This window comes from Podarcis pityusensis (assembly GCF_964106645.2).
Source record: "Podarcis pityusensis genome assembly, chromosome: 9".
Classification (NCBI taxonomy): domain Eukaryota; kingdom Metazoa; phylum Chordata; class Lepidosauria; order Squamata; family Lacertidae; genus Podarcis; species Podarcis pityusensis.
In genome coordinates this window covers 52,768,510-52,840,042 of record NC_138034.1, presented here as the reverse complement: position 1 = coordinate 52,840,042, position 71,533 = coordinate 52,768,510, and the positions used below count along the sequence as shown (strand labels likewise).

Here is a 71,533-nt window from a genome sequence, read left to right as displayed (position 1 = left end):
CTCCAGAAACATGTATGCCACAATCTCTTACAGTGTGATGCTATGCCTGGCTACTCAGAAATAAGCCCTACTGAATCCAATGGGACCATATATGTGTGCATAGGATTGCAACCTTAGCTGTTAAGAGTTACACAAGACAATGTGTTGTGATCCTAACAAAATTTACCTCCCCACCCCTCAACACACGCCTGCCATTATTATTATTAAGCAAGAGATGTGGTTTATAATGACACTTTTAAGATCTACCACTCTAAAGGCATTAGGCTACACTCTGCACATAGCTACCACTCTAAAGACATTAGGTGGGTTTTTGTGAAGAAACAATAGGATAACTTCCTTGTATGCCTATCTTTACTCTTTGGGAAAGGGCTGGATGCAAATGGGAATAACAGCTGGAAATAAAATATTCCAGAAAGCAGAGCACTGATATTATTTATTGTTCCCTTTCCATGCACTGTTCCATGCAGCTTTAAAAATTAAAGCTGATATACTTTGTGCCAGAAATTCAAAACCTGTGGCCTTCCATATATTGTTGCATCCCAGCTCCCAACCAACAAGGACAATGATCAAGGAGGATAAGAGGTGTAAAGCAACAACATTCAGAGGGTCACCAGAACCTTGTGCCAGCTTTATCTAGATGCATCTATAACAGGCTTCTGTTATCTTTTCAGATACACTCTCAATGACAGAAACCTTGGTCGCCTAGTGTCAAGAATAACAGAAACCTTCAACACAGACCTTCAGCTTTGGCAGGTAAGGGAGCAGTCTGACCTTCCAGCTTTCCAGCTAAAATGAGGATAGTCATTGTGGAACCTTCCCAACGGTCAATGGATTACAATGTCCATCATCCCGGACCATTAGTTACACTGGATGGGGCTGTTGGGAGTCCAACAATATCTGGCAAGCATCACATTGGCTACCTCAGTGTTAAATCAGAATGCCATAATGTTTCAGGATGTCTGTGTATATTGTGATAGATCTATATTGCAATCATAAATCACTTAAAGGCTGCCTGGGCAAAACTAAAGTGCCTTTCACAGACATGAGGAACACAATAGCTAACCTCTGTTTAGTGAAACCAATTCATTTGAACATTTCTGACAAGTAATAAGACTTTGGAAAATCTTTAGACCATCCACATTAATGGGGTCATTCTTGAGCCACATATATACTAAATTGGTAGGATTACATCTGGAGCCTCACTGATTTGGTAGTTTCAAAAAGATCCGTCTGCCGTCTAGGCCAGAAAGATAAGAGCTGCTTCCAAAAAAAAAAACCCCAGCATTCACACAGAAAATCTCTGGTTGCAAGAACAACCAACATGGTAGCCTCTGGATGTTTTTGGGCCCCGTCAGCATCATTCGGCATAGCCAATAGTCTGAGATGATGAGAGCTGTAGTCCAATCTGGAGGGCATTACAGTGGCTGTCCTTGAATTAGGGCATAACTCTGCACTTTCTCTTTACTCTTGATTACATAGACCAGCAGAACAACAGTCTATACTAGCTCTCTTTTCACTGATACACTAAAGCATAGTTTAATGCCACATGCATTAACAGAAGTGACATGCATACACTCTCTGCCTGTGGCACAACCATGAGAGGGAAGCTGAAAGCATCTCCTTCTTGTTATAAACAAACTGGAGCCCATGGTTATGCTCGAGCAGCAGAAAACTCTGGTGAGTTTGAACTATGGTTTGCTAACAAGCCATGACCCATAAACCACAGCTTCACCCTGGCTTTCTAAAACAAAATCAGAGTTTAAACTAACCAGAGTTTCTACCAGTTCAGATTTAATTATGAACTTCGGCTAGTTTTAAACAGGAAGCAAATGTTTCTCCTCATGGACAAGCTGCAAGAAGAGAGGGAAGGAGAAGCACATCAGCCTGAGCAGGCTCATTCATGTAGTACCAAGCCATGGTTTAGCATGATGCCCCTGAACAGGTCAGCTCATTGAGGCCAGGAGTGCCATTCTTTAAAATCAGCTGGTTTGGATCAGGGCCAAGGCAGGAGTAGCAGATCTAATCCTTTGCCCTTGTGCCAATTCTTCCATTTATATTCCCTCCTGAAGCTGTTATTAGCATATTTGGGGAAGGAGCAATTTAGACTGTGGCTGTTGCATTGGAAGAAAAGGTTGTAACAGTCCCCTCCCCCACCCCTCTGCTTCATGCTGCAGCTCCTGTCTCAACTGGAGACTCCCATATCAGTGTGTGTTTGCTTGTTTGTTTCAAGAAAGAAAATACAGTCATACCTCGGGTTACAGATGCGTCAGGTTGCGCGTTTTTGGGTTACGGACGTGCCGAAACCCGGAAGTACCGGAACGGGTTACTTCCGGGTTTCACCGCTCACACATGCGCAGAAGCACTAAATCATGCTTTGCACATGTGCAGAAGCGCCGAATCGCAACCCATGCGTGTTCAGGTGCGGCGCTGTGGTTGCGAACGTGCCTCCCACACAGATCATGTTCGCAACCCAAGCGTCCACTGTAGTAGGAAGTTCCAAATCAGTCACTGAACACCTTGGAATGCGTCATTTGTCCCCAGATACAGCGGCAGGAAGAGGGTTACAACATGAGAAAATGAGATGAGATGATCCACAGCTCTGATCCACACTGCAGGTGTAGCCATGTCCTTCTGTCATTCATTCTGTGGCTCAGATGCATATCACCCAAGCCAATGGTTGCAAAGCCCAGTTTCAAATTGCACAGGGCAGCTGTATATTCACATGTATCCGATATGCAGACCCGAGATAAGTTAGACAATTATTCATCTTCTAGCAAACCAGTTTTATCATGCAAATGAATGCACATGGTTGTTGTTGTTTTTTTTTTCTTAAGATGGAAAACTTCTTTGAGAAATATCCTAATGCTGGAGCTGGAGCATCTTCCAGGACTCAGAGTATTGAAACGGTGAAGGGCAACATTGAATGGTTAAAGCGATACCGAGAAGAGATCGCAGCCTGGTTTCCGAATTAGACTTGATCATCCTTTGTACCCTAAGCTAATCTTTAGGACTTTCAAAGTACAGCAAAATGAGGATTTGTAGAAATCCTGCTTTCAGACCCTGATAAAGCTGCCAGTTCTGTCAGAAGGAAACAACACGGGGATAGAGTAATTTATTGAAATGTATGTTCAAATATGCCACACAGCAATGCTAGCTCCTCAAAACATCGAATGTCCATTAGTACATTTGTTCTCCTATTAGTGGGGCTACTTATAGAGTGAAAAATTATCATGCTCACATGGCTCATTAGATTACCCTAGCCTTCTTTGTGAGGATCACTGGTGTGTGTACTTACCACACATAGACGCACACTCCTTTGAAAACGAGTCCTTTGTTTATCCCAAACCCACATTATTCCATGTACTCAGGCCACCCTTCCAAACGTACCTTAACAGCGATCCATTCCAAATCTAGAATTTTTGCCTCTGGCTCTTCTGAGGAAAATTAGATGAGAAACTTTCTCTCCCTCAGAGGACGTTCATGCTTTGTAAAACCATCCTCAAACACATTATCCTCCACTGTATATACAGGTAGCCTATTATTTCCAATCATTTGCAGCATTTTGTAACGATAGCAGGGCAGTGAAATGACACTGCAAAGCAGACTGTGGTATCTGCGTGTTGCCCAAGTGACCCTGGCGAAGCCATAGCTCCCTGGGAGGGTATCTGATCTGCATACAGAAGGTCTCACATTCAAGGATTTCAGGCCCGAATGTAACATGTAGTCAAATTATGTAGCAGACAGCTATGTATCTTGTTTTTCCTTAACTAGTTACAGGTGTGGGAGAGCCCTCTAAAGGCAGTGTGTGGCAAGGGGTAGCTTCTCCCTTAATGCACAAACCTACTAAGATTAGAATGGAGATCGCCCCTCCCCACAAGACTTAGGTACCAAAAGCAATTTCACCCCAAGAGCAGCCTTCACTGACCTTGTGCCCTCCAGGTATTTTGAACCTCCACCAGCCCCAGCCAGCATGAGCGCTATGTTATGGTGGTTCCAATCCTACCCACACAGCCATGTCCAGAGAGCGCAAGTGTCGCATATTGTTCATTCTGCACCTGCAAGGAGTTGATCCTTCAGTGTGGTGGCTCCTATGCGTTAGAACTCCCTGCCTGTTGGTCTTAGGCAAACATTTTCACCACACTGCTTTCAGTGCCTGCTAAAAACTTTCTTTTGTTTGCTCAAGTGAGCCTATCCAGAACTGTAAATTTGGCATGTATTTTAACATGTAATTTTATTTTCTAATGTATATCTTTGAAAAACTGCTCATTTAATATTTTTTTTAAATGTTAGGCTGGTTGTTGTTTTTTCAATATCTGGTTGCATCAGTAATTTTAAGGGCATATTTTATAATTTACCTGTTAAACAAACAAACATCTGGAGGGCACCAGGAGAGTGAAAACATTTCTGAAATTTCCAGTCCAGCACAGGAACGGAAAACCTTCCTTTCCTGCATGCTGCCTTCACAGTGAAAATTAGGAATTATTCTATAGAATTATAGAGTTGGAAGGGACCATGAGGGCCATCTAGTCCAACCCCCTGCAATGCAGGAATCTTTTGCCCAACGTGGGGCTCGAACCCACAAACCTGAGGTTAAGAGTCCTGTGCTCTACCAACTGAGCTATCCCAGGCCCACAGGGAGGGGGAAGGCAGCAGGGGGCTCACTACAGCGTGGCTGCTGTGCACACACCAAGTTCCCAACTTGGGACGCTTAAACTAATTCATGCTTGATGGTACTGGCTCTTGTGTGTGCCTGCTTATTACCCATAAACTCCTTAGCATTCTGGGTCCTTAAGAAAGCAGAGAGAGAGAGAGAGAGAGAGAGAGAATCCGTTAACAAGGAAAATGTAACACTTTGGCTGCAAAACCTTATGCATTTTCTGGAGAACCCAATGCCGGTATCAAAAGCAGCTAGTTTGGAAGCACCTTAGGGGCATAGCTGTCAACCTTCCCTTTTTCTTGTGGGAAATTCCCTTATTCCAGCACCGTTTCCCACTGCTTCCCGCTGCTATCCCAGATTGTTCGATATCCTGTAGACTGTCCCCAGGACAGGTGAGGCTGCTGACCCCTTATTTTCAAATCTGAAAGTTGACAGCTATGCTTAGGGGTCACTCACAGCCGGACCACACAGTCCATCCACTGTATCGTGATGGTCCTTGAAAAAAGAATTTTTCTAATTCTTATAACCAACTCTCTCGTGGTTCTAAATGTCCAAAGCCAATGTTGTGTACACAAATTTGCTAGAAGGGGGGGGGGGACACCATAATGAGCAGTAGTACAAATCAAATTAGTAAACAAAGGCAGGAATTACGGTAACTAACATGGGTGAAGAATGCAAAATGTCTAGTCAGTTTTCATCATGATGTAGGAAGAGCAGCCCCTAGTGGCAAAGAGAAGTCATTACAGATAAATGTTCAATTATGCACTAGGAACTGTCGTGGCCATTTGTTGTCCGATTTTCTACAAGCCACTAATCAGAGTCATATAATGTGATACATAGCACTGCAGTGTTTTATCGTGGATCCGTTTTTTTCATCCTAGCCAGAATTCCAGAATGTCCCAATCAAACTAATCCATTTCGGGTCTCCATTTGGTTAAATATATGCCTGTATAGATATTGATGACAATAAAGAATCCTGTGTTTGTTCACTTGTTTTAAAGTTCTGACCTGGGTGTCTATTATTTCTGAGTGCACCAAAAATAGCACTGGCAAAGACAGACAAATAGACATAGCCCAATACTCCCTGCAATCCAGCAAATTCCCCGCAAATAGTCACACCTGCTAAATGAAGCAGGGTTCACCCACTCCCCGGGTCTCATCCAATCTATTTGGCATCAGCGATGCCACAAGAACTGAAAAAATAAAGGGGCTTTTGGCCTGGTGTCTCAACCCACAACAGAAACCCTTTGACACAGGGAAGTAAACAATTTCCTTACCAGTCATGGCTTGCTTTGATTATAGAAAGGAAGCTGAATTTTGGTAGATGAAATTCAGTGTTGATTTTCCTGTGGGCTTCCTAACAGAGGATCTCTGTCAGCTAGCACTGATGATTATTCTCACCAGCCAGTAGCAGAAAATGGACATAAGAGCCTGCTGGATCAGACCAAAAGACCTACCTAGTCCGTCACTCAGTTTTCATAGCAGCCAATGGGAAGCCCACGAGAAGGAGCTGAGCACAATAGAAATCTCCCCATTCTTAGCAACTTGTGCTCAGAGATGTACCAGGTCATCATTACAGTGGTGCTTCAGGTTACAGACACTTCAGGTTACAGACTCCGCTAACCCAAAAATAGTACCTCAGGTTAAGAACGTTGCTTCAGGATGGGAACAGAAATTGCACAGCGGCAGCAGTGGGAGGCCCCATCAGCTAAAATGGTACCTCAGGTTAAGAACAGTTTCAGGTTAAGAACAGGCCTCCGGAACCAATTAAGTTCTTAACCCAAGGTACCACTGTACTTCATCAAAACATAAACAAACAAAACACCCCAATTAGATAAGAGGGCTTTTTCTCAGTGGGGAGGGTAAAAGCTGTCTCAAATTGAGCGTGACTAAGAATGTACCCCCTTCATCAACACATATGTCTCCCAAGAGGTTTTTGTGATTCCCCAATCCCTCCCCAATTTGTCTTTTTAAAAATAAATAAAAGAAATACTGAGTGATCATATGGGTTTCCTGCTGTGATGTCATAATGTCAAGAGGTTTTCCAGTGACATCCAAGGGCTGCCGCCACAAAAAAACTTTCCTAAAATAATAATAATAATAATAGAGTTGCCATATGTCCTCTTTTTCCAGGACATGGCCTCTTTTTCATGATGAGAGCCATCACAGAGGTCCATAGTTAAAAGTAGAAGTTGGCAGATGTGTCCTCTTTGTCGCTCTTCAGAATATGGCAACTCTAGTATATACACACACACTTACACTCTCTCTCTCTCACACACATATATACAGTACACACTGACTACACCCATAGTTGTTCTGCTGTGATTCCATGATGCCAAAGGGCTTTTGTGATTCCAAAACACAAATGCACACATAAAAACTGAGGGGTTTTTTTTTTATTAAAAATACTACTACTACTACTACTACTACTACTACTATTAAGGCATCTGCACTTTTACACTTTGGCTCCTGGGTGAATGCAGCCCTAAAAAGGGTTAGACAATCCTGCCCAATCAAATCACAAAGGTAACAGCACAATGGCTGCATCCCCATAAAGTCACAGGAAATAGGCCTTACATCAAAATCATTTCATAGCACCTTCCAGATTCCAACAGTAGAAAACAAGTGCCATCTGCAACTTGTACAGCACTGGCTGCAACAAGCCTACATACTCAAAGGCAGACTGCCATGGTGACCTTAAGAGCTTGCATTGCTCCCTGCATTATTTCAAAGATTTTGCAGCAAGAGCAAAGTTGTTCTAGGTGGCTATGGATTTGTTACCTCTGTTTTATCAATCTTAGCACAAGTGCTTGTGAGTAGCTAGATCCTCCACTTGCCCCTGCCCCCCCATACAGACAGTAATAAATAGCATAGCCGCTGTGTCTAAACCTTGGCTGCTGTGGCCCCCATACTAGATACAAAAACTGCTTTGAATCAGTGGCATAGGGGTGGTTGCCTGGGGTGCAAAATTGTTAGGGACACAACATTTCAACACCCGGTGCTGCCTCAGTACAGCTGTGTGCTTCCGTGCCTGGGCTCCGTTGAAAACGGCTTCTCCATATGAACCAGAAAGTGACTTCTCCAGAGAACGAATGACTCTTTTTTTCTTATCTCTGTGGCTGCGATCTCCTGGGTGACGCAGATGCTGTTAGGCAGTTGAAAGCACATTTGTACTCCATCCGTTTCCCTCCCTCCCACCACCAACCTCCATGTGGCCCTGGGCACTGGCAACCCATGCTACACCACTGCTTTCAATATCTCCTTCCCCTCAATTTCCAAAGCAGTATCTCATGAGGCATACAGGATTCTATCAGGAGAAGTCCATCAGCACTATCCTAAGGATGCTTACTCACAAGTAAGTCCTGCTGAATTAAATGAGGACTGCTTACTTTCAACTAAGTATGGGATTCTCACCTAAAGCCCATTGACTCAAAAGAGCTTGAGGCACGATTCTTTGCATCACAGCTGCAGGATATAAGTTTAAGTAGAAGCAGATAATGTTCTATTAGACACCAATGGAAATCTTAACCTCACAAGAGAGCTCTGGATATAATTTGTGCAGGGGGGAATTGTAGGTTCATAAAAACAACGCAGAAGTGAGTGGTACCATCACACCTAACAGGCGTCGGTTCTGTTATGACCTCACTAGAAGGAGCAATTTATTTTGAAATATTAGTCAATATTAGCTCAGTGCTTAGCCAAAGCTCTTGTGAGTCAAAACTCAGAAGACATTTCTGAAGCAAACAATGAAGTATCGGGAGGAGGCAGGAGAGAGGGAGGGTGGGAGATGAGTGCAACAGTAAAGGAAAATATAATGACATTCATTCAAAAGCTTCTGAAAACTCCCAGACTCTAGAAAAATCAGTTGTAAATAGGATTCTTTCTAAATTTGGCTATGTATACACTACACCTTTAAAGTGCATTTGGAACACCTTCTTTCCCTCAAACAATCCTGGGCACTGCAGCTCACCCCTCAATGGTTCCCAGTAACCTACAGTACCCAGAATTCTTTGAGGAAAAGAAGGTGCTTCAAATGTGCTTTCAAGGTAGAATCATGAAAACTTAGAGCTGGAAGGGACCCAAGAGTCATCTAGTCCAATGTCCCACAATGCGGGAATCTCGACTAAAGCATCAATGACAGATGGCTGTTAAAGCCTCTCTTCCTACCAGAGAGGAGGAGTTGTGAGCGGGAGCCAGTTCCCGCATTGGCAGGGGGGCATATTCGGCCCCCTGTGTCAGTTTCCTGGCTGCCGTGCCATGCCCGTCAGCCAGCCAATAGGGCTGGCTTGGGGGTGGGGTTTAGCCACATTCAAGCGGCTGCAGCAGCACTGTGGCCTCATGCTGCTGCCTGGAGTCATCAGATCACCCGCCCCCCTCCCTTTAGGTCATATTTATGCTTTTGAGCTTGCTATGGACTTTGGTTGGTTGCCCTGGTTGCCCAGGGGGCCTGGTAGGAACTTTTATCCATTTGGCAAATTGGCAACAGCCACTTGGTTTTTCACCTACCTTGTAGCAAATCTTCACCACTTTTCGGGTATTGGCAGTTAGGCATTGGAATATGTGTCGTGTGTTGGAGGGCAGGTTGTGGCCATCACCTACCCCTCCCCTTGTTGGGTATTCCGTTAAAGGAATCCGGCTGTCGTGGATCCTGTCCGATGCCCCGCGGGTGGCTAGGGCCATGGCACAACCCCCGGTGACATCAGGGGAAGCTTCCAGTTGTATTTGCATCAGCAAGCTCCTCCCACTGGTTGTTAACCTTCGGATGAGTCCCCGCTGAGCGGGGTGGAGTCATATAGATTGTTTGATCCAATGCCTAAGCCAATACCACTCACATGCTGTAACCAATAAAGTTGTGGCCTTCTTTAGTCCATTAACCTAAAATATACGTATCCTTGTGTCTTATTTATCCCTAAGCGGGTGAGGGGTCCTCGACTCACAACCTCTGCTTAAAAACCTCCTAGGGAGGAGAGGTATCGTATGTATGCAGCCTTTGACTGCCATCCTTAGACTGCTGCTGTTAACATTTTGCTTATGAGTGCTTGTTTCCAACAACTTATGCTGCTGTAAGAAAATAATTTGCCTGAAAGGACATTTTAAGCTTTGGTTGTCCTGCCCTTTCAAAGACTCATTTGGAAATCAAAATAAATTCCCAAATAGTGATTTCCACCACCACCCCTTTTAAGTAACAATGGGGTTGAGAGAGTGTCAACATTTACTTTATAACCTCTGCTCAAATGTTAGGCATTTATGACTACTGTAAACATTCAAGGAGGACTGCCTCTTAAGAAGCAAGGCCACCGCTGAGGTAATATGTTGGTTTTATTGTTCAATACCCTAAATGGCTGCTTGTTTTGAGGCAACATTTTCAAGGCTAATAGTCTGGTCTACAATCCAGTTCAGGTGAAGTATGGGGGCTTAGAGGCAATTGAGAGCCATCAAAGTCGGTCCAGGCTAAATTGTTTTAATCCAGATTAAACCGGATTACAGATTGGGCTATTGTTTACAGAGAGTTTTCTAAAGTTTCCAAAATGAATGAGCTGCTGGTGGTGGTGGTTATATGTGTGTTTGTATAAAATTTGTTATTTTTGTAAGCCATTTAGAGACTATTTTAGTATTAAATAAGCCATATATAGATATTTATTTATTTATTTATTTATTTATTATTACATTTATGTCCCATCTTTCCTCCAAGGAGCTCAAGGTGGTTCACATGGCTCCTCTTCCTCCTCATTTTGTCCTCCCAACAACCCTGTGAGGTAGGTTAGACTGAGAATGAGTGACTGGCCCAAGGTCACCCATGGGCTTCATGACTAAGTGGGGAATTGAACCCTGATATAACAGATCCTAAGGGATGTGGGTGGCGCTGTGGGTTAAACCACAGAGCCTAGGACTTGCTGATCAGAAGGTCAGCGGTTCGAATCCCCACAACGGGGTGAGCTCCCGTTGCTCAGTCACTGCTCCTGCCAACCTAGCAGTTCGAAAGCACATCAAAGTGCAAGTAGATAAATAGGTGGGAAGGTAAATGGTGTTTCCGTGCGCTGCTCTGGTTCGCCAGAAGTGGCTTAGTCATGCTGGCCACGTGACCCGGAAGCTGTCTGTGGACAAACGCCAGCTCCCTCGGCCAGTAAAGCGAGATGAGCGCCACAATCCCAGAGTCAGCCACGACTGGACCCAATGGTCAGGGGTCCCTTTACCTTTACCTATCACAGATCCTAGAGCAATCCTACATCACACTGGCTAAACAATAACCATAATATATGACACTTTTCATTCAGCGTTGTCTCCCACTTCCCCCCAAATGCACATGAAATTCAAAGCATGAAACATGAAAACATGTATATGGACAATGCACCCACATCCATGCATTCAAACTATTGAGTGTGTAATACAAGTAATCTTCTATGAATGCCAACATATGCATCTTCATAGGTATGCAAACAAGAAGCACAGGAAATTATCCCTTCTATATTTTCAATTGGATAACCTCACCCAGATCTTGAGTCAGTAATAGCTAAAACGCTTCCTGAATGGAATTTGTGAATTGACAATAGCAAACTCATGAATACCAATGCACAGAAACATATGAAATTGCACTGGACAGTTAGGTTTGCCTTAAGGCTGACCTAGAGGACAGACTAAGGCATACCTCACACAAACAATGGATATGAGAGGTTGCCAGAGAATTCAGGTCTAGACAGCATAACTAGCTTGACTCAGTTCATAAATTCATATGAAACTGTATTGATGATGATTCATAAAACCCCACAGGCCAGGATGAGAAAATAAATTGACAGCTTCTGTGCATTTATGCTCCAAGCACACAAAAAACAGGTTAATAGGCGGTGCTGCAGCCACCTTCCTTTGGCCCCCTCACAGAAGAGAAGGACTGAATGAAAGTTTCTACTTGTTGGGGTGGTGAAACACTGGTCATGAAGTTCAGTGGAAATCAAAGGTGCTGAAGGCTCTTTAAATTGTTCACATGAAAACATCTGAGCTAACAAGAGTTAAATCTCAACCTGCCTTTCCCTGCAAAACAGAGTCTTGGGTCTTGGATTACACGTAAAATATTTTAAACACTTGATCTTACCCGTGAGGCCCAGGGAAGCTCAAAATCCTAAGCCTTTGGGGGATTTCACAATGGACCACCCACTATGAAAGTTGAGGTTGGCACCTCTGCCAATGCAGCTTGCTCTTAAGAAGCCCTTCCAAATACTGCTGCGGGCTTTCCCTGTGGAAACAAAAACAGGACTGCAAACGGCTGGCTAATTGATGTGATCTGGAAAAGCTTCGCAGTGTAGATTGCACACGGCGCTATCATACCCTCCAACATTTCTCCGATGAAAATAGGGACATCCAATTCCACCATTATCCACGGACCAAAGACTATATTTGTATGCTATGACAGCAGCTAGAGTTCTGATAGCCCAAAAGTGGAAAACACAGGAGATACCGACTGTAAAGGAGGGGCAGACAACGTTGGTTGAGTACGCGGAACTAGCAAAGCTGACACATAGGATTCGCAGTCAGGAGGAGACAAAGTACCAAAAAGAATGGAGTACTGTAAATTTATGGTTTATATAAGTGAGAACTGTAGAAATTTGAAGACGTTAGCAGGACTGAAATAAATCTTATGTCATGGTTTAGTCTTTTACAAATGAAATTGTGAATTAAAGATTGGAATAAGAAAACCTGCGGAAGGGAAGGAAGGAAGTCAGTGGCTCTATGGAGCATAAAGTAGGATACATGTAAAAAGATTTGATGTTTTTGTTTGTTGGTGTGTTTAAAATGAAAACTTAATAAAAAGCATTTTTTAAAAAAACACAATTCCACCATCATCATATTTATACCCCGCCCATCTGACTGAGTTGCCCCAGCCATTCTGAGCGGCTTCCAAAATTTATAAACATAACAAAATATTAAACATTGAAAAACTTCCCTATACAGGGCTGCCTTCAGATGTGTCCTTGGCTCAGGGGTTGCATAACTCCATACCCTCCAACATTTCACCGATGAAAATAGGGACGTCCTAAGGAAAAGCAGGACATTCCAGGTTCAAATCAGAAACCAGGATGGCTTCTGTAATTCCAGGACCGTCCCTGGAAAATATTCTTTACAATGTTGGCATTAAACCTCTTGTGCCGCCCTGTGTGGCCTCCTAGAATTAGCTCACAGTCAGTTGCAGGAACATAGGAAACTCACTGCTTCATACTGAGTCAGACCAATGGTTCATCTCACTCAGCACTGTTTTACGATGACTGCATACCTTCCAACCTGTTGAGTTCCAATACTGAAATATGTGTCTTCCTGTCCATGCTCCTGTGCAAGTCACATGACCCGTGTGAGGTCACAGAGCCCAAAAGACACACTTTTTTCCCAGGGCTGTGCTCTCACAGCACCCAGAAATGTGCATTTTAGGATGCTGCGCAAGATCATGGCCCCGAAAAAGCCAGCTGGAATGTGCTAGATGCTGTACAATTTTTAACTGTATTTTAATTGCTGCTTTTTTTCTTATATTGTATTTTATTGATAACAGTCTGCATTCCATAAAATTCTAATAATAATACAATATAAGAAATAAAAGAAGCAGTGAAATTACAATTAAAATTGACTTTGTGTATTTAATGTGTACATTCTGCAGACCACCTCCACAAAACTCATGGACATCTGGCAGTCTACGGACTACAATTGTGGAAATCTAGGTTTAGGATTGGGCCATCTGAAGAACTACTTCCATCTGCCCAGGTGTTGAGACCTTAAGGAGAGGCCCATCTCTCTCTCTCTCTCTCTCTCTCCTGTCAGCATCAGATGCATCTTTGGAGACTACTCAAGAAAAACCCCTTTTATTTAAACAGGCATTTTGGCCTAATGGGTTGTTGTTGTTGTTGTTCTGCTACTCTGCATTTTGAATCTAATTTGATTTTAATTGTGTTTTTATCTAGCTGCTATTTTTATCTGCTCTTTTCTGGTTTCATTGTCATCTTGCAGCCTTGTTTGTGCTCTTTTCTTTCTGTTTTTTTTAAAAACTTGTGGGTTTTAATTCACAAACAAGGAAGCCAGATGACAATAACACCGGATTAGAGCAGATAAAAATACTTTAATTAAATTTTCCTTTTTATTTGTTATGTTCATTATTTTTATGTGTTATGTGTTACATTTATAGCCTGCTTGGGGGTTTTTTTATGGACAGCAGTAGCAAATAAATAAATAACCCATTTAGGGAGGACTATCAGCAGCTGCTGAAGTTTCTAAGGTTGGTTGAAAGCATATGAATGTGAACCAAAGTTATTTCAAGGGATGCCCAAACCTTCAAGTTAAAACTGGGCTATCTGCTTCACTGCTTCAGTGGATTTGCAGTCTGCTTGGAAAAAAACTTATTTTCCATGAAGATCATGCAGAGGGGAGGGAAAACAGTTTTATCTTACCAACATTTTGCTAAAGTCCATCATCTGGGCCACTGTTCTATCTTTTGTACTTATTAGCAGGGGCTCCAAATGGGCAGAGATGCAAAATCTGGGCATGAAAGTGAGATCTGATCTCTAGCAAGTCCCTTCTGTAATATTTATCTGCAAAAAAGACTAGAAGGCCATATGCTAAGCGAGCCATAAACGCCATGCTCTGTTTCAATTTTGGAGCCTTTTGCTGGTCAGAAAGAAAGAAACCCTCCATTAAAAAGATGACTAATGACAATGCAACCCAAAGGAGGCTTAAAGACATGTGTTCTCGATGTGATCATACTGCATACCACCTAACTTTTTTGTTTGTTTAAAACTTTAAATGATGGCGCATTCAATGGGAATTTCCCTTCTTTCTCTCTGCTTCTCACATGTCCTCAAAATCTACTCCTTGGGCTACTCCAGAGTAGGTTGCAGGATAGGGAGCCGAAGGGGAAAGGAAAGGAAGGGGAGGCCCCATTGAGCCAGCAGAAGTCTAGTCATGCAATGTGAGATTTCACCCATACGCTGGAGAAGTTAAGCTTTTATTGGAAAACACCAAAACTTGCTCCATTTCAACCAAATGTATTGACAGCAAAATCAGTAGAAAACCTTAAAGTACACGATTGATCGGTGAGCTATAAGAAGCATACAAAAGGCTTTATATGCTAAAACGTACAATTTACGCTCTCCCAGATAAAGGGAGCAATCTGATGCACCAGAAGCTGGTGTAAATGAAGCTAAAGCTGCGTCCAGATCCAAATCCTGCTCAGCAGCAGAGCTGCTGCTATTCTACCCAAACCTGGCAGAGGGAAAACAAACCTTTAAAATAGTCTTATGACAGACTGCCAGGTTACAATATCAAGCTGAATGGGTTTAGGATCTAGCCTAAGTACCCCCGCTCTGGTCGCACTCATGCCACACACCCCAGAATGCCCATTTTGCAGGACTTCCACTGGCTTCCACTCAGCCAGTTGAAGCCCAACTGAGCAAGTTATGCTGGCGTATCTTGGGCTGAGCCAGAGTTAGGACAGAGGCAAATTTAAGGGAGTGGGAGTGGTTCACCTGCACTGGGTGCCGAGCCAAGAGGGCACCACAAGGGCACTGCAACAATGATGAACAAGGAAAGGTGAGAGGCAGGGGTGCGCTGAATTTTGGAATCACACAGGGTGCCGCAGAAATTTTAAAGCCCAAAGGCCACCACTGGTTAGGGGCTTAACACCAGCTGAGCCAGAGATCTGTTGCATCCAAAGCTACTCATCCCAGAAGATCTCTTCATAAGATTGGCCCCTAAATTTCCCATTTTGGAACATAAAAGCATGCAGATAATAGGATCAAATAGAGCACAATGCCACTCGTTCAATCTCTGGATGGAGATTGACCAACCAAGACCACAAGATCAATCCCAGAACAAAAGCTGGACTGAAGGGACACTGGGAAATTCATGGCTTCCCAGCATACTTAAATGGGGTGGATAGAGACAGTTGCTCCTTTTATCAACCTTTCCCACACAAGGAAGTTGAGGAAAATATAGCTGCTTTTTAGCAAGCTATGGTAGAGGGGCTGTGATTTCCCTATACGTATTAGAATTCAGAAGTGCAATTTATTGACATCATTCAATACCCCCCGCCCAATCACTTTTCCCCATAACTAAGTGGCAAGAGACTATGTCCAAAAATAACATTTCAAAATAATGGATTTGGGATCCACATATTTTTCCAATGAATCAAATCCTTATTCTGAGCAAAGAGCCTCCAAAAGAAGTTTCTGCTTTCCAGGGGAAACCAAACCATCATGTTGTGCATGATATTTATGTCAGATAGATCTGAATTATGACTTGGATGAGGTACTAATCAGTAAGGACAGACATCTGACAACATAAATTATGGAGAAAGGCACGTTCCAGTCACGAAGGAACAACTGAAAACACAAGCCTGCATTTGGTGAATATAATTCATTGTTGTGCCCAAATGCATCGTACTTCACTGTAAGATCACATAAATGGACTCCTTTGGTGTGAGAGCGATCAGTTGTTTTGGAAGATTCTTTTGGGAATGCTGCCAAAAGCAAGCAGTTTCACTCTTTCCTATTCAAAATTGCTGTGCTTTTCCCCATTTCTGGACTGTGGTTTCGTCAGCAGTGAACCCTTGCATGTCCCCCTCCAAACAAAGTGACAAGGAAGTGACACCTATCTCAGATGGTTGGTCCCAACAACAAACCCCTCAGAACCATTTAGAAGAAGTCCTGCCATACATCTCTGGGTATAGACCTGAGAAAGTATTATGCATGGCACTCCATTGATTCAGATTGCAATGCCTTTAGAACTGCAGACCATGGCACTACTGCCAGTGCCAATATGAGTCCAAGCTATCAGTTCTACCAGTAGGATTTATTGCCACATAATAGGCACAATCCAAATAATGTTAACTGAGCATTTCAATCTTGTTTATTTCCATGGGAACTTCTGGGTCTCATTCATTAGTCCATGTGCATATGGGACTTTTATTGCTAGGGGAGTGGGCCTCTACTAATAACCATTCCCATAGATGCTGTTGAGTCCATTTCCACTGCTCCTGACAATGAGGAAATCCAGCTTGCATGGCTGGAGCTCAAGTGCTGGACCATGGCCACAGCAGAAGGTATTCACTTTGTTCATGCATGTTGATGATTCTATGTGTGCAAACATATCCCAGTTCCGTTCCCATTACAAAATGTGCATAACCCTCACAGTGCATCCAGCCTCTTGTATGGGTGAAAATAAATATCTGGCCTTTGTGCTTTGGTAACATCCAGGCTTGATGACTGCAATGTGTTATGTGTAGGCTTGCCTGTTTGGAAACCTCAACGGGTTCACAAACTGGCAGTCTGCTTGTCGCCTCGCCAATACTTGTGCTTGCTCTTTTCACTTCTTTACAGCAAAATTATATCATACTAACACTAAAAGTTGTGGACATTCAATAAAGCTGAATGCTGCAAAATTCAAGATACACAAAAGAAAGCAGCAGTGAAGCATATGAGAGGAAGAAAGGTGGTTGAGTGGAAAGGCTGATTAAAAGCTGAGTTGGAGAAGAACGTTTGGGTCTATAACCCTAGCCTCATATTTGGGATGAGCATTGGTGAGCTGCCAACATGTGTATTCCTGAGCCCGGCGTATTGCAAAGTGCCAGCATAAGCTGACTATAGCTGCTGTAAATCAGTGGGATGCAAAACTTATTCACTTCTGGTGCATATCTGCTCTGAAGAAAGCCCCACCCAGCACGAAGGGGCTTACACCCAGGCAAGGGTAAAGGATTGCAGGGCAGTTCCATTCAAGCTGTCATTATACAGTACTTATAAAAACAACCCATTCTTTTCTTTTCATATGCTGGCTACATACCTTCTAAAGCGTGTTTGCTTTTGCAGAAAGGTTGCAGTAGCATTGTTTGTTTAAATCTCAGACCATTTTAGGCACTGTATACTCTAGCAACAAAGAATAAAACTACTGAAGAGGACTTCTGTGGGCTGTGTGGATAAAGTGTTATGCATAGAATGCATTTCGATAGTCCATGCTGGCTACTGACCTGCGTCGTGGAGTTTTCATCTGTAGGGTTAATCAGCCCTTACTAGGGTGTCAAGTAAAATATACTTAATATGGATTAAGAGAGCCTGTTTTGGGTTGAGCCAGTCTTAACCTTGTTTGAATAAGAGTCAAATGCAGTATGTTCACATTACTTTTGATCAGTGCTAAAACGGTCTGAATAGCCTTAAAATGGGCTAGCTAACCTAGATTAGCTAAACATAGCTTAATTACTCGTGGTGGTGGGCAAACCTTCCCTATAGACAAACCCTCTAATTATTAACTTAAAATGTGCATTAAATAGGCATTACTTAACCTACCAGAGCTAATTAACCTCCTGAGCTCAGAAAGTTAAGCTCCTAACCTTTGCTCAAAATAATCCTAGAGCGGGAAAGCAATGGAGGCTGTAACTCAAACTGGACCATATAAATACAGAGGAGGAAGCTAGTATTTGTTTGGGTTCTTTAAAGCAAAATCTGCTTGCTTGGGATCAAAATAAGAGCCTCTTTCACAACAGCTGCTGGAGAAATGCTCTTTTCTATAAGGAAGAGGACAAAGAGTGCTCTTATTCCTACTCTTCCTAGCAAAACAACTCCTCCTGGTTTTCCTACCTGTGGGTGGTCATCACCACATGACTGCTGCTTATTCCAAAGCAGGGGTGGATGCCAGAGAGAGCCAGGACTGTACATCCAGACCTAATAAACACACCAATTGTCTGTAGTTATAACACAGGTAGTAACCACTAATTAGATTCTATACTCTCCTGTCAGGAATGTTTATACAACCAAGCTCTGCACTCATTCATAGCCATTATAGTCTGTTAAAAAAATACTACTGTTTCTTATATACGTCATTGGTTTCAGTGAGCGAATCAACCCCTTGTTCATGGGGGAGTTATATAATACCTTTCTTTTCATTTTGACATTGTTTTGTTTTTATTTTATTTATCGGGGGGGGGGTTCTTTCATTACTAACCACTGTGGGATCATCTGGATGAATGATGAGATATAGAGGGGAGGAACTCTAAATTAATAAACTGTTGGTAAATATACATACCAATTAATGAAATTATTATATTGTTGGTAATATGCAAGCCAATGCTGCTGATGTGAATTCCACCTCTTTGATTTCATTCCTGTAAGAGGAGGCGAGGCTGTCACAATCTGTTTTTCTTTCCACGAAGAGTTTATGCCTCTAAAAGCTCTGTGGCAAGTAGAAATGACACACAAATGGATGAAATTGTTCTGGCTTCTACAATACATCTACTAAAATTGGGACAATTCAGGAAAAGCAAGAATGGCATGCAATCAGGTAGCTGTCTCCCACCATCTAACTATTGAACACCTATTTAAAGGCAGGAGAGCCCTGACAGAGGGATGCGCACATGCAGATTTCTGTGTTATCCTCACTATTCTTTGTTAAGACCATTGTTAATTTGCTAGTAGCAAGAGTGCTGAGCGTCAGGTAGTGTAGCTCTGTGGCAGAGCATATGTCTTGCATTTCAAAGATCCCAGATTTAATCCCTCCAGATCTACACTCCGGGTAGGGTAAAGAAAGTCCCCTACTCGAACCCCCCCCCCCCAGCTGCTGCCAGTCAGCGAAGATGCTGCCAAGTCAGGCAGGCCAATAATCTAATTCCGGTTTTTTTGCGTTGAATGTAACCAGATTTATTCACTGAAGGGGGGAATAAGTAATAAGAGGAGGTAGGTTTGTATTTCTTGCTATTCCTTTATCACCGTATTGGTGATTGGGTCATCTGCAGAAGATGCTTCTTCTGGGAAAAGAATGATGATGTGGGTATGCATACAAATACGAAGGAAGGAAGGAGCGAGCGAACCCGTCCATGGTTAAGGAATGAAGACAAGTTCCACGGAGGAACCAGCCACGCCGATAGCTCTTACCTTGAACCAGGCTAGATTCTTAGCGGAAAGGTTTAGTCGAGAGATCCCGGGGAAGAATCAGGCCTTGCAGATCCAGGGGGCGGGTGGAGGAGGGAGACTTTCGTAATCCTAGCAATTTTAAGGAAGATCGGTCCGAGCTGTTGCAAAAAGAGGGAGAAGTTCCCCCATCTTTCGCCGGTTTCGCCGCTGGTGTGCGGGCGGGCGCGCGCCGGCGCAGAGTTCCCCTTTTCATGAATGGTTGGGCAAGTTCATGATAGAACGCTGGGGATAATTAATAAGGATGATGAAAAGAGCGCGCCGCCCGGCAGTCAGCGCGAGCAAAGGAAACTTTCCCTGTCTCTTAAGGAAATGGAACTTCCCTTCCAAGTTCAGTTGATTGGCGCTCCAGCCAGACAGGATCGCTGGAGAAATCAGTTTTGTCCTTTGCCTACTTAGGCTACAGCCCCATATCCACTTACTCGGGAATAAGCTCTGTCGGAAATCCGCAGGACTTACTTTCGAGTAGGCGTGTTTCGGATCGGATGGCGCCGTTAAAAGCCTGTAATTCATGAACGTCTTTTTCAAACGTGTCAGCGCCGATTACATCCCTAACTAACCTTGGGCTTGTTAGAGGCTTGTTTTTCTCAGATGCGATGGGAGAAAACAGCTGGGAGGAATTTTGCCGCTGAGTGTCGTGCAGTAAATCCCGTTTTGCCCAACTAAAGTGTGCATAGGATTGCGGTCCTCGGCGTGAGTGGGTCATTTTTAGGGAAAGGATGCGAGCAAAGCAGATTTCTGAGCCCTGGTAGTAAAACCGAATTCCTCCGCGCAACGCAATCCTATGCAACTCAAAAATAATCCTCATGGTTTTGAATGGAACTTACTACCAGGTACTTACATCTGCACAGGAGCGCACCCTTGGTGTCCGTTTGCAATCCTATGCACACTGATTTGGGAGTAATCCCAAAAGCAGAGCAAGCATTCATAGGATGCGAGAGGGTTGCAGCAAGACCCCATTCCCTAACTGCCTGATTTAGAAGCACAAGTTTTTTAGAGATGGAAGAGCCTCTGGGAGATCAGAAAGTCCAGCTTTGGCTCCATGCAGGAGTCATCTGGAATATACAATTCTTCAACTCTATATTCTGAGGTGAGCAGTCTTAACAAAAGTCAGTTTAGCTACTCTAGGAGAACCAATAATTTGAATCCAAGCTTGTTACGTTCATTCACAGAAGATGAAGGAATGGTTCGCTCCCCCCGCCCAGGTCCCTGCAGACGAATCGGCAGTAATTCTTCTGAGTTAGGCGAAAGGCAATTCTGTGCCGGTTTATTCCGAATTAAAGCTCCCCCGAATTCAGCGCAATAAACCGTGCAGAGTTATGCACACTTGCGGGAGCGCAAGCCACAATCAACGGAGTGGGATTTGCTTCTGAGCAAACAGTTACAAGCGTTCACAGTTCATCCGGATTGCGAGTACGGGATTTTATGGAAGTACCCCGAAACAAAAGGGATGGGGGTTAGCAGAGAGAACTTTCCAAAAGGAATGGGGGGCAGACAATGAAATATTTGACACCTTATGGTGCAGTTGTCTAGAACTGAAGCCACTACTACTACTCCAGAGGAGCGGACTGGAGGAAAGGAAGGACACTCTCCTTCTAAGGTGGTGGTGAGTAGTCAGATGTGGACTGCCCTGTCTGCCTACTCTAGAGTAGCCCCAGGATCCTCTCTAGCCCATAATCCATTTCAATGCAATTCTCCGTCAGCATCGCTATGGTCCTCTGGGGTTTTAAATTTCATTTCCAGCTTATTGACTGTTGAGAAGCCTCCGCAAGACTTTTGTGCGTCTAAACGGAGCTGTGGTAGTGTTACTAGTGGTGATACTGATGGTGTCATTCAGCTATTGTGGCCTTAGTGGGACAAAACAACCTCAGACAGTCGTTTAATAGCGAGCAGCAACAGCAGCTTTCTTGTTTTTCGGGTGCAAATATTTAGTGGAAACGTAAGAAGTCAAGTCGAAAGGATTAAGTGCATACCAAGATTTATAGAGCTACTTTTATGGGACCTTTTACGAGAAACTTAGAGATGATTCATTTTTATATGTAACATTTTACACCGCAATGCAGCTCCCAGGCTGTTAATGTTCAACAGAGTTTGGGGGCAGGAGAGGAGCTCCGACACACACACACACACACACACACACTTTTTCTTTTCTTTTTTTACAGGTCGGCTTTTATTTCGCCTTGGAAACCATTTCAACTATCGGACTCCAGGAAAGGGTTGAGGGGTTAGCAAGACTGTGTTTTTCTTTTCCTCCCCCTGTGTTTACATGGCTGGCGGGTCCCCTCAAAGAGGAATTATGAAAAAGAAAATAGTTTCCACCTGTAAGCCTGAAGGCTGATCCTAAAACTGCGGTCCCTGCGCACAAGGGAGGGAAGGGGAGTTCCACTGGGCTCTGAAGATTTCCTTCCTAATAAATATAGAAGCCTAGGATCTCATTGCGCGGCAATGTGAAATTAACAGGACACGCATTTTTTGCAGCTTCAGCCGTTGCGTCCTTACTCATTGCATTCAATAGGACTTACTTCTGAGTAGACATGCATAGGTTTTCAAGGCCTGTTGTAAGCCGTAGTGAGCGCAAGTGGGCTTACTTCCGAGTAGACACTCAAAGGAGAGGCTATAATTATGAATGCCCTTCTTCGGGGGTTCAAGTCTAATTGTGGGCGGGGGCACTTCGAAGTTAGGGCGCTTAGTAACATAAACTGACTTCGAAAGTAAGTTCCAGTGAAATTAAAGTGACTTCGTCCCAAGGAAACACGGCCAGGGTACAAAATAAGAGGTCAGTCTCTCCACCCAGTTCCGTAGGTGCTAGGGCGTCAGCCCCGCTGAATTCTCTGGGGCTTAACTTCTGAAGTTTGGATTGGTCTGACGGCTGCCAACCACCTTAAGCGACTCCTCTTTGAAACCAATGTCGGGGGTAAACAGATTATGATCGAGCTTAATTGGGAAACGCCATCCTTGGCGTGCATTCTTGAGACTGTCCCATTAAATACTCTGGATTTGGCATAGAATCAGCATCCATTAAAATCCCAGTTGGGGGCGCCGGACGCCAGATTATGAAACCACCCGGTTGTATCATATGATTCCAGGTGCACGTTTACTTGGAAGTAAGTCCCGCTGCGTTCAGTGAGGCTTACTTCCAGGTAAGCCCAGACATTTATCTAATCAGAAACCAGCCTCATTATTTTCATTAGGAGTTACTTGCCCAACTCAACCCGATCCTATGTTTACTCGGAAGTAAGTTCCAATAAATACTCCGGGACTGATTTCTAAGACAGCTTGGGTAGGTTTGCAGCCTGCGCAATCCTATGCATGAGTACTCAGGAAGAAACCCCGTTGTGTTCGACGAGACTTACTTATAGGCAAATGTCCATACAATCGCTGCCTTACCAAGCAAAATCGGTGCGTTAGATTCATTTGGTTGTTAGGGCTTCGATAGGACTGCGTACCTTTCCTGTCTCAGGCGATGGAAATGGGGTGGAAAGATTTACATCTCCCGAGAAAAATGACAGAAATGTGGCCGAACGTTTCACTCCAGATGCACTCAGGAAACAATGTTCAGAAGAAAGTAACCTTAGACTTCGGCTACTACTTTTGGAGCACATAAGGCATGGATTTTCTGGAATTAAATCGTAGCCTAGGCAAAGTCAGACAACTCTGAAGTAACATTATATTTTGCTGCTATGGCTATGGAGCAACTACAGACACAGCGCATAATCCGCGGGGAAGGTCTCCTGCGCAAGGCCCGTTGAAGTCCACGTGAACTGCCCAAGAAGTTCACACATACGAAAAGCCTGCTGGATGGGGCCAATGGCCCATCTAGTCCAGCATCCTGTTCGCGGACTAGCCAGCTAGACAGCACGTGGCGTCCACCGCTTACCTGGCTGCAGAGACAGATATAATGTGGAAAGTTTTAATTTATTCCAGACAGAGCGTTGGAAACCTGAAGTCCCATTTGCCTCCCGATACAAACATTTAAATCTCCGCGGCTCTAATGGATTCCCTTCCCCATGAAACGGCGCAGCTGGTCCGTACACATATACCAAACCCCGTAGAAAAAGGGGTGGAGTGGGGCGCGTTTAAGCCAATGTATTGCAATCGAGTTCAATTCTTCCAGAATCACATCCCGAACTTGTGAGATCCAGGGGACGTTGATCTCAATGGAAACATCAACTTGCAAGTTCAACAAAACACCGTATGATTGCAACTTAACTGCGTAGTAAATTCCAGTAACTCCCTGGAGACTTACGTCGCAATCCTATGCATAGCTACTCAGTATTAAGTCCTGCTGAGTACGATGAGACTTCCTGTGGATAGGACAGTAGTTTTACGCTTTGGTAAGTGCATTTAGGATTGCTGGCTGTGACTCATGCATTGGGAATTCGGCTGATAAGCTGTCTTGCTCCTCTGGAAACTTTTTTAAAAAAACACCCCCCAAAAAACCACATCACCCTGTCAGTTTGGAAGAGGAGGAGGGCGGGAACGCAGAGGCGCCTCTTGGGCGGTCAAGAGATCGAGGCAAAAAAGTCATCTCTGCTATGGGACTCGGTGTTTTGATTCTGGCGGAAGAAAGACGACCCGACTGCTGTCAAGACTAGGGCAATTCTGCACAAGACAGCCTTCAAATGTTAGGAACCCCCTTCCTTTCAGCTTAGGCAACAAACTCTCGCTCGGGGTCTCTTTCTCTCTTCAAAGGCTTTCCCCTAAATTCTACTGGGCAAGAGAACCAAGTGTAGACCTCACATTTGGGGGGACCTGAGCTGCAATCCTATGCACGCGCAGTAGGGCCTGCTTCAGAGTAGATATGTAATGCAATGCATAGGAGAGCACACCATATAGCAACGGGATTTCTTGGTAAAAACCCTCCAGTCTCAGGACTATCAGAATCTGGACAGGGACCCAAATCCAGTACAGCCCCTGCAGACAGCCTCGGTCTTCTGGCTAAATATAAGCCTCAAAGCCTCTCTAGCCAGCCCTCGGGACACTTCTCAGGCCACACCCGCAATTCGGGTCACACTTGTTTTTCCCTGCTGCACCTCGCCAGCAGCAGAGACAGCCCTGCTCCAAGGCTCCTTGAGTGTTTTGGCCTGGCTGGAATGTGTCCTTGAACTGTGATAAAGCCTCTTGTTTACTTGGATGGAGAGAGGTGTTTGTAAAACACACACACAGAGAGAGAGATAGACTTTTGCATGGCTAGAATGTAGTCTGTTGTACATCTGTTGCCCCACCCACTTTGCCTCTGGCCCCACCCAATGCTGGCAGGTACCTCCTCCCAAGCATGAGGCAATGCAGCCAGTGGATTCCATGCCCCTGCCATATAGTATGCCCCAAACTCATCAGCAACAATGCAATCTTTTACATTTCTATGCAGAAGGAAGTCCCATTGAATTCAGTAGAACTTACTCCCAGGCAAGGGAGACGAGACTGAAGAGTGCTCAGGAGTAGGTGAATGGAGTGTGGGGTAGAGGAAATTAGGACCTATAGACATAACACTGCCCAGAAGTGACCATGGAAACTATAGCTCTATAAGGGGGGATAGTAAGGGAACAGACCATAGTTTACAAGGATCTTCCTCAATGTGGCATAAACCTAGTATGTATAAGTTTGTGGTCTGCAGAGAGATGTGATACAGAAGTTGTTCAGGAAAGTCTTTCTTCAAGGTATTGCTCCTGAGAACTTAGAGCAGAAAACAGACACGGATGTATTAGTGGAAAAGAAGAGGATACTCTTGACATATGAGTTAAGGAGCTGGGAATCACAAGAGGGGAGCACTGTTGTGCTCATGGTTCTGCTTTATGGTTTCCCATAGGCATCTGGTTGGCCACTGTGAGGACAGGATGGTGGATTAGACGAGCCTTTGGCCTGATCTAGCAGGGTTCTTCTGTTCTTATGACTGAAGTCTCGGGGACAAACACCCATGGGTGAAAGGAGGGCAAGAAAGCATGGCAGTGGGAGCGATTTGGGAGAAATTTATAGAGGGAGGGAGGTTGCAAGAGGACCTCAGGTAAAAAGGTAAAGGAGAGGTTGAGTGCTTGCTATTAGTTATAGCAGGATAGTCAACATGGTGCCCTCCATATGTTATTGGACTCCACTTCCCATCATCTTTGACCACTGGCTATGTTGACTGGGGTTGATAGGAGTTGGATTCTAACACCATCTAAAAGACACTGTGTTGGCTACCCAAATGTTATGCTTCTAAGCATGTTTAAAGCTGTAGTCTATACTTACTTACCCAGAGTAAGACTCAGCATTAGCCATCGTATTTGAAGCAGTTTTACTCCTGTTGTGGTCAAGTGGGAAGATAAAATTGGTCCTGAGAAATGGCTTAAAAGTAAAGGTAAAGGGACCCCTGACCATTAGGTCCAGTCTCGGATGACTCTAGGGTTGCGGCACTCATCTCACTTTACAGTTTCCAGGTCGTGTCACCAGCATGACTAAACCACTTCTGGCGAAGCAGAGCAGCACACGGAAATTCCATCTACCTTCCCGCCGGTGCAGTACCTATTTATCTACTTGCACTTCATGCGTTCAAACTGCTAGGTTGGCAGGAGCTGGGACCGAGCAATGGGAGATCACCCTGTCGCGGGGATTCGGACTGCCAACCTTCTGATCGGCAAGCCCTAGGCTCTGTGGTTTAACCCACAGTGCCACCCACGTCCCAAGAAATGGCTTAGGTGTTTCCTATTCCATCCAGAATTGTTCCTGAATATCCCTACTTCCTCCGAACTCAGTATTTCACCCTTCAGGTCACCACTTACTCTACAAAAGCCTATTTCAATAAACAAGATTACTGATTTGTTTACTGGGCCATTGTTCTGCCCTTTGGCTTCAGGTTAGCCAAAGGAGACTCTATCTACTGGTTACTCAGCGATATGCTCATCATTTGTACAATTGAACCTAGGAAGAAACATCTTCTTGTTTGTAGACCACATCAGAGGGCCTAAGCGATCAAGGAGCCATAGGACAATGTTCTTTACACCATGTAGGGCAAAGGTCTCCTCCTGGCAAGGCAAAGCAACTGCGAAGAACAATAGCAAGGAGAAAGAGGGGAGGGAGTAGGCATCAAGTTTTTCTATTTCAATTGTCACAGTAGATTTTCTGATGGGGATCAGGGCCAGGCAGACTTCAGGCTTGTGGAAACTACTTTAAACACACACACACACACACCAGAGATCCACTAACGCTTAAGCTACAGTCCATACACACTGCTACAAAACAGTAGCTTAGGAGAGGGGCCAAGATAATCTTAGAATAAGGAACTCAGTGCTCAGAATCAGTTTCCAAAACTGAGAGCTCTCAGTCTTGTCACTCAAAAATCCACTCCTGGTTCTCCTCACCCCAACTTTCTTCATCTTAGCCACCTAATTTGGTGGAGAGAGGTGATTTGTTGCTGCTCCTCCTTGCTGTTCTACTTCAAATCACAGACTACCAGTAAATTCCAATCTACCTTCTGTCTAGGGCCTTTCAGATACATGTACATAAAGCTCCTTTATTTCCATGGGACCAAAATGTCACATAGGCAGGGCATATGCAAAACAGGAAAGGGCTCCTGCCTCTTTCTGTGTTTTCTTGCAAGCTGGTAGTTTCTCTTCTCCATCACTACATCAGGTGCAGGAGCCCTGTCCATTTTTGCACCTGGCTACCTCAATCCCACAGCCTTAAAGTTCCATTCACAGTGGCAGTCAAATATTTGGATTTAACTCGATTTGATTTCACTCCAGACGTCCTTTTTATTGCCCGTTCATTTGTGCTCATGATGGTGAGTTTCCAATTGTTGCATATCCACAACTTCTAAATGAAATCCTGTAACTTTTCATGCCACATATGTTCCGTGGCATTGTTGGGGGGGGGTTGTTCCATTTTTGCTGTATTATAAAGGAATAATCTGGTAACATAGGGAAAGCATTACAGAACAAAGACATCAATGGGATGGAGTGTGGACAATCCAGTCAAGATCCTCCATTACTATACTATTCCTGCATTAATGGTATGTTGCAGAATAGACTCACATGGAAAAGCCCTAATAGCAAGGGGCCGCCCTAGATCCCATGGGTGGTACCTCATTCTTAACTTTTCTTTAACTTGAAAGTGCCATGAGTTCTAAAGGGGCTTACACCATCAAAGTAAGACTGCTAAAAGTTGCAATCCCATGAATCTCGGAGGAAGTTGACAGAAATCATTCTTACTTCCGAGTAAGCACTCATGCCTGGAGGGCTGGACGGCTGACCCCCTTTGTTCACTTATTTGATACTAAATTGGCTTATCAGTGGTACTTACCTGCAGGTAAACGAGCATAGGATTGGGCTGCAGGGCAGCTAGCCTAAGTAGCTTCCTCTCTGGTATCTCCTTTATTTCCTACTGGCTACGCCTTGACGTGAGTGGTCAGCGGGACTTATCTCCAGTAAACCTGGAAATAAATTTCATTGAAAGAAAATGTGGTGGGTGGGTTACAGCTCTACTTGGATTAAACTGGGAGAGGGGTGTTTGCAATTTTTGTAGGAAAAGGACATACTTATTGGCATTGGGCAGTGATTGTCAACCTACGATTTAAAGTCTGCTGCACTTAATTTGCGGACTGGGGAGGTGAGTGTTTGCAATGATTGCCGATTCATAGTCGATCGATTCAAGTCATCCGCTTGAAGTCTCTCGGAGCTAAACCACCAGTCCACCTCCATCGGCTGAAGTTGGGTTGTTCGGTGTATCCCACACAGTGGCCGGCGTGTGAAATGCATTGTAGACAAAAGCGTAGGACAATCCGATCGTGCGCCTGTTTACTTAGTAACAAGACCAGCCGAGTTCAACGCGACTTAGTACACTGGCTTGGGACAGAAGGCTCCGATCTGAGAATAGGTAACCCTTATCTAAGTTGATTTGTGTCTTTTCACTTTAAGGAGTCTCGGTTCGCTTTAAATCTCTCTCTCTCTCTCGCTCTCTCTCTCTCTCTCTTTGTGTGTGTGTGTGTGTGTGTGTGTGTGTTTTGAGACTGATTGGTTGGGACAGGAATGGTGCGTGTGTGTTCTGTTAGTGTTCTTGCTCACCCTGTGGGAGGGTGAGGAGGTTCAGCAATCTAATTAGCCGAGTCTTCGTACGGATCTTGAAAAGCGTAAATCTTTCCTGGTTCGTGGAAGATTAACTGTCTCGGCCTACCTGGGACGACTATTGAGAGCTACATCTGTCTAGTCTGCGTATCAAACGAGGCATTTAGCAAGCCAAATCATATGCCCTTAAAATATTTAACTATCACTGCATTAAATGCACCTTTAAAGTCAGCTTGCACAGTTGTGAATAGAAATTGGATTAAAGATTGGACACATATTTCTCCGGACATATATTTCAAATTGGGGTGGGAGGGTTCTGCTGATAAGAATTGTATTTCGAGAGATACTCAGGTATGCATCCTGTATGTCTGTGTGTAGTCATTGTGTGTGTCATGCACCGTTAAAGCTGGCGTGAAAAGGTAATAAAACACTCACAAAAACCGCACACACTTCTTCAGCGATATTCATTGACCGTCAATGAAATAACACAATTTGGGAACAATTCAGAGATTATATACGTACTTCATTTCCCGTGTCCAAAGTTTGGAAGTCTTGTAGATAGAGCTGGATAAAATATAGTTAAAGTTGTTGCCCTGGTGAAACCCCCAGCGGGTGGGTGTGTATATCGTGCTAGTGGGAATGCAATGCACAATTTACATTTTTAATCCATTTAACAACCCAATGAAAAGTTCTCCTCGTCCCTCCCCTAATCCTTGCAAGTACGTTTTGTCCTTCCCGAAATAAATTCCCTGGCATTCGCGGATTCTGTTCCTCTGGTTTTTCTTCCCTTTATTATCTGTTAGCTCTTCAAGCTCACTTTGACGTTTTACCTTCCTTTAAGTGCAGACTGTTAAAATGCCGAAGAACCGAAGCTGTAAAACAACAGCAAACAATAACACCGCTAAATTGGGAAGTGTATTTCCAGGAACGTAATCCTAACAGTTTTACAGGCGAGGGACAAAGAGAGACCCAAAACTGAATTCTCTTCGTGCCTTTGGATGCCTGAAGTGTGCCCCGATCCTAAGCGCGTTTCCTCGGAGATAAGCCCCCCCCCCCCGTGTTCAACGAAGCTAACACCCCCCAAGTGTGTGTACATACAAGCTTTAAATATAGCGATCTTAGTTTATTGATCCAGTAATCCTAGAAGGAGAGGAGGCGATCTTTCTTTCTTTCCGTCCTCAGGAGCAGGCGAATGCCCGGGAAGATGGAGGAATAGGCAGCCGCTCGCCGTTTGCCGCTGCAGAAACATCAAGAAGCCGCCCAAGTCTCTTGGCTTTTTTCTCCTTCCAGCTTTTAATTCCTTCCCCGACGAAACGTGCTGGGTTCAGCCAAGCCGAGCTCCTGAAGGCAATCAATAGCCCGTCTATATTCATAAAACTTTCAAAACATCCGCTCTTCTTACAGGCCCACTTCTGTCCATCCACACACGCACGCGGGGAGGGTGGGGCGTGCCAAGATCTCCCTTCAAACGCTGCCTGCCTACTTTACAGGGAAACCAGGCGGGGGGGGGGGCCGAGAGGGGAGCAGCGCGGAAAGAGACGCCCCTCGACGGGAAGGGCGGGGAAAGGAGTCGGGCTTCTTTTTTTGTGGATTGCGATGTGGATTCCTAGCCAGACAGCCCTGTTTGCTCGCACCCGCCTTTGGGGTCAGCCGCTCGAATCTCTCGCCGGCATTTCTAATAGAGTCCTCAAGAGAGAGAGAGAGAGATGCCACAAGTCCAGCCGGTTAATTTATGGCTTTGGGGCTTTAAGACCTGCAACTTGGGAAAGCGATGTTTTCTTCTTTTGAGCCAGCTTTCTTCTCTGGCCTTGCGTATTCTCTCTCTCTCTCTCTCTGTGTCACACACACGCGCGCGCGCGCGCACACACACACACACACACACACACACATACCACGTCGTTTCGCGGTCTTACCTTCCAAGGAGGGCCGCGATACCGTGTTTTTTGTGTGTTTCTTTTGCTTTGATACGTCAGAAACACAACCCCCGGACGTCCAAGGCCCCCCTGTGATTTACTGCCTACTCCAAATATAATCTCATTATTATTATTTTCCTTTCTCAGGAAAAAATGAGCTCCCTCCCCGCTTTCCCTCGGGCTTTTATCTTATTAGACGGGGCAGAAGGAAGAGAAGAAATTCCACTCCCTCTCGGGGAGGGATTTAATTCAGGGGTTTTCTGGGATAGGCAAGGGGTACTTTCTCCCCCGATTTCTGGCTGAACTGAGGAGCGCCAGAGGCTCCTGGGAGGGGAGATGTAGCTTGATGCGTGATGTGTTTTTTTGGTGGGAAATAACTAAAGGGTGTTGTGGAGAGCGAGGACATTTTCCCTTTCTGCCTAACAGTGGGGGGGGGGGCGAAAGTGAGGGGGGAGACAGAAAATTCCAGTAACTCCCTGGAGGCAGGGAGCTTACCTGGGGATTCAATGGGGCTTACTTCGAAGTAAACGTATGCAGAGGCTCCTCGGTATGGTCGTCCCCTTCTTTCCTCCCCCCCCCTCCCAAAGCAGAAGCAATTAAAAGGAACTTACTTCCGAGTAGTTCCGTTCGTAGCTCTCCAGAGATGACCCGATTTTCATCGTCAATCGGCCCGCCCGGAAATGAGATACGAAGTCTGTGGTCACGAAAATATTTTTGAATGCATGGACGGAATCAATTGGCGAGATCTCCGTCTGTTATCAAATGCAAGCTGGTAGTCGTTGAGAACAATTGGCTTAATAATTACCATGCGTTTAAACACAAAGGCGCACAAGCACGCACAGACACACACGGAGAAATGCCGCCAGGCTCCTCTCACGCTCCGGTCGGAAGTGTTGACCCGAGGAGAAGGACGATCGATTGAAAAACCTGGCCTTGGGTCAAGGACCTCGGCATGTTCGAAAGGCCCTTCGGCCCTCGCAAAGGAGGGAACAGGGGTTCCTTGGGCCTTGCAGGAAATTCCTTATTTTGAGGGACTCCGCGGGCTTCTCTCTCTAACTACCCATTCCCAAGAAGTAAGGAGACTGAGACGAATCCATTCCCTTCCCCGCCCCCTTTTTTTGGGGGGGGGGACATGAAAAAGATTGCTAAGATCCCAGTGTGGTTTAGAGGACGGCAGATAATTTGGGTGGTCTCCAGCTAAATCTTACTCGGATTAAACCCATCGAAATGAATATGCCTAATTTAGCCATGGGTCTACTCTGAGAAAAACTTAGTTGGTTACCACCCTCTACTTCTGCTGGGTTTCAGCGGAACTGAACTTCCAAGTCAACCAGCCTGGTGGTGCAGTGGAAAGAGTGCATGAATCTTGTCCCCACGCTGCCATGAAGATCACAGGGTGACCTGGGGCCAGTCACTCCCTCTCACCCTAACCTACCTCATAGGGTCTTTGTGAGGATGAAATGGAGGTGAGGGAGAACCAGGAACCCCACCTTGAGCTGCTTGGGAAGAAGGTGCGGTTTGAATGAATAAGGCAAAATAAATATATGTTTGGAGTCGCCTTGGATGCTTTAGTTGAGATTCCTGCATTGCAGAGGGTTAGACTAGATGACCCTTGGAGTCCCTTCCAGTTCTACGTTCTATGATTCTCTAAGTGCGCAATTCAGGTGCACAGGCTCTTCCGAGTCCTCTTCGCCCTTCCCTTCCCTCTGTCTTCTTTGCAGTCTCCATGGGGTGGGGGCCTTTTGTAGTCTTGAGGGATCTAGTGTAACGCCCTCTGCCCCCCAAAAGGAGAAAAGGGGAAGGGACGGAAAGAGGGGAGGAAAGTTAATGTGCAGCTCCTGGCAACCATAAATTAAACGCATTATCTGGTATCTATGTTTTGAAACCGGGAACACAAAGGCGCATTTGTGTGTTCTACCTATTGGTAAGGTTACAGCGGGGGGGGGGGGGAGAGGAAGAGAGACAGAGACTTGGGGAACGAGTGGGAGAGGGAAGAGGGTGGCCAGTAGCTTAACTCCTACGATGCGCACCTAAGGAACCCTTTCCACTCTTTTTAAACCATCTCTCCTCTCCCTTCTCTACTGCTGCTGCCCGCTCCGGGCGCGCGCCGTAATTCATCTTGATTTGCTTACCCCCCACCCGCAGACTTGCAAAACTATAATCCCGTATCGTTTGGCGAACAAGCAGTTTGAGAATGAATGGGTCAATATCTCTACGCGCCCAACACAAAGAGCGCGACCTTTCCCCCTCGGCTACAGATTGCAGGACAAGCCTTCTGAAAGGAGGTGCTCCAGAACCAGCGACCCTCTCCCGGATTCTTGTGGCTGAGCTCGACGCGAGGCGCGGCGGCGCTTTTAGACACAGCAGGCTCTGGTTTCCCGGTTTCTGCTGGAAAGGGGGGGGGGTGATCCGTACAGGTTTAAGGAAAGAATTTCTGTTGGTTTGGTTTTTTTTAACCCTCAGAAAGGAACAGATGAGAGAGAGAGAGCGGTAGGAGCAGACAATGGAGAGACAGATAAGAAGATAACCTGGCCGTTTTATTGATTCACTTGTTATTATTCGGCACAAATAAGGCAAAGTTAAACAAAGTTTAAGTCCCAGTGATTTCACTTGGATTTAAGAGCGTCGTTTAGAACTCTCCAGGAGAAGCTCTGAAGAGCAGTTGCCGGCCAGAACTGGCGCTGCTGAGGGAGGTAGAGCAATGGTCTGTCTCAGTATTCGGCAGCCACCTACGTATGTCCTTAAGTCAACAGGACTCTGAACAGTGGTGGATCGCGTTCGTGATCAGTTAGGTTAGGGCAATAACAGCAGAACCCAGCTCCTTGGGAGAACGATCACCTTATGGGGACGACCCTTGTAGAGATTGAACTCCCCACCCCCTTCCTACCTTCTTTTACACCACCATCGACATATTTGGGCTGCAATCCTGCGCACAGCTCCATTTAACTCAGCTGGGCTTCCGTCTGAGTAGACATACATAGGTCTGCAGCGACAAGACTAAAAATGAAAGGCGTAGAAGAAGTATTTGCTAGTAACAATGGACTTTTGTGGTTGTATACGAGCGAGGTGAGCAGGAAGGTTTCCTCCGCACACACCAGAAGGGAGACTGGAGATCAGCAGCCGGACAATATGTGGGGATATCCCTCTATGCGCTTGAACGGATTAAAAAAAAAATCCAGACCAAACTGTATGCAGTATATTTTACTCCCATGAAAGAAAACACATTTTTTCCAATGTTGTCAGAAAAGGAAAACACTATTATACGAAATGTTATACACAGGGTATGTTTACATTGCAGTTTCAGCGTCGCCATTGCATCCACCAGAGGTACTATTCTAAAACCGATATTCACACAATGGGACTTCTTCTTCTTCTTTTTTAATAATAATAATTAATAATATGTTAGAAACATACAGTCTCGCATTTAGTATATACATTCCCTTGCTCGCAAGCGGAAAAAAAGAAAAAGAAAAGAAATCCCTAATGTCTTGTGTAACATGCTTTATTTTAAAGCCTAACTTTTAAAAACACTGTGGATATTTACTAAGAACTGCTTTTATAAAATTAATTTGACATTTCGATATATATATACATCCTTTCCCGTCATTTTTTTATTTTAATGTTAACAATGCTAAACATAAAAAATAACAAGCTTATAGGAACATTAAAATGTCATAGTATAGCGATTCAAACGTTTGTCCGTATTTTATATATATTTATAATATATGTCCTTGTAGATGTTGGAAATACTTTTTTCTTCTTCAGTGAAAGGTAGCAGGAGAATATCCTTTGAAAACAAAGGGACTCGCTAGTTTCAGTGGTATCTCTTGTGCCTCTCCCCAACCCTTCTCTTTCTGGTTTACATTTTGTCTCAATTCCGAAGTCACTCCGCTGTTTCCATCTCGCGTTCCATTAGTGCCCATTTACTTTGGATTCGAACATTCAAGTCCTTTGATTGCGGAAACGAGGCCTCCTCCCTCGTCCATTCAGAATTGTGCGCCTGCTTGTTCCTGTGTCTCTGGGTTTTGTTTTTTTAAATGGGTGGGGGGGAGTTGTTTGTTTTCTGAACGCAACCACAACAACAACAAAACAAGGGACGAAAGGCGGCAGGCCTTCCTGTCTCTCTCTCACACGGGCCTGTCCACGGCGTACTGGCAGGCGCTCAGATTGGAGGCCGGGTTCTGGACGCTGGCGTAGCCGAAGCTGGAGTGCTGCTTAGCTTTGAGTCTCAGGCTCGCCAGGCTAGAGTTACACGTGTCCCGGTAAACGTAAGGAGGGGTCGGCGGGGCGTAGGGGCAGGCGGGTGTGGGCACGGCCGAATTGAGGGAGGGGTTGCTCAGGTTGTTCAAGTTGTTCAGGCTGTTGAGGCCGGAGCCGGGCACGCCGGTGACCGCCGAGGGCACCATGCTGGAAGACATGCTCATGGACGAGATGGAGTTGGGCGGCGAGAACATGCTCTGCGACGAGAGCGGGTTGACGTTCATGGAGTTGAAGAAGGGGAAGCTCTTGGTGGAGAGCGACGCCGACGTCAGGCCCTTGGCGGCCCAGTTGTTGTAGGAATAGCCCGGGTACATGTCGTCGTAAGGCTGCATCAGCCCGTTGAACTGCGGCCCGAAGCCGTTCTTGCACAGCTCCGCCTGCTGATTCCGCTCGCGTTTCCGCCACTTGGCCCGGCGGTTCTTGAACCAAACCTGCAATGGAGGGGAGCGACGGGTGAACGGGAAGGGGGGGGCAACAAAACAAGGAGAAGGATGGGGGTGGGGGGAAAGAAAGCCGGTCACTATAGGGAAGGCAAAGCAGACCCGCGCGCCGCGCAAGCATCTCCAGAACTTCGAGGAGGACACCAATAATGTCCTCCTCCTGGAGCCCTGGGGCTCCAGCAACTTTGGGGTACAGCATGAAGGGTAGAGGGAAGTCTAGAACCCAAGAAGAGCCTGCTGGATGAGACCTAGCCTAACGTCCTGTTCTCACAGCGGCCTTCCACCACGCACAGTTGGCTCTTAACCCCTCCCCGCCCCCCAAACACACACTACTGAAACACTTTCCACGTACAAACTCGCACTGAACCATAAACGGGACGGTTTTGAAACAAAGCTGCAAAACCTCTAAGCCTGCTGCCTTGAAAAGTAATAACGCCATCAGACACAATTCGGGCAGAGAAAATACGTTGAGGATGGGAGCCTGCAGAAGATGCCTATGTTTATCTTCCATAAATCTAACATGGGGGAGGAAGCACCCACAAAATGCACTTATGTCTCAACCTGCCCCGCCCCATGTTTTTCCCCCTTCCTGATGCTGCCACTGCAAATCATTGGAGCCTCGTTTACGATCCTATGGATTCTTCTGTACAGAGATTAGTTGGAAGTCATTGGGAATTGCTTCCCAGTTCCCAGAAAACACGTACAGTGTAGGGGCCGACCTTGTGGCTGCCAGTCCAAGTTTATTGACTTGGGAATCATCTCTATTGGCCCTCGGTTCCACTTACTTTCCGGTCAACGTGCATCGCATCGGGGTCTACGGCTGGAACCCAGAGCCCCTCAGAGGGACTTGCGCCCAGAAAACGTGCGCAGGATCCTTAGGTCTACATTCTTGCTTGGGTCCCTCTTAAATCGGCGATACTAACTCCCGAGTAAATCTGTTAAGGCTGGGGCACCAGAAACCGAAGCAGAAGCCGGTCTTAAGAGCATCCCCCCCCCGTTCGTTCTTAGCACGTTTTACAGCCTGATAAAGCAATTTACAGTGGCTGTGGGAGAATATTTGATCCCGCATGCACTGGATCTACGCAATAGATCCCCGTTGTTTCTCTTTAGAGCGCCGGCCTCATTCCTTTCAGAGGGACGAAAACCGCCTAACTGGGCCCTGGCTGAAGCTGCTTTTGAATATCTCCACCTATATATGACAAAATATCTCTTGTAGTGCAAATGCTCGTGTCATTCATCACAGGATTTGACGCCCGGCCAAGGAAACGTCCTATATATTATCTATCTGCCGCTTTGGTTTCTGCTCGCTTGTAGGTGGAATCCTTCATTCGGTTCGCACTCCATTCATTTTGTTGTTCAGGGAGATCGCGAACAAAGGGGATGGGCTCCTTCCCCCTCCTCCACCTTTCAGTTTCCCCCTCCCTCGATTTACCACAAAGAAAGAAAACACTGAGTTTGCACGAGAATCCAACTTTTAACAACCTCAGCCCTCTTTCCCAAACCGAGGAACAGAATGCATTTTTAATCGATATCTCCTCTCTAGAAACAAGACGTAGGAACAATAATAATATTTTTGAAATAAAAATAACTGGGCAAGCCGTCGTAAATCTTTACTTCAACAGCTTGTTAAAGGGACCAGTCCCTTTCATGTGCTAATCGCCAGTAAAGCCAAACCACGTCCGCCCCATCTTGTCCTCTGCTCGTTTGGCAAAGTTGCCCTTTTCACTATGTGCTAAAGGGCAACAGCCTCCGCCGCGCAGACAATGGCGAAGGCGTGTGTCTCGCTCCAATCCACATCCCGCCGCCTGATTTGCCAGTCGGCCGCCTGCAAAGTTATTATGTGGATTCGAACCGTCGCGGGGCTCTTCCCGTTCTGTTTACACAGCCCGTGTTTTACGTTGCAAATCTCCCTTTCGACTGCACCGTTCGCTCGCAGACGCCTAATAAAACCCAATACCCAGCGCCCGCGAATACCACCACTTTCCCCCAAACATAACACGCTACATTCTCCAAAGCACATGCACGGCCGTCTCCAGGTTTCAAAGAAGTGGGGAAAATAAACCTGTAAATGGGGGAGGGGAGCTGTTCACCTCTCCACTGCCAGCGTTTTCAAAGTCATATTTTTAAAACGTTACAGGCCAGCACATTTGCAGGAGGGACTTGAGGGCAAGCTGACACTCCCCCCCCCCCCCGCCAAACACAAAAGCGCAAGCTTCTTATAGAAAAAGAGCCAGTTTTTCTACAATCGCATTTCCACATAAACTGACCTAGTTGCATCTCTTCCCCCTTAGGAGACTGCTCTCCTATGCATCCTTACTGGGGAGCAGGCCACTGCGAGTTCTTCCCCAGTAAAACCACGGTTTGTAGAGAATTGCAAACCCCACTAAACCCAACTGCTTTGCCGGCTCAGTTACTTAGAACACACACACACACACACACACACACACACACACCCATGTAGGTAGCTTTGTTGATTTATTACAAAAAAAAATCAATAAATCTCAAAGCCACGGTATGGTAAAAACCTTAATTAGGCCTAACCAAAATGTCACAAAGTCGTGAGTGCGCTTACTTGCTTAGAAGTAAGTGCGGCAGCTTTCAATAAAATTAAGCTCCTTTTGTTTTCGAGAGGGGAGGACTCTAAAGATAGGGCAGGAGGCTCCATCGGCTTAAATCTAGACATTTTCGTTTAAATGCACGGCTATTGAATAGACACCCAGCCTGAATTGAGTCAACAGCCAACACAACCTGATTCCTCTGTGTCCCTTTAGATTTTTTTTAATTACTCCTTGTTTATTTCCACTAAGCAGCTGAGCCCAAACTCTACAGACTCCCATATTTTTTAATTAAAATCTCTGGGATTTGTTTATTTCCAAAGCATTGTAGCAAAAACTGATTCCTCCAATGAATGCAACATTTCGCATTTCGCATTGGTCTAATTCAAAACCCCAATTTAAATTGTAGTTTATATATATATATATATATATATATATATATATATATATAGCATTATTATTTTTGCGCTGTTTACACCCAAGTCCTAATGGCATTTACTTGGGAATAAGAAACAGAGATATGAACGGGTCCTACATTAACTTAGGTACCAGGCGGTTTTTATTTTTTAAAAACGCTCTGATTCCCTACACACTTTCTTGGGAGTAAGTCTTGTTGACTACAAATGTCGTTATTCCAGGTAACATTTGTTTGGGAAGGCTTTCACGCTTCTAACCAAAACAAACATGGTTTACATTTGAGAAGGAGGAGGCCTTATTTTCTGTTTTATGTATTTATTTGTTGTTGTTTTTTAAAGAGAGTAAGCAACACGCTGAACATCCCCGCTCCTAGTTTCATGGATTGCGCTGGGACTTTCTTTAATCTCCTCAAATCTCCTGACCTTATAGCAATCCTAACGGGATTACTCTAAAGTAATTTAGCCACCAATTGCAGTTCTAAAGCTCTTTGCAAGCCGGCTAGGAGGGGGATATACCAAACTCGAAAGGTTTTAAAGGCCCACAGAGTTGCAACTTACTATCCCTACAGAGGGAAGCTTGTATGAGGACACCCGCACTGCCTCTCTTTTCACGGGACTTTCTTCCATATATACAGACTTGGGGCTGTGATCTGGGTTTCCCCCCACTTTGATTTCCCGGAGACGGGAGTGCACGATTCTGCTGCGTTTTAGCACTCTGATCGATCCATCAATCTTGGCAAGAAAGGGGTGGCGTGGGTGGGGAGAAAGCCACCGTTGTTGTGAAACCTGAGGGTGCTTGGGGCGAGCGAGGGGTGGGGAGAGGGAAGGAAGAATGCAAGGAAGGGCAAGTTTTGGGTGCCTTCGATGGAGTCAGAGGCCTCGTGTGTTGCGCATCTCGGGCTGCTGCGCACACGTCGGAGCCTGCCCCGGGAAGCTTTCTTGGCGACGCTTCCCATAAAGTACACATCCAGTTCAGAACACGCCGCGCAGCCATCCATCATATTCGGAGAAGATGGCAGCCTGCCTCGGCCTGAGAGGGAAGCAGAGAGGCGCTGCGCCGGGGCCAAAGCCCGCCTCAAAAAGGAGGCCAAATCGAAAGCGGCGCCTTCCCTGCGCCAGCCAAGCTACTCAGGTTCGTTCGCCTCGCTGCTGCCTCTTCCAAAGGGCCCCAACATTCACACATACAGAACAAAGCAGATCGCTCGGGGCTCCCCTTACCCTTACCCTGACTCTGGCCTCGGTGAGGTTGGTCCAGACGGCGATCTCCTCCCGAGTCGACATGTCCGGGTAGCGGTTCCTTTGGAAAGTGGCCTCGAGCTCCTGGAGCTGCTGGCTGGTGAAGTGCGTCCGCTGCCGCCGCTGCCGCTTCTTCTTGGACGGATCCTCGGCGCCCGCGTCCTCATTCTTGCTGGGCTGGCTTTTGTCTTTTTCTGCAAAGGAAAAGGCAGTCGCGGGTCAACAGGCTGGCGCGGATTGGGATTCGGGGGGCGGGGAGAAAAAGGGCGGGCGGAGGGAGAAGGGGATCAGCCCAAGCGCTCCGCGGCCCGCAGTCGGCGCTCTTCCCAAGGCGGTTGAGCCGAAGTAGCCGTGGGGGGGGGGGGGGAATGGGTCGTTGCGAACCGGCGGAGAAACATGCGGTTCTAAGCGCACTTGTTTTGAAGCCAGTCGGCCTAATCGGAACGCAGGGTATCTACTTCCATAGATTTTATTTAAAGATCGAGGGGTGAACAAGCCCAATCCAAAAGCTGCTCTCCTAAAACTGTAATACTAATAAAGGCTACGGAAGTAGTTTCTTTGGAAGCAATGAGGTTTGCGCTGAAATAAACGCGCTTAGGATCCGAATGAAACACACACGCACCAGATAAATAGGAAAACCCAAGGCCATAAATTGAAAAGTAACCGTGCTTCGGACTGAAAAGTCAGGCTGTGTCCTTCAGCGCTATTAAAAACGTTGCCACTTATATCCCAGGAGTTAAGTTTTAGAATGTATATCGACTTCAATCCAAGTGCTTCCTTTTAAAAGTGTGCACCAATACGAGATTAATACAGCAAATCTGAAGGCCACCTTCTTACGCACACGGAAGTCCTTCAGTGATGTCACGGAAAGCTTTCCCCCCTCACACTACAAGAAGTATGGGACTGTGATTCAGGATTGCCCTAAATTAATTCGAATTGAGCGTTACACCTAGATGCATTCGTTATATGTAACAGGTATAAAATACCTCTTGCACTGACAGTACACGCTGTGCAGCTGCAGACTTCGTGTATATTGCATCTGTATCAATACAGCTGTGCGCACAGGCACATCTTTAAAATCGAACACGGCTCTGCATTTACTGAGGCTCTCCTCCGAAATACCTACAAAGATTGCAGCAATACTGGTGTACTATGCTACATCGTTCTCCTGTATCTAGACAAGGCCACTCTGGTGCCGATTCATGGATCGAGCATCCAGAAATTATGTTACAATAATGTGTCCTAAATCGGTGAGTCGGTCTAACTTCCACTCACATTGCATGGTATTCGGCCAAGTTTTACTCTGAGTAGATCTATTGAAATCAATGGCCCAAACAAAGGCATGTTCATTCATTAAAGTGGGTCTGCTCGCAGTAAAACTTAGTTTAATGCCACCCATTGAAGTTAATGAGAGTGTGAAGTGTCTTTAAAGATGGAATATATTTTCAGAACTAAATGTGTTTATCTCAAAATTGTTGGGATTGCCCCCATTAAGCCCAGTGAAGACCCCTACATTCTCGCTCATGGTGATAGTTGCAGTCTCTGTAGCACATACGACTGCAATTCCTGGGCATGTTTTCATTAAGGCAAATATCATTTATTTTAATCGGACATGTTTACTTCCGAGTAACCATGGGTAGGATCGGGTTGGATGAAGATATATGTCATTGCATCCTCGGTCAAGCAGAAACACTTAAATTGAAGTAGCCAATCCTCCAGGCTCCACTCAGTTTAACGGAAGAGTCATAGGTAGGTGTACTTCGGATTGCAATCAAGCAGCCCAATCCTAAACACGCTTACTCAGAAGCAAGTCCCAGTGTATTCAACTAGGACTGGCTGGTTGAAGTGCGCCCCTGAAGTAGCAGTTTAACAGCCCACGCACGTTTACTCAGAAGTAACTCCCATTGATTCGAGTCGAACTTACTCCCAAGCAAGCGTGCAAAGGATCCTTTGACACCACGATCCTATGCATATTTCATCGGAATCCAATCCTACTATATTCAATAAGACTCACTGGAAGGAAACCACTATGGATAGATGGAAATCCATGGGCAAATCTGAACTCTCTTTCCCCCCAGGATCCTACAGGGTTCCTATACAGTACCTTTATTGGAATTAAATTTCACCTAGAGCTTCGACTACATTTGTACTAGATGCAGTAAGTGCTGTTTTACATAGAGCCCGCTTGTTTGTTTTTAAATACATTTCAGAGTGACAGGGTCAATCACCGCTCTTTTACTGAGATGGTCTGGCTAAATCAAGACGGAGACTGCATTCCAGTTACAAGCCCGGGTCCTGCTGTCTTTCCTGCTAGGTTTCTATCTCTCAGTGACAAATGCCTGGATTTGCCGGGCGTGTGTGCAACTCTTCTGCCTCCCCGCGCACCCGCTGTTTCCCGACAGAAAAGGAGAAACCAAATGTTTCCCAGAATCTAGCTACAAAGGCAGTGCCATCTGCAATTATAGTTCCATTCCCTTCTCCTTCTAATCCCTCACTATGCGTCCTCAGCACAGGACTGGGACACCCAGTTTAATCCCCCAAGACTCTGTATTGATAATCAGAATAATGAGATAGTGTGGCGAGGGAAAGAGAAGCAGCGTGGAGCCGGCGGAGAACCCTTACCTGCGGCCTCGGGGCTAGAGGTGTCGGAGATGGTGTGCACCTCCAGCCGGTGCTTGGCAGAATCCAAGGCCGAGCGCGGCTGGCCGGGGGTCAGGGCTGAAGCCATGACCAGGGCCGGCTGGTGGTGGTGGTGGTGGCAGGAGGAGGAGGAAGAGGCGGAGGAGGAGGTGGAGGAAGCGGAGGAAGGGGAGGTGGAGCAGCACAGTTTATTCCCGGCTACCAGCCGCTCCAGTCTCAGCGGCTCTTTCAGGCAGTTCATCGGGCTGCGGGAGCCAGCCCGAGCTGCCGGGGGCTGCACACTGGGTGTGGATGTGCGCGCTACGTGTGTGGACAGAGGCGCAGCCCTCGGCGCGGGAGACGCGGCCGCAGAAGCTCCTCCGCCGCCTCCTTGTCAGTTTCACTGTGTCAGTTTCACTTCTCCCGCAGCAGGCAGCCCTGCTCGGCTCTCAAGGCGACGCTGCTGCCCCCCGCCGTCGCTGCCCTCCTCCTCCACCTCCTCTCGACGGGCGGCCGCCCCGTCGCATGAGCCTCTGCGGGCGAAAGCAGGAGAAACCCCGAAGAAGAGCGAAGGCACCCTCCGCAATAGACTCCCGCGGCGGACCGCGCCGACCATGAATAAATCACCAGGCTGCCGACGGACTCGCGGGCCGGGCCAGAGTGACAGGCTCAGGTCGACTGTATTAGATCCAAGGCGTGGGCGGCTGCTGCAAGAGCAGGAGCCTCGACGGTCAGCTTTGCCTAGCTGCGCAAGCCCCTCTCGGTCGCTGCACGTCTCCCCTCGCTCCGGTCTACCCAGCCCAGGCGAGCGACGGACCCCGAGCAGCTCAGCAGCTTCCCTGTTTGCCTAACAACTTAAACCCAGAGGCGGCCTTCCCGGGGCGATGATATCACCCGGCCCCCTTCTCTGCCCTCCCTCCTGCCTCCCCCGCGTCCTAGACTCGCCGCTGAGACTCGGAGTGACGCGCGCCGCAGCCAATCAGGAGGCGCTACGCCCCGGCGAAGGCTATAATAAGACCACCCTATCAGAAACTTAGGGCAGGGCTAAATTAAAAGTCTTGCTCTCTTCTCTCCCCCTCCTCCCCTACGGCTCTTCCAGTCAGGTCTTCTCTCAAAGCCTTGCATTGCAAGGGAGCAAAGTGGGGAGGTATAAAATAAGAACGAGGAAAGTCGTCTCCTATGGAAGCAATATTATTATGATTATTCACAAACACAATTTTATTCTGAAGGCGTCTGTAATTTGCAGAACGCTTTCCAACTCTTACTTTTTTAAAACATCAGGAGACAGCTAGATATGCCCCACAAATAACTTTGATAAAATGACTAGAAAACCGACACCTAACTCTCCGGGAGAGACAGTTTTTGCTGCATTGAGAAGACTCTTTCTCCTGCCTCGGAAGCTTCGTCTTAATGACTCAGAAAATAAATCGCACTTTAAAGAGAAAATCTTAAAAAATAAATGCGCCACCAAGCCCGTGGCAAGCCTTAAAAGCAGACTTGCCGGCTGGAAGCGTGAGGAAAGCACATCTCTTAAGGCGGCAAGTGTCTGAACGGCTCGCAGTCACGAATGAAAAAGTACTCGGGAAATATGCCATGTACACCGACACAAAACACGACCGCTTAAAATTTCCATTTTGGAAAACATGAATTACTACTAGTCCAAAGTAAGATATATGGAGAGAGACGGCCAGTTTTTCAATTGTCTATACATACCACCCACAGAATTTGAAAGGGCGATATATAAACGTAATAAAAATATATACATGAATGCAAATTTTCATTCAAATTCAATACTTTTTATTTTTTTAAAAAATCAAAGAACCCATTAAACTATATTTCTATTTCTTATTTTGTAACTCAGTCCTAAGCATATTAATTTGCAAACCAATTATTGGGGAAAAGTTGGGGGAAAGTTCCGTGGGAAGTCCAAAAGGCTTGCTTTGAAATAAACGTGCAATAACATCGCGCGGTCAGTCCCATCATTTTCTTTATTTTCAGTTAAAATAACCCCCCAAATTAAATTATCCTCCGTTTATTTTAATATGCCAATATAATGTCATCCATACATTTATTCAAACGCTATTGGGGGGGGGGGACGGACTGGAGAAGAGGACCCTTTATATATATAATTTAAACAATGTAAATTATATTAAGTGAAAACCATATAAATAGACTATACGATCGATATGCTAGGTTAAATTTGATCCTTGTTTAAACTCTGATTTGAGGCACTAACACAACCCCACCACAAGTCTCACGGTGGATTCCTTTGGAACGCAACCCCAGGTAAGCGTTATTTAAAACCATTGGAGCCCCTTCCCAATAAATGTCTTCAGAATTCGTTCTTTACTATCGCATCCTCAATAAGGAAAACTTCCGTTCCTTCTCTCTCCCGGAATTATTTTCCCCACACGCACAATGTCACATTTTTGCCATGACGATAAAAGGACTTTGATATATTCTTACGCACAAGAATATATGTCCATCCATCTATCTGTATTAGAGCGAGAGAGAAAGTTAGGTTAATTAAGACAATTCAGTACAAACAATGCCCTTGTATGAGCTTCCTATCGCGCTCTGCATGCGGGATTTGCTAATATTCTTCGGGTTTGGTTTTTTAAAGTGTGACAATATAGTACAATCTTTGCTGGAACGAAAACAGAATCGTTGGAAACAGAAATTTTGTTAACCATGCTGAGGGATCCTTTGCTTGGTCAGAATGCCCATTTAGATTAGAGATTCCCGAGAGAGGACGGAGGCTGTTATACCGACACAGGAAGAGAGAATTAATCCCAAAGCCTAAATAGTTAGAAGATGATAGAAAACACATCCGATCTAGTGGATTCCTCAGTGTTACGCACTTTGCCAAATTTCTCCCTAGCCCCAAGAATCATCTAAGCACCGCATACATACAACAGATCACAATCTTGCGCTCCCACATTCGTTAATAGAAATAACTACCTCTCTTGACTCCATATTCGCAGTTATCAACTCTGATTACTCCCGAGTAGAAGTACTCCTTTGCCATGGTTTAATTTTCCTGAGGGCCACGGCGAGGTTGAAGCTTCCATATGGTATCGCTAAAACCCGCCTTAGCTCATCTCAGAAGGCTTTTGGACAAGCTAAGGCGCAGTTGGTCCAAATGCCTCCATTCTCCAAATTGTGGAGATAAAAAGCACCCAGCTTGGCTGAGAGGGGGACTCTGCAAACCATCCCCAATATCACCACCACCCTCCTCCAGACTAATGGTGGTCCTCTGGATTCTCTGCCTCCATCTCATCCCTCCTCATTTCGCTTCGAGACCGCTAAACTAGTCTGCGTATTGTTTTAGCAGTCTGTTGGTAAAGAAGGTCAAATTAATTTACATTCTGCTCATTATCCCGGTGTTTAAATGACGTGGTTTATCCCTGCGATTTGACAAAGGCGCTCCCTCTCTGTCTCTCCCCTCCACCGCTTTCCTTAGACCCCACTGCGTTTCGATGGAGACAATATTCTTACATTTGTAGTGGATTTTAATCTGATAAGACTCTAATTTCCTTAAGTCTTTTAAATAGGGGTTTTTAAACGATTCTAGCCGTTTTCTTATTGAATTTCCTCTAATTCCCCCAAGATCATAAAGTATATGTGTAAAGTAAATAGTTTTTCCCACAGCACCGGCAGCAGATGACCTATAAGTAAGTCAATAAGAATCCAGCGCCTTTCTGCACAATTTGTTTACTAATCATATCCCGGTTTCTGCTTAACCTCCCGGGGGCGACTGGGGGGTTCACACTCCACGCAAATCCCCTGAGGCCCTTCTGAATCAATGGAAGCCGTTGCAGGAGGCAACCAGCCACTCCAGGCGCGGCGAGCGAGGATGGGAACGCGAGACCCACCCTGGGAGACAGGGCGGAAGCTTCCTCCACCTTCGCTGCAAAGCAAGCTGGACGAGATTGGGGAGAGAGAGGAAGGAAATGGACGATAGCCTGGAATATCTGTTCCCATATAGACAAGATCAGCACTTTGATCCCATTTCAAGAAATTCGGAATGCTACCCTCCTAAAGCGGATTACAGCCCCTCCTTGCCCTCTCGACAAGATCCATTTCAAGTGCAGTATGCTATCCATGTCTACCTGTCGGTAAGTGGGGCTTACTCTCAGGAAGAGTTGCTATAGGACTGCAGCCTCTTAACCCGAAAATAGCTTCCGTGTGCAGATGCGCAGTTAAAAAATGCGTTAAGGAACCATTCCCGCGTTTTAAGCAACCAAAAAATATGCACCTTGCTCCTGGAGTCCAGAAATCATAAAGATATAAAAACACAAACGAAGAGTTTGGCTAATGGACCTTATATGTCCATAGGAAGGCGATTAGGATATGCTCAGGTTTTTGAGGTATCTTTTCTATCCGTCCCCATTTCGTATACCACCCTAAACACCTTTGCTTGGCAAGGGAGGTCAGAGGAGAATTTGTGTGCTCTGAGCTAAGGCAAAGAGAAGTGCGTGTATTTTGGGGTAATGTAGAAGACAATGATTAGCCGCATAAAAACAACAACCCAACCCTAAACAGAATTGTTAGGAAGCAAATCCCATTGATTTCGATGGAACTGCCTTCCAAGAACCTTCAAGTGCAATCAATGGGAACTTCCAAGTCAATGTGTTTAAAATGGGTCAAAGCGGGATTAACTGTTCTGATAAGTAAACTACAGAATGAGACCTAGGCAGATTGCAAGGAACAAGTGGGCTGTTGTGTGACTATCTGGGCGTTTCCCTAAATGAAAACTGCCCAGGTTTCGTCTTGCTGGGATAGTTAGGGATGCACCTTCTCCGGGACTTATCTGGGAGATTCTTCCATGCTGGGCCTTAGATGCTAGCTCTACTCAAAAGCCTTGGGGGGGGGGCGGTGTTCTGGAAAAGACCGAGAAAATAAATGGGGTGTGTGAATCGATAGGGAATCCATAAGTAACAATATTAAACAGAAACAAAATTAAACATAAAGACTGTAAAAAATATGTGTCATACATAGCGTTTGCATGACTCACAAACCACCCACCGACCAAGGTGAATTACCTTCACCGAGAATGTACCTGTCATAGACGCAAACAAAGATGTCTTATGCTGAGTCAGATCATTGCTCCATCCAGTCCACGACTGTTTACTTTTTAGGGTTTCAGGCTTTCACACCACATGCTACCTGAAACCTGGGACTTTCTTCACGTAAGCAGTACTCTGCCATTGAGGCATGGTCCATCCCCAGCTGTGGGCAAGATCTAAAGTGGTACCTCCAAAACAAACATGAGAAAATTCCTGGTGGATCAGACCACTGGCCCATCTAGTAGGGTAGCTCGTTCAGGCCAATCAGATGTCTGCTGGAAGTCTCCTTCCAGGACCTTCCCAGCAGCTGATATTCACAACCATCCTGCCTCCGACAGAGGAGACAGAAGATGACCATTGTGGCTCATAGCCACTGGCAACTTTATCCTCCGTGAATTAATAGCCGTTTAAAGCCATCCAAGCTGGTGGCCATCACTACAACTTGTGGGCTGCTCTCTCTAGATAAGGAATCAGGACAAGATCTGCAGGTGCTCATAGGGGACATGGTGCTTCCGTAGGGGAGGCTTCTGGGACAGAAAAGTGTGTTTTTCGCGAGAGGTGTGTGGCGCCACTTTCCTTTTATCCAATGCTAGCTCAGGGCCTGTCGGTCGGCAGAGTTTTGTTTTGTAGTTCAGACTGGCCGAAGCCAACCTTTGGTTTTGGAAAGAGAAAGGAGACTACTCTTACGCTAGAAAGAGCGAAACTGTTCTGATTTCTTAAACTGTTTGTTCATCCGACCAACCCAACAAAATCTGCCCTCTCCCGAGTCCCACACCATTCCTTGCACTCTGAGTTGTTTATCGCTCTATTCCTGAGCAGGACGTGAAGACGGGGGCGGGGGAGGCAGTCCAATATTCGCTAGAACGTATTTCCTGGTGAATGTGCGTAAGATTGCAACCTAAGGCAGGAACAAGGCGGCGTTTTCTTGCGCTACCACCCCCCTCCATAAACTAGGACTTTCTTGCACAAGACCCATCAGACATTGCTCAAGTCCGATTCCTGGCAATGAGCAGAGTTCAGGATAATTTCCCGATGGCCGTTGCGTCGGCTGCAATCCTATACATTCTTACCCTTTTGAGTCAACAAATATAGGGTGAGTTTCTTTAAAGTAGGAACATCTTGTGGCCTTGGATGCAACAATGTCCAGCAGTTGCACGTTGCGCTTAGCAAATGATCCATCCGGTTCTATAAGTTTACCCTCGTTTCTGTTCCAACCCGCCTTTAGCATCGACTGCCATACCCGACTGAATTACTTGACTCTTTAACAGCAAGAAGGAAATGACTACTGCTTGCCAAGTACAAGGCTGACAGTTTTAAATAAATTTGGGGAAACCAGGGTGCGTTCCTTGCTTTGTGGCCAGAGAAGACTCACATCCATCCATCCAAATGACCATTCAAACGCTGAACTCGAAACGGGAGTCTGTTTAGATCTCACCTCTTCATCTGGTGACAATCTTTGCCTTATTAAATTAAATATTCCCTCACCACCGGTTGATAATCAAGGGGTCTGTCTCGCACCCTCTTCCAAGCGCTACATTTTGGTAACCACGTTGTTTCTTGGAAACAAATCTCATACTTTCAGTGATATTTCAATGACACTTCGATTTTCTAGGATACTTATAACCATAGCTAAGTGATAACCAATGATATTCTTAAGCGACTGTGGTTAATAAACCGCACAAGAGACAACGTCCCCTATGTTTTAAAGAAGCAAAAAGCCAATTTAAAAATCCAGAGTAAATTCAGGTATACGAGAGACTTAGCCCCCAGAATCAGCCGATCATTTTGAAGCAGAAGCTACGCTCCAGTAAGGCAAGCATTTGGCCATAAAGGGATGCATAGCTAAACTGAAGTGTTAGGATTTAAACCGGATTAGTTCCATTGATTCGGCTTAAAGTCTAATACTACGTCTTAACCGGTTTGTGGGTTGAGTTCTCTAATAGACAATAGAATTGTCCTGAAATAATTCCTATGGGTTTCCCTATACTTTACGAACGAAGATCGCCAGAAATCAGTAAGCAAAGGTTCCAGTATCAGGATTCTGAGTTGTTGTAGTTCTTAATTGATTAACCAATTAGGAATAGAGTTATGGAATCAAGATATAAGAAGATACAAGAGGAGCCCCGTTGGATCAGAACAAAGGCCTGCTCAGACCACCATTCTCTATCCCTCAGCGGCCAGCTGGGTGTTTATAGGGAGCGCCTAAGCAGGACCTGAGCGCCAGAGCCCTCCATTAACCGCTGTTCTTCCCAGCCGTCTTTTCCTGGAGGTGAGATATCATTTAGCCATCGCGACTATAGCAGCAGGCATCACTTCATCAGGTTGGAGACGAACACAACGTTTGCACGCGCCTTTGAAGAAACAAGAGGGAAGAGAATACCAGAATACCAGGAAGGATCTGCCAGAATCTTTGACGCCATGGGGCCTAAACGCTTCCAGAGCGATTCAGAATTGTCTACAATTGCCCCACCCACCCACCCCGCTCTGCCTCCGTAGAGCCCACTCGAAATCTGAAAAGACTGTAGCGAAGGAGGCGCAAGACGGTACTTCGTTCTCCTTTCTTTCTCTCACCCCTCATTTCCTTGGTCCATTTATACTATCACTGCTACTGGAATTGCTGCTGCTACAACTGGAACAACATCATAAACAAACAAATGGAATAAATATTCTTAACGATAATGCTGAAATGGAATGCGATTTGTTTGTTTGTTACATTTATATCTCGCCCTTCTGACCAAGGGAGGCCACTGCCACCAATGAGAAGAGTTATTAAATAGAATAAATGCCGCTACTACCGTTGCCACTGTTACGACGACGACAACCACTTGGTGTTAGTTGTTTATTATTATTATTATTATTATTATTATTATTATTATTATTAGTTGAAATATCTTGGATCAATAAAAGGTTATCATTACCTTGATATTTAGTGGTCATCCCACCCACGCGTTTCCAAACGGCCTTTTTATCTCACAACAGCCTTGTGAGGTAGATCGGACCGATTGGCTCAGAGTTGCCCGATAACCTGCATCTCCACTCTGTGGCTGCAACATTAGCCGCACACAGTGGGTCTCGGAGGCATTGGTTATTGGAGTTCCTCCCCGCCTGGTTTCCTGCTTCTCTCGCTCCACAGTCTGTTTAAGAAGAAGCCTTACGTGTGCGCAGCCATGCTCCCCTCTGCCACTCTCAGCATGCCAAATATCCCGCTCTTTGCGCTCAGAAAAGTTATTCACAGATTGGTGGATCTAGCCCTGAGCATCTGAACCCTAAACGGAGTCCATTGACTTCCCTCTGGAACGTGTGTGCACCAACCTGGTGGGACTTGTGGACTTCCTCTTCAGTTTGCCAGAGATGGCTCACATCAACTGTTCAGCATAGCGTCCAACCTTAACACACGGAGGGCGCTGTCGGTATTTTCGAATGGAGTTCAATCACATACCGGCAAATTCTGGCTGCGCAATTAGAGTTGGACCCAAACTCCCCACCCCCAAAAAAGACGGGACTTCCAAAGGAAGCGACGGAGAAATGCACTGGAGAGTGTGGGACAGGCAGCGTGATGTAGTGGTTAGAGTCTCGAACTAGGAGCTGGGAGGCCAATGTTCAAACCCGCAACAACCATGAAACTCACTAGGGCGACCTTGGCTCAACCACTGCCTCTCAGTCTGACCCACTTCACAGGGTTCTTGTGAGGATCATATAGGGAAAGGGAAGCCACCTCGAACCCTTTGGAGGAAAGGTGGACTATAAATGCGAAATAAATAATGATAGTAAATTGATGCAAAGTTGTCTAATCTTCTCTCATACAAATCACTGTGGATGCTCGCTAAATAGGCAACGTCGTCCAACCTCCCCGCAAACAAATCAAGATGAATCTTCGGTAAGCAAGTCGTGGGGAACCCCGCCCCAACAACTGAGTTCATCTCAGATGTTTTGAAACGGAGATGCAGAAAACAGGAGCACACCTGCTCACTCATCCTCAGGCCATTGCATCCAGCACCCAAAATATGTAATAGTATTCAGGTTTCTTACAACTTGAACGAGGTCGCCCACTTTCTTTCTTTTTTAATCTCACCTTGGTTAAAATTTGGTAGCGTCTGCTCTGGCCGGATACATTTACTATGGTCCCTGGTCAAGGTTGTCCATCCTTGATCCGGCAATGGACCCAAGGGAGAGCAAATGGGGCCTATTACTACTCTGATTCGGCCAGGCAAATTTTAATTTGACAAGATCTAGAATTCTGTAATAACAAAATCTGCACCTTCTAGATCAACAGGCTTTTTAGCATCCCATAGTGGACCACTAATCAATCTGGAATAAATAGGGACTCCGTTTCTCTGTGCTTACAGACCCCCCCCCCCATTCTACACCCGGGAAAAACCAGTTTTCTCTTGAAACCGCTGTAGGGAGAAAATAAAAATTAAAAAACAAATTCCAGCCATTTTATCCTGAGGTAACTGGTTGGGAGAAGTAAAAAAAGAAATCTTTTTTGCTGGAGCAGGTGAGCTTCCCACCAATTTCCATCTCACTAAAGCGCCCGGGTCTGCACTTCTGCAAAATGACTCGGTTGGCGGTCGGGCAGAGCCTCTGGATAGACCTGTTGTCGTTGTCTTTCTTTCTCTTTTTAAAACCCATTGGCTTGTTGTCTTTCGCCTGCCTCGGATTACCGACTATTCGCCTAGATGAAGAGCCATTAATTACCCATTCAGTCAATATTGGGAAGGCGACAAAGCTTTTTACATAGGATTAACGAGGAATCAGATTGTGCCATTAGTATATTCCTGCGCACGGCTAAAGCTTTCGTTATACATTGCTCCTTCCCTCCACCCGCAGTCGATCTGGCAACTGCTGCATATATTAGGGTCCGGTGACGGCGACGTGTGTGTGTGTGTGTGTGTGTGTGTGTGTGTGAGAGAGAGAGAGAGAGAGAGAGAGAGAGAGAGAGAGAAAGCAAAGGTAACTTGTTATCTCCATTTGGAGTAGTATTGGAAGGCGACACTGGACTCGATTTCGGAACAGCTGGCCTGGGGAGATGGGATCAGGCTCTCCCGGGTGGGGACGGATATGTGGGCAAGTCTGCGTGTTATTTAGCACAGCGGACAGGTTTCGAGTTAGAAATAGGAGCACCCGCCCCTCTCTTCCCCCCATTCTCCTCCTGACTTCCCCTCCCTGCCTCGTCTGCAAATCCTCCAGGAGCTTTGCTCTCGGAAGATCCCTCTCAAGCCGAAAATAAAGTAAAATAAATCTAGTCTCTTACGCTCCACTCTTCTTAGCGTCAGGTGTACGGCTTTTCCTCCCTGCACAACGGTTCCTTAAATAAATTCCAAAGAAAGAAGATGAAATTGGGCTTTTTCATCACCACCGTCATCTTATCAGCAGTATTATCCGAAGCACTTTTCATGCGTACAAAAACGCTTCGTTCTGTCATCTGATTTCACCGCCCCCTCACAACAGCCTTGTAAGTCGGTGTGAGGTGGAAACTCCATGGTCAGGTGCAGTATATCACTGATTAACAGGTGTGTTGGAGAAAACCCAACAAGAGGTGGCTTCTCAACTTTATTTTGAGCTTTTGAGAGGCATCTGATTGGCTACTGCCAATCACGGGAACATGTGAACCTCAAGATATTAGACTCCAATTCCCATCAGCTTCACCCAGGTTGGCCAATAATCAGGGATGCTGGGAGATGTAGTTTGGATAGGCATCGCTTCCCTATTTACCTAATATACCAAAGCGTGCCATAACTAGGGAAGTATTAACGTAGCAGATAATTAAACTCGGATTCCCTGTTCAGATTTAGCAGTTCGGCCGCTATTCAGGCTTAAAACTCCAGTTTGATGAATCACATTAATCTATGTACTTTTGTGGAGTCAGCCCAATACATTTTGCTCCTCTCCCATTCCTTGTGAAGAAGCCAGTTGGCCTGGCCTACAACACAGGGCTGTTGTGAGGATAAAACGGGCAAGGGAAGTACCATGTCGGCCACCTAGAGAGCTTGCTGGAGGAAAGACGTAACATTGAAATGAATGAGAGAGTATCTTCTAGCAAACTATGGCAAACTTCTTAGAGGTCTTTTATTAGAGTAAACGGTGTATACAGTTCAGAGCAACCTGAAGACGCTCGTAGTTGTGCTATGGTTGCCTGTACCTCCCCAGTCCTTTTGAAACTGCACTACAAGATACATAGCCTCATCCGCCGCCTTGGAAGCGAGTCCCCCTGGGTTCAGTGGGATGGATGTCCAAGCGAGGGGGTTCAGAAGTGCAGCCAGACCATCCCGGTAGACAAACAACAAAGCAGAGCTAGGTCAAGGAGCTGCAAGGATTCCCCCCCCCCCCAACTCCTCCTCTCCTAGGCACGCACGCATTAGAGAGCAGCCGCAATCCTGTGTACACTTACCTGGGATCAAGTCCCACTGGACTCAACGAGATTTATTTTTGATCTCTCTCTCTCTCTCTCTCTCTCTCTCTCTCTCTCTCACACACACACACACACACACACACACACACACACACACGCTCACACACTTATACTGTCACTTTGGATTTTTAATTGGAAGCCGCTTTGTAAACCAACTTTGCGTGGGAAGCAGGGTTCACATATAACGAGGACGTGCTTTCCCACGACGCTGGAGTTTGTTGCGTTGTGGAATGTGAACCACTTTGAAACTCTTCCGGGAATGAATAGCGACATCGAATTTATTTTAAGAAATAAACGAAATGTTGACTCGATGGGTTCCGAGTCCTCAAGAAAACGACGGCTGACAGAGCAATCCTCAACACGCTTTTTTTCCAGGAGTAGGTCCCACTGAGTTGAATGGAACTTGCTCCCTGGAAAAGGGCTCGACACGCGACTCCAGTTCTTTCCTGTTCACTAGATCCGAAAAAGGTTCCACAGGTCAGGCGTATTTGGATTGTAAACCTGCCCCGAGCTTCATAGCAATATTGATTTGATAGTCTTCTTGATCTAAGTGTCCCGTCGTCCCCCTCCCCCGCCCTTGAATGGGTACCCTTGAGACAGAATTTAGCCCTTCTAAGTCCTCGTTGTGTGGAGAGAGAGCCAGTGTGGTGTAGTGGTTAAGAGCGGTAGTCTCGTAATCTGGGGAACCGGGTTCGAGTCTCCGCTCCTCCACATGCAGCTGCTGGGTGACCTTGGGCCAGTCACACTTCTCTGAAGTCTCTCAGCCCCACTCACCTCACAGAGTGTTTGTTGTGGGGGAGGAAGGGAAAGGAGAATGTTAGCCGCTTTGAGACTCCTTAAAGGGAGTGAAAGGCGGGATATCAAATCCAAACTCCTCTTCTTCTTCCTCGTTAGAAGAACTGGAACCAGCGCCATTGATCTCAGTGGGACTAACTTCCTAGTAGGCATGGATATCGTTAGGCGGCAGACCCCACACAGATTTCAGTGGAAGAAATATTCAGCATGTGCCAGCACGAATGTGGAAGGAAGAGCCTTCAGTCTTGCAGAAGGTCCCAGATACAATGCCCGACATCTACAGGTAGGACTGGCGATGTCCCCTGTCTGAAGCCCCGGAGACTCATAGAACCATAAAACTGTAGAATTGGAAGGGATTGGGGGGGGGAGGGTCATCGAGTCCAACCCCCTGCAACACAGGAATCCTGCCCTGTCCCTGGGTGGGCTCGAACCACCAACCTTCTGTTTACAAGTCAGACCCACCCTGACCCATTGCGCCACAGGCTCCCTTCAGTGTAGACAGCATTGAGCTGAATGAACACAGAATAAGTTTTCCCCACTGAAATCAATGGAACATGCAGGACAATGACTCCGAGGTATTTGTACATTAGGACTACAGCGTTGGAAAGGGGTACAACGTTGGCTGTGCTTGGCTTTAAAAATTAGTGAACAACGGGTATCACTTATCAAGCAAATCCTAATCGATTGGTCGCATGTTTTCAGTCAACTAATCGACTAATGCAACCATTGAATCTTCATACGGGGAAAAAAGCAATGGCTTTACATTAAAAAAGCAACGATTTTTGCTTTTTTAAATGATGGACCCATGTGAAGAATAGAGTCCCTCTCACAAGGAACACAATGCCTCCCTTAAGACGGTGCTGATACTTGTATTTAAAATAATTAAAAAGTTTTAAAACGGAGGTCTATTGATTAAGAAGGGCATATTTTTAGTGGATCACTGTGTCTAAAACTCGATTAATCTGTCAGATCCTTGCCTAAATAATAACACTGCGGCCCCATTTAATGTTGTTGTTGTTGTTGTTGTTGTTGTTGCTGCTGCTGCTGTTAACTAAGTGTTTGGCCTTAGCTAAACTTTGAAGGTATGCATTTGTTTTTTCCTGAGACTTATATGCCGCTTTTCAGGGATCAGCCCTGCTATACTCCCTCCTCCAGCTGATCTGTCTAGCCCTAGGGATAGAGCTACCTTAGATCACCGGTCCGTTTAGCTCGGCATTGTCCACATTCACTGACAGGGAGGTTCCAAGCTTTCAGACAAGGGTCATCCCCAGCCCTAACCTGGAGGTGCCGGGGACTGAACCTGGGACCTTCTGCATGCAAGGCAAAAGTATTACCACTGAACTACGGCCCTTCCTCGACTTGGCCCTGAAAGGTTTGATGAAGCTTCTGCCGGGCTCATATTTAAGCAAAGTGCTGCTTGCTTCCTAGGAAGCGGGTGACGGAAATGCCACATAGTCTTCCTGCAGCGAGATGTGGACAGACAGGGCTGTTCCTATGGGATCGAAAAACTACACAGGGGCCCCAGATCCTCTACACCTTTAATCGGAAAATAGACCCACTGTAGCCAGTCGAACTTGCTTTCCCCTACCACGAATGTTCACACAGAAGTGCATCTTACACGCCTGAAAGAGGCTATTATTTATCTGACATACTGATCTATTATTATGCAAGAACCGACTTTCAGGATCGCAGCCGAGGTTTTGGGGTTAAACTAAATGAAACCCGGATCTACTTCAGTTTAATTGGATTTCGCATATGTATCTAATTCAACACCCCCACTTCAGTAAACAAATAATTGAATTAAATTAGCCTATCACGCATGAATTAACCAGGAACAGGCTGGCATACTGTACCTACTTACCTGGAAGTAAATCCTATTGAACTCAGGGGAACTTACTTCTGAGTAGATATGTATAGGTTTTAAACAATGACTACATCCTTTTTAAAACAAGCAAACAAAAAACCCTACCATGTTGCCCTCATTTCGGAAAGTCAATAGATGAACTTGGTATGTTACTGTTACCTGGGAAATGCTACAAACTTTTAACCGGAAGTTTATGCAAGCATTTTCGTTGTTTTTTTAAAGCACCGACCCCCCAAATGCTTCTTGCTTTCCATCAACCATCCAGGACTTGTGGGTTAAAATATAAATAAATACTCGCCCTAATCTGCAGTGCCTAGGGTTGCGTTGGCTTTAACAAAACTACCTTGCAGAGGAAGTTTCAAGTAGCGAACTGAAAAGAGACATCCAGACGACTGACAATTCACTCCTCTTTACTGAGGGACTCAAAACCCGATCCAGAATAATCTCCACTCATTCCTTCTTTCCAAAATCAGCCGGGAAGCAGGGTTGAAATGAACGGAGACCACCCCACCTGGCAAAAACACCAGTCATATCCAAGTCCCGTTGCACTAGACAACGTGGCAACTAGGCAACTTGGGAAGACAGGCAAACTAATGCCAGTGTACTGGAAGAAGCAACGATCACAAGTGTCGAAGCAATGATTCTTCAACATCAACTTCGTTGGACTGGTCATGTTGTTCAGATGCCTGATTATCGTCTGCCAAAGCAACTACTCTATTCCGGACCTAAAAATGGAAAGCATAAAGCTGGCGGCCAACAAAAGAGGTTTAAAGACTCTCTCAAGGCAAACCTAAAAAAAGTAGCATAAATGCCAACAACTGGGAAATGCTGGCCTTGTGAGCGCTCCGATTGGAGAACAGGCTTTTTACCAAAGGTGACATGGACTTTGAAGATGCTGGAACTCAGAACGAAAGGGAGAAACGTGCCAAGGGAAAGGCACGTTTGGCAAACCCTCACCATTATCAACTCCCCCCCCCAAAAAAAACCCAAACCCCTATTTCCCCACTGTAGAAGGACGTGTGGATCCAGAATTGGCTTCCACAGTCACTTACGGACTCACTTCCATGTTCATGGAAGACAATCTTACTCAGCCATGAGTGATGCCAAAGAAGAAAAAGAAGTTGTTATGCCAGGCCATCCTGCTCTGGTGGAGCCCCCGTTCATTTCAATGGGGCTTGCGCAGGAGACCTTCCTGGCAGATCCCGCGCTTTTGTAGTTGAAGCCCAACGCGTCTAGAGTTAGAAAATCTATGAATACATTTGAGGATATCTTCGACGTGCCACAAGACTAGGCGTAGTTTTCCCTTTAACAGAGTGACACAGCTACCCTTCTGAAAATCGTTTACTTGGGAGTAAGGATTTAATAAGCTGGCCAAGCCTTTCCAGTCCTCAATCAGTGGGACTTTTCTCTGGGAAAGAGCGTTTGGGGATGGTGTCTGCTCTTAAGCATGGCTGGTGTGTGTGTGGGGGGGTGTGGCAGGTGAAAAGGACACACTTTAATCTCACTTACTTAAAAGGCAATCAAAGCTAAACATTTGCGTCAAACTTTCTCACTTCAGGTTTGTGGGAGCTCCTTTCTCTCTTCGCAGCCCAGAACGAGAGGCGCTATGTTCATTAATGAACAGGGCGCCCCGGGTGCATCTCAGCCAAGGACTTTGTTTTCAGTGTCATAACTGAGGTCCCCATCCATAGACACACAAATCCATTCCAGGTTTTCTTCCCAAACTTCCTTACCCCCACCAGCCTAATTTTGAAAACAATAACCACCAGCAGCAGAATCTGTTGTTAATTCAGAAATCTTTGGCGATCTAGTGCAAGTCGCCCAGAGACCGTCGATCCGGATCTACCTTTTGCCTAGCCATGCCTTAAAGGATCTGGCTGCTCGGTTTAGTTCTGTCATCTCCACACATTGGTCGGTCCCTTCCGCTATGAAGGTGGTCACCATTGAGAATTCATTGTACCAAAGGCCAATAGATAGCATTACTATTATACCATGAAGGCCAATGGATTCCTTAGGTAGGACAGAACAGCCCAAAACTTACTTCAGCCGAAATATTCGGTCTGAAGCTGGTTTCGTGCCACTCTTTCCACTGCAACAAATCAACCTACAGTGCAGTCTTGTGAATGTCTACTCGAAAATGCCATTGAGTTGGGACTTATTTCCAGGTAAGCGTGTATCGGATGGCAGCCGTTGAATCGAATTCGTAGGCTAAACTTGCGTGTCGGTGTGTTTTAACAACAACACCGCCCCACCAATGGTCTTTATATGTTTACATAGCAATTTCCCTTCTGATTTCAGAGGGTGAAAAACAGACTCACGGATCATTGTGCAGGGCAGGAAATGTAACATGTAGATACAAAACCCCAGGCTCTTAATGAACGGTTAGAAAAATAGCCACTTGTTTCTCAGCGAGAAGAGTGAAAAGGTCACCAAGCATTTGGAAATGGTTCCAAATCTAAGCTCTCGCTCAGAAGTCGGATTGCTTGATGTCAGTGCAACTGGCGTTTGATGGAGCATCCCGGAATTACTTAAGGCGGACTACATGCTCCTCCTTCAGATTGGCTGAATAGCGCAGGAAGATCTCTTTCAGCGGGTGTTTCCACGTGGAATTAGAAGGTCCTCATCTCAGTTCGTAAATGCGGCCAATTAGCAGAGTCTATATTAATTAGCAATCAAAGATTCTGTTCTTAAGGTGGCACGAATACAGGCGCTGAGGGGCACATCTGGGCATCTGAATATATTAAACAGAACAGAGTCCTCCTTTTCAGTGGGGCTCCGATCGATCTACGACACCATATATGACACAACCCTCTAAGTCTGATGTCTCAGAAGAATGTCTCAGAAGAACGTCCCACAGAATTCAATAGGGTTCGCTCCCAAGCAAGTGTGTAGCTCAAATCACATCACGCTCAACACCACGATCCTACGCATGTCTCCTCATAAGTAAGCCAAATTGGGCTCAATGGGGGTTACTCTCAGGTAAGTGCAAGTGCACTGGAAAAGACCCTGATGTTGGGAAACTGGAGGGCACAAGGAGAAGGGGACGACAGAGGACGAGATGGTTGGATAGTGTTCTCGAGGCTACCGGCATGAGTTTGACCAAACTGCGGGAGGCAGTGGGAGACAGGAGTGCCTGGCACGCTCTGGTCCATGGGGTCACGAAGAGTCGGACACGACTAAACGACTAAACAACAACGAAGTGCAAGTGCAGCCTAAAAAGTGACCTCCAACGTTAAGACTCTCATTTCCCTTGATACACGGACGCTATAATACAGTGGTACCTCGGGTTACATACGCTTCAGGTTGCAGACTCCACTAACCCAGAAATAGTGCTTCAGGTTAAGAACTTTGCTTCAGGATGAGAACAGAAATCTTGTTCCGGCGGAGCGGCAGCAGCAGGAGGCCCCCTTAGCTAAAGTGGTGCTTCAGGTTAAGAACAGTTTCAGGTTAAGAACGGACCTCCGGAACGAATTAAGTACTTAACCTGAGGTACCACTGTAATCACCTGTTACTTGAATTGAAGAAATGACTTTTCACTCATTGATGGGTCTTTCACCACCAGATAAAACCGACCTGCTTCCAAGTAAAAGCGCACTAGGAAGGCCTTTGTCTTATCTTTCAATCACGATCAAAACCGGGATTTTAACACCTTGATTTCAATAGTAGGATGTAAAGCATCGAATCCTTACTCTAAAGTAGCTCTCTCCCACCCCCACCCCTCACTGCAGAAAATGCGATGGTTTTGTAATGTTGGTATAAGAACTGGGTGTGGTATGTATGGTATAGTAAGCGTGGTAGTATCAGCGTATCTTGATCTATTACACAGAGCTTAAATCAATGCGGCCACTCTATGCCACTTACCTCGGTATAAGCCCCAATAAAGTCAATAGGATTTACTTCTGAGTAGACATATAAAGGATTGTGTTTTGTATTTTATTTTAAATTGTGGGAAAATGCGTGTTTCTGACGGGATATACCTACCGGTCATCAAGAGGAAAGTTTAAAACTAACCTCTCCCCCCGCCCCCCCAGCTTTTAAAATTATACAAGGTTTTCAGTTTTCTATGTAAAAAGAACTGGTATCCAATCGGAGTCTAGGAAATCAGTGGATGTCGACTGAAAACAATTGACCATTGGGTGGGTGTGCGTTAGAGAGAGTCTATGTTACTTCATGCCACTGTTTATCACAGAAGTTACATTCTTAACACAGTCTCTTCTCCTTTAATATTAATTTAGATTACTATATCTTATGCCAGCAAAATTAGGTTGGCATCATATAAGGCAGAAATCATGGCACCGCAATGTCTTTGTTTTCTAGCCTGGGAGATACTGTGTAACTCGTTCGCTCTAAGCTGCTCCAAGTAAAATCAAGCAGAGCTCACTTTGTGTCAGAGAGTTGTGGTGAGCTAAGGTCTATTATTTTGTAAGCATTTTGTATGGGGCCTCTCCAGTGGTGGCACCTCATTTGTAAGCCTGGAGCCTTTGATGGCTTTTTAAAGATCAAAAACATTTTATTTAACCCATCCACGCCAGGTCTTTGGTTCTTAACTACTAGTTATGCTTGTGGTCTTTTTTGGGTGGGTGGGTGCTCATTCTTTTAAGTGGGGTGGGATTTGTTCCATATATATATATTCCAAGTAAACATTCAGAAGGATTGAGCTGCCTCGATTCCTGTTTCGGAAAGGAACATGCCAGCTTTTCTAATGATGTCAGGCAGCAAGCGAAGGGTACCTGACTGCGCCTTCGCGGATGCCTCCGGCCCTTCCCAGCTCTCTGACGTTGCCATGTTGCTCTTTTGCAAACACCACACGTCTAAGGCGAAGACGCCCCTGCCTTGAATTTAGTGAAAGTTTGTATGGGAGTTTGGTTGAGGCGGCTGCTGTTTGGGGTGGGGGGAATCGCCCCCTGCTTCGGGAGAGGATTGCTGCTTACCGAGAACACCTTGGGACCACAGAGACAAGCTCAGTACAGTTGTTACACCCTTCACGCGGAAAATCCCGAACCAAATTAACTTTGGCAAACAAGCCTTTTCGTCCAGAATTTACCCGCTTCCCCCCCGCCCCACCCCGCACACAGACCGCGCTGCCCGCAGTTCCCATGGACCTGAGCAGCAGAGGGCGCTGTTGCACTTCCTTTAGGTCGAGGCGCAGCGCTGGCGATTAAAACAGAAAGAGGGGAGATTGGGCCAGGGAGGCGCACAAACATCACCAGGGCGGCCGCGTAGAATCCAACAGCTGCTAAAGAAAGCTTTAAAAGGCAGAAGCAATAGAAGTGCCCCGCCCCACCCGCGCACCGCTTTCCTGGCCTACACACAATACGCTATACATTGTGGTTGCAACTTGAATCTCGTTCGACTGGGCGCAGTGATACAAGATCGCACCTATCAACCTTTCCTAGGAGACACCGATGGGAATATGGGGGGGGGGGATGGGGAAGCTAGATTCAAGTGCGAGGCTGACCAGAAAGGGGTGGGCAGACTCACCATTGGCGCTGGGGTGTTGCCTTCCGAACAGTTTGCTGCTAGAAGCTTCCTTCCTGCTCTCTGGAGAATCATTGAATTCTCCTTTTTTAATATCAGAGTCTTTGGAGAAAAGACATTCAACAGCAGAAGGTTGTACCCCTGAGAGAGAGGGAGAGGGAGGAAGAGAAAGAGAAAGAAAAAGAGGGTCGTGGATCGGGAGAAGGAAAGGCCAGGCAAGCAGGCAGAGAGAGCGACGGAAGGGGGACAAAGAGAGAGAGACAGCGAGTTAGGGAAAGTGCGTTTGGAAAGCAAGCACGCTTAGGACACGTTTGTGAAAAGGGCAGTCCCGTCTCATACCCCCCAACCCAATCCAACCCTGGGACTCCCCGCTCCTCCGCTTTCTCTGCCTTGGACCAGGAGCAGCCACCCCAGGAGCCTGCCTTAGCCAGGCCAGTGGGCACCCTGGACTTTACACAGAGCTCTGCGGCAGAAATCAAAACACTGGATCTAGCAGGACGCCTCGAATCGAGGTGCTAGGATAGGAAACTCAAGGGCGCTGGAACCACAGTCCAGCTAAGCCGGAGTTCGAAGACTGAAAGCCAGGCTAGTCCCGATCCCTTCAGTGAATTTTCACCCCTCGATTCCTACTCTCAACACAGAAGCATTGCAATACTGTGATAAAAAATAAATAAATTACGCAACCTTTGGCTCTTCGGAAATCGGTTAACTTTTATCTCCCCTGGCCTTTGGCTGATGGGAGCTGGGCTCCAGCAAACAGCCAAAAGGCCACAGGACACCCCCTCAACTGGATTAGGGATCGGGCTGCAAATGGGATGGGGATGGAAGTGGCCACTGGGGGTGGTCCTCTTTGCCAGGACATCCTTCGGTAGATATTATGCATACACCCGCGCGCCCATCACCCAGGTGCTTTAACAGACTGGGGGGAAAAAACAGCACAACCCACCCACAAATCAAAACAAATGCACACCGCACGTCGACATCATTCTTGCGAAGTGTAAATCGATGGGAAATATCTCTCTTACCTAACTGAACGCAAGCCGATACAAGTTTACGACAGTTGGACTCCATAACCCGTTATCTGCAAAACATTAGATGCATATGGGCGTTAAGAAGACACACAGAATGAAGCCACCAACCTGACAGCTCGGCTGGGCGAACAGAGGACGCTGAGCGCCTCTTAAAAAGAAGTCTTAAGCAAAGGAAAGAAAAACAAAACAAAACACGTAACAGTTGCCTAGTTTACCATCCGTTTTTTCCCCCCGGACTGGAGAAGAAAGGAGGTGAAAAGTGGGGGGCGGCAGATGTTTGGTTGGAGGGAGGTGCCTGCAATCCTAAACACATTCGGTGGGACTTAACTTCGTGGGCGGAGAGGGGAATATGGTTAGGCTTGTGTTGCTGGTTTCTTTCCTCTTTGGACATTTAAAGGCAAGAGGAAGGGGAGGGCGGAGATCCCTACGCGATTTTTTTTTAGTCCCGACTCCCAGTCCAGGAAAATCGAGGTTTGTTTGTTTGCTTAAAATCGATTGAACTACATCTCCTGGAACTCAAAGAGAGTCGGCTTGACTGAGTAGTGCGGTTCGGGCTTTTTGGTTTTGGAGAAAATTAATGTGGTACCTGGCCATTCAACTTCCCTCTTCCTTGTGTCTCAGTTTTGGTGTTTAAAGACCCACTATAGAATATATAAGGCAGAAAATAGTAGTAGTAGTAATAGTAATAATAATACACAATTATCCTCATCCTCACCAATGCAAAACTAATGTAAATTAATGTGCATCATTTGACGCGTGGAATCTGAGTAATGCCCTTCGCCTCTAGGGATATTTCTCACTTGACATAACCGTCTCAATTCAGAAACACTTGAAAGAATTATTATTGTGGGGAGGGGTGTTGGGATTGGACTTCCCTTAGGTTTGTAAAAAAAAAAACCTGTGGCTGTAGTCAGGCGCTACCCACTCTGTGCCTTGCTGGGAAGACAGAGAGAGAAAATAGCTTTGCTCAGCTTGTCTAATGAAAATGTCTTTGAATGGAATTTACCCTTCTTCCTCTATAAAAAGCTTCGTTCAGTTTCACTAACCTACCAGTGGGACCTTCACTGGCCAAATTTGAAGCGACGCGCTGCTGTCAATGGGACTGGCCTACCCTGGTGATGTAGAATCCTGACCCTTTAATTCTTTGTTGCAAAAGTAGGCCCGAGAGAAACTCAATAGGATGCACTTCCGGTGCTCCGATCCCAGACACTTCCTACACATCGAGGAGAAAACAGGAGGATCGGGCGCATAAGGTTGCGCTCTTACCTGGGAGCAAGTCGTACTAAACTTCCCGCGACTTAATTCCCAGTAAATGCAGGGTTAGGATCGGGCTGGCAGCTAATTAATGAGGCGCAGCCCGATCCTATGCTGAGCTAGGCGTGCCTAAACCCATTCAAATAATGCAACCAGCTGCTTCCCTGAATTGAAAATTAAAGCCTGCGCGGTCTTTCCTCTTTTGTCCTACTTTTAAAAAGTTGCCACCATTTAAGTAAAGGAGGAGAAGGAATTTGGATATCCGTCGCTCTCACTATAGAACTAATCTAGAAAAATAGCCGGGATGCAAAGTGGCCGGGTTTATTTTCAGGGACATTGGGGTGTGGGTGTGTGTGTGCATATTTACCTCCTGCCCCCCACTGAGAGAAAAATACACAAAATCAAAAAGAAAGTTTCATTCTGCGGAAATTTTGGTGCCCCCGAATTTAAGAAGGAGATTCCCTTAAAATGAGGGCTTAGTTCACCCCGATCAGAGACGGAGCTTGTGCAATACATCGTGAGTTTTGGCCCTCTGTAGCCACGGAGAAATTGACCAGGATAAGCTCGCTGACTCCTTCACCCAGGTAGGTATACAGAACCTCCCGGTCCTATTCTTGTAGAAGGGATTTCGAAGACCGTTCTAAACACCTTCAGGGGAATTGGCTGATGACCCACGGAGCGAGAGGAAAAGACGGTCCCCCAACGCAGACCACCGCCTAGCCAGGGTTCCCACCCCGCTTGGTTTACACGGAGGGCACCCTCAGGAGGCCTCCTTCGGAAGAGCTCTGGGGTGCCACATTTGGAAGCTGCGGGTTTTAGTAATTCTGAGGGTCCCCCCCTTCTTTAAAGGTGGGGAAAATCTCAGGATTAGTGCCTGATTGAGATGTCTGTTCGGGAGATATTACAAAAATCATTATCAGCGCTCTCTACTAACTCGATATGAAGTAACACAGATGGGATTTTATTAGTCCAGGCTTCAGGTGTTTACTTATGATAATTTGGGTGGAAAATTTGCATGTCATCATCGTTTGGGTAATTTCCCCCTTTGAAACCCCCCTCCCCCATTTCAATGGTGCTCCTCTATTAGCCTGTGCTTATCCTCCTTTAGAAATCTGGATCGGATAAATAAATATGACTAAGAAGCGGGTTAAGATTTTAGAGGGGGAAACCGCCATCGACAGCATATTTTTTTTTTTAAGATTCCGAATACGATCCATAATCGAATATCCTAATAGCATCACCCATATCCTGAGCGCGTTTATTTGCAAACGCTTCCCGTTGCAATGCAACTTATTCCTCCCCCCCCCCCAATTGAAGGGTGCAATCCGTGGGTTCTTACTTAAGGGAGAAGTCTCACTCAGTTCCCTGGGACTTACTTCTGACCACGCGCTCAGGATCAGGCTGCACGTGGATTTAGGATCGCAGCCTTATTTCGAAGCCGATGGGCCTTCTTTTCAACTAACGGCCAGATCCTAAGCTTAATACCCAAGTGGGTCCCACTGAAATAAATGAGACATCATTCCAGGTAAATATGCAGAGGATCGGGGCACCCGAAAGGTCAGTGAATGTTTATTTCCTGAGACAACTCTCAGAATTCTAATAGGGCCGAGCCATTTATATTCCCAGCTCCAGGGAGCCGAAAGAGGATGGCTCGCTGAGTGTATGAAACGCCCTTTCCAATAAAGAGGCCTAGTATGTGAGCTGTGGTGAAATTGTTAAGGAAGGCAATTAAGAAAACCCCCTAATTCCTCTCTGGTGATCCTTAAACCGGTTCTGTCAAGACAAGCCTCGCATGACAAATTTGGTCGCCCTGTTTCAACGCCTACCTTGATGGCTAATTTATCTAACCACCTGAGACGCGCAATTTATTTTTCTATGTTTTTAAGTCTCCTCCCCCCCTCCAACCTTCTTCCAAAATCTGGACAAGATTATATCCTGCAAAGACAGACATATAACCACCTGGAATGTCAACAGTTATAATTATCCACACTTTTAAAAAAAATTCTTCTGCCATTCATATGTATATTAATATTTATTTTATTACAGGGTTTCCAGGGCTCTTAAGAAATAAACAGTTTTGCAGCACAAACCTAAGCACATTTATGGGGGCGGGGGAGTCACCACCGATTGTCAGGATTGCAGTGTGTGTTGCGGAGGTGGGGGGCACAATTTTTGCGCTGTAAATAAATTGCCACGCTAAATGGATTCTGAAAGACCCAGGTCCTAATTATATCCATAACTACATAACTATTTGTTTCTCCATATATCTACCTCACAAAAACGGGGAGAGGTGAGTAATTCAGGCCGATTACATGGGATCTGTAGGAACTTTTCACGAGTAACTTCACAAGCTTTCCGCCATATTACTAATATTAGCTTCCTATGCTAAACTGATTTACGTGGAAGGAATCCCATTGATTAAATGAATGCGGTTTATTACAAAATTATTTGGGGGAGGGTAATAGGGTGATCAGAACGAAAACTAGATTCTTGTTCATTTGCAATTCCGATCTTTAACCCACTTTTGCTCGTCCCTTATTTAATTTTGTTGTATTATTATGATTTAAAATACTATTTTAGGCGTGTAGCAAAATTTGCACCATTTAAGACGCTGTTAACTATTTTACAAGTAAGCAACGCGAATCACAATTAAATAATAATAAAGATACCCTCCCCCACACTTTTAAAAATGGTTTGGCAAAATTCGCGTCTTTAAGCTGTTCTCAAATATTTTTATCATGAACATGCAGCGAGGCATACAATTAAATGATAATTACCGAGAGAAAAATAAAATATTATTGATGGCAGATTAGTAACCAGGATTTGGAGGGGCTTCTTTTCTGTCTTTCTAGGAAGTGAGGAAATTGAATTGGTGGCTGACTGCAGACAGCAGCAGAACCCTAACCGATTTTGTACACACATAAGTCAGTTTAAACTATTTATTTTTTTTTAAATGCTAAATCGGGCCTTATTTTGTAACTGAAACAAGGCCCGGACCAAAAGGAGAACAAAAATATACAAGCGGCATATGCATAAGGCATGGCCTGTATTTATTTCAGTTACTTTAAGGATCTGCAAACCTTAAATGCGAGACAGACCGACACACAGAGAGAAACTGCAACATATATGATGTTTCCCTCCAGAGGAATACCGTTTACTTAGGCGCGCGCTGAGAAGAAACTTTTGCAAAACTAGACAAATTTCCTAGGAAAGCAGCACTTTCTTCTTGCCAGTGCAACCCCTTTGTTAATTTATTAAACTTCTTTTTCTGATGCCTTTTAAAAAGAAAGGGGGGAGAATAGGGAGGGTGTGTGGGTGTAAAGAAAAATTATTCATTTTGCATTTGAAGAAGCAGTGAATTAACCTTTAGGCGTAGGGAGTGAAACTGGCCACGAACCTTTGGAGGAAGCTCGGTGTGTGTTTGTGTTAAATCCTAATATATTCTAACTAGTAACCTGCAGCTGGTATACTTAACTGGTAGCGCGTTAGTAGCTTTCTGGTGCAAATAGTCGTGGGAGTAGCTGCAGCAGCCCTCATCATAGTGGTACTGATGGAGATGACTATTATGTTTACTGTTGTTACGCCAATTAGAAGACAAGGGTAATTCATTGTCTTTCCTTGGCGATCAGCGTTGGCTGACTCTTCCAAGCCTAGCGAGAGCCCAGCCCTTCCAAACCGACGGCTCGCGAAAGGAAAGGTAGCCAATTGGGTCTACAAACGGCCCCAGATCAGAAAGGCCTGCAGCAGGTCCTTCGCCTCGACTCCTCTTTTCTTTCAACATCCCCCTCGAGGGAGGAGGCCGGTACCCCAAGACGTCTGGTTTAAGCTGGAGTCCTTGGTTTAAACTGCGAGCGCGCGAAAAGGGGTGGGGTGGGGGGCACTGCTTTTGGCAAGCCCACAGCCAACCCTCCCCAAAGCCCCCCAGCCCACACACCGCATTTATAACTGCAAACACACACACCCCAAGGTCTGCGGCCAGCCCAGACGGCCCCCTCCGCTCGCCCCCCAAACGCCACAAATCACCCTTCGGGGCGAGTCTGGCGAAGTGGAACCAATTGGCCGATTCACATTATCTCACACCGCCGGGCCAAAGGCAGCGACGGGCCTCCCTGGCTCTGCTTACCGGCTCCCTTTGCAAGCGCGCGTCGCTCTCTCTGTTTTCCCCCCTTCGCCCTCCCTGATCGCCGCCGCCTTCTTCGTCGTCGTCTTCTGGGCCGAAGCTTTTAGCAAATCCCAGGCTCGAGATGAGAGTTGGTGGACGACTCGAGTCGCCCACAGACGCCTCCTCCGCCTCCTCCAGCAAGCGCAGCAGCAGCAGCAGCAGCACTACGGCCAGCCTGGGACGGCAAGGAAGCCGGAGCAAGGCAAGGATCCCCAAGGAGAAAGGAAGGCTGGCCGGCAGGCGCGCGGCGTTCCGTCGAGGGGGCCACGGCGGGAGGGAGCTGTTGGCCGCGGCTCGACGGCAGGCAGGCTGGCAAGCAGGCTGGCTGGCTGGCAGGCAGGCTGCTGGCGGCTTCGCTGCGGGACCGCTGTGCTTTCCCCGGGGCGGACACGCTGCCTGTGTCTCTCTGCCTTTCTTCGCCTCTCCTCGGGCTCCTCTCGCCTCGCTCTGCCTGGCCAGGGAGCCGCGTGACGTCAGCAGAGATTCCACCAAACTCAACTCCGCTGCGGAGCAGAGAGACGACGGGGCGGGGGGGGGAGCGAAGTGCAGGGGGCGCAGTTGGGAGAAGACCTGAGAGAGAGAGAGAGAGAGAGAGAGAGAGAGGGAGGAGGATGGATAGATGGACAGACGGATCGACCTGAAGGCTGGGCGGAGAGCAGAGAGTCAAACCATCAGTAAACCGAGGCGGCGATGCTCTGCGCGCTGCCTTGAGAGAGTAAGCCTCGTGGAAGCGCCCTGTGCAAGGAAAGGCCCCGATCCTAGCCTATATTCCCCGAAATCCAGGTAGACACTGAAATCGAGGTGGTGGATGGCCTAAGAAACAAAAGGAGATGAGATCTCTGGGTCGAGGGAGAAACTGATGGTCCCAGGAATATGGACGTGACAAAGCCAACCCCCCACCCCCGACAGCCCACCACAAAGGGAAAGCAGAAAGGCGAAGGAGCTGCGTTAGGAGCGCGGGGGGGTGCATGAAAGTGGGAGAGGTGCTTTCCAGGAAGGTTTCAGGGGAGCGATGTAAAGATCTTGAAAGGTTTATGTCCCCCCACCGCCCAAACACGTTGCCCTGTTACGCGCAAGTGGCCAGGATTTCTTTGACAAGGAGGCGAAAGGAGACCGAGCCGTAGCAAGGCGAAAGGGAAAGAGTGTGTGTGTGGATCCCCAGAGGGAAAGTTGGTAGTGAAAGGAACAAAAGAGGCCAAGGAGAAGGTAAAGATCAAGACCCGAAAGGGAAAGGAAGCGGCGCAAGGAAAGTGGGAAGGAAATGCACGGCTGCGTGGGGCTGCGAGCCAGCGCGAAGAGAGGCCCGGTCACTCCGCCGAGGACGCTCGCAAGAGTTCAAAGTCATTTCTAGCTAAAAAGAGGGAGCGGGAAGGGGAAAAAAACAAAACATGTCCACGTTACAGTTCGCAGCTGGGAAAGTTGAGGGAGGGGAAAGAGAAGAGTTTCTGGCCACTTTTAAAGGAATGGATTGCGACGTACAAGCCCCAGATGCGCATTTAAGTGTAGAATTTCCTTTGCTGTATGGGCACCCATCAAGTTCACGTGGGGTCACTGATAACTCATTTTTTAAAATGACGAGGTTACGTTTGGGGGTGGGGTGGGGAGGAAAGAGAGAGAGAGAGAGAGAGGAGTGGAAGGCGGAAGATGCGATGCTTCAAAGCTCAGCAGCGTTTGGAGCCGCGTCTGCAGGAGTGGATCTGTGGCCTACTCACGACTCCGGAGTAAGCCTTTTTGAGCTCAGTAGGATTTTATGTCCGAGGGAAGGTCGATGACTCCACCTTCCTCCCTACTAAGAGTGCATATGTTCATCCCCCCCAAAAAAGTTTATCAGGTCGATTTATTACCTTGCTCATTAATATTTTGCATGTGTTAAACAGAAACACTAGGAAAGCTCGATGGAAGACGATGGCGGATATTCTTGACAAAAGTTAAACTGCACATACTAGATACAAACACTGCCAAAACTGGGTTGCCGTTTTTAAAAATGTTACTTGTATTTATTACTCACAATAAAATAAGTTCAACTGTAAAAAACAAAACAAAAAACCACCAGCCTTTCCATTGTAAAAAGGAGTTTTAGTTTCCTATCATTAACAGCTTAATTCGATTTTATTGCATTTTCTGCATTTCATAAATTAGTAAAACTAAAATCTATACTAAACAAACAAATGTTACGTACGCACAAAGAAAACAAGCTGTTTTAGGCTAGACGTTATTGCCATTGCCATTACGTTACTTGGGAGGTGGTGGAAAATTTAACCAAATTGGTGATGCAAATAAGTGGACGTCATTTTGGTCGCTTCTGCCGTTAAAGCGTCCCAGGGACACGTGATTTACTTTTGAGTATTGGTACTGTAGTATGGATCAGGCTCTAATATAATTTTCTCTCTCTAATTTTGTTGAGGATGAACACATTCCTATAACTTGTCTACAATCCTCGGCACACTTCCTTGAGAATATATAGCATTGAAACCAGAGGTTTCAAAGTACACCAGGGCACGATTGGGTTGTAAACTCGCTAATAATCGCGTTGGTAGAATCACGGTTCTTCCATCGCCGCTTATTTACAACATTGCCCAAAAGTGAAAACGTCAACGCAAAACGTCCTAGGGTGGGACTACGTCAAGCGAAGGCGGTCTACTTGGAGAAGGGGCGATCGTGGCTCTACCCACATCTTATTTTGCGCCGGAAATCTCTGGGTGTGTGAGATTATGTGCGTAATGTTGGACGGGGCGGACAGGCACGCATTTCTAGCAGGAAGACAAAACACCATAGAAGTGTGCGAAAACGTTCCAAGGCAATAGCTCTTTCTTTCCATCCTACTGACGAGCGAAACAGGTTACAGTACATTTAATCGAGTTTTCCTAGCTCATTAAAGAAAGCCAGGACAACCCCCGTCCCATGGCGGAAAAAAAAAATCCAGCAGGGTTAACCTTAAACTCTATTTGTGTATGTGTGTGGAGGGGGTCAGAAATCCTTTTGTTTGGCCGTCAGCAGCTTCCAGACACCCCTTCGTCTCCTGAAATAAATTCATGCTTCCGTGTACCTAATTAATGTATGGACAGTACCGGGTAAAATAACAAAGGTAAACAGATCCGCTGTGTTGTGGCTGCTTTTGCTTTGAACCCGTCTGAAGAATGCGAGGGAGGCTCGTCCCCCCCCCCCCCGCGCGGCTCCGTCCAGAGAGACACATGCAAAGAGCCTCGCCTGTTCCTCACCACTTGCCTGTTCCAGAGACTTTAAATTAGGATCTGCCACAGACCTCCCTCCCCCAACCCCTTTCTCTCTCCCTCTCCCTCTCTGTCTGTCTGAGCTGTGCGGGCCAGCCAGCCAGCGTGCAGTTGCTGCTGCTACTCCGCACTCCTCTGCCCGACAACCCGCTCTTCCTCCCTTGCTGCCACCTCCGCCCCCCG

The 71,533-nt window shown here is 46.1% G+C and overlaps 2 protein-coding genes and 1 long non-coding RNA gene across 6 annotated transcripts in view; 1 reads left to right on the top strand and 2 right to left on the bottom strand.

Moving 5' to 3' along the window:
• ENPEP (glutamyl aminopeptidase) overlaps positions 1-4,373 on the top strand; it is a 54,963-nt gene extending 50,590 nt beyond the window's left edge. Inside the window, exons 19-20 of the mRNA XM_081022224.1 lie at positions 672-753; positions 2,835-4,373. Of these exons, the coding sequence (XP_080878350.1) occupies positions 672-753; positions 2,835-2,972 (220 nt within the window). The 3' untranslated portion in view covers positions 2,973-4,373. The remainder of the gene's footprint in view (positions 1-671; positions 754-2,834) is intronic.
• Positions 4,374-29,076: 24,703 nt separating this feature from the next.
• Positions 29,077-32,046, bottom strand: LOC308485589. Its single transcript, XR_013990639.1, has 3 exons — positions 31,965-32,046; positions 31,141-31,223; positions 29,077-29,957 (listed from the first exon to the last, which is right to left on the bottom strand). It is a non-coding gene; the product is annotated as an uncharacterized lncRNA (long non-coding RNA).
• Positions 32,047-33,715: 1,669 nt separating this feature from the next.
• PITX2 (paired like homeodomain 2) lies at positions 33,716-68,580 on the bottom strand. 4 transcript variants are annotated; one of them, XM_081022157.1, is made up of 6 exons: positions 68,082-68,580; positions 62,699-62,754; positions 61,677-61,814; positions 42,059-42,340; positions 39,425-39,630; positions 33,716-35,220 (listed from the first exon to the last, which is right to left on the bottom strand). In XM_081022157.1, exons 2-6 carry the CDS (start codon positions 62,742-62,744, stop codon positions 34,657-34,659), a joined length of 1,236 nt encoding a protein of 411 aa, XP_080878283.1. In that variant the 5' UTR covers positions 62,745-62,754; positions 68,082-68,580; the 3' UTR covers positions 33,716-34,656. The 4 variants fall into 4 exon arrangements, with proteins under 4 accessions (XP_080878283.1, XP_080878280.1, XP_080878281.1 ...); XM_081022154.1 differs by lacking the exon at positions 42,059-42,340 and having other exon boundaries at positions 68,082-68,577; XM_081022155.1 differs by lacking the exon at positions 42,059-42,340 and having other exon boundaries at positions 61,677-61,775; positions 68,082-68,577.
• Positions 68,581-71,533: the final 2,953 nt, after the last annotated feature.

Coding starts and splice junctions, on each gene's coding strand:
- PITX2 (XM_081022157.1), bottom strand. CDS start 62,744: ATGGAGTCCAACTGTCGTAAACTTGTATCGGCTTGCGTTCAGTTAG. Junction 42,341..61,676: donor GCAACACCCCAGCGCCAATG/GTGAGTCTGCCC, acceptor AGCCCCCGGCAG/CTCGGGCTGGCTCCCGCAGC. Junction 39,631..42,058: donor CTCTAGCCCCGAGGCCGCAG/GTAAGGGTTCTC, acceptor TTTCCTTTGCAG/AAAAAGACAAAAGCCAGCCC.